Raw genomic sequence first — 68,201 nt, 5'->3', positions numbered from 1 at the left:
AGAAAAACTAAAGAAAGCGGCATCGGTCTCAACCAAGGCCTTGGAGGCATCTTATGCCGTGTCGCTACTCGTTGCTAAATCGAAAAAGCCATTTACCATAGCCGAAGAGCTAATCTTGCCTGCTGCTATAATTCTCGCAGAAACTATGCTCGATAAGAAAGCAGCTGATGTCCTGAAGAAAGTGCCGTTGTCAAATAATACTGTGTGCCATCGGATCGACGACATGGGAATTGACATTATTGACCAAGTGGTGGAAAAATGTAAAGCGTCTGGTACGTTCGCTTTGCAGTTGGAGTCAGTGGGGAAGCACAACTGATTGCGTTTTTGCGTTACAAAGACACTTTGGAGATGAATGAGCACATTCTGTTTTGCAAGAAACTCACGAGGAGAACTACCGGACAGGATGTTTTTAACGTTATTTACAATTTTCTCTCTCAACACAAGCTGGATTGGAAATCCTGCTCTCATGTGTGCACAGACGGCGCTGCGGCGATGACCGGCAGAGTAAATGGATTAATGGCTCACATAAAAAAGGTAAACCCTGACGTTACATGGACGCACTGCATGATTCACCGAGAAGCATTAGCTAGCAAGAGAATGAGTCCAGAGTTAAACGATGTTTTGAATGATGCCGTAAAAGTGATCAACTTCATCCAGTCCAGGCCTTTGAATCATAGACTGTTTCAGTCACTTTGTGAAGACGGTGGGTCAGAACATAAACAGCTCCTGCTTCGAACTGACGTCCGCTGGATATCCCGAGGGAAAACGTTACAGCGGCTTTCCGAGCTACGCAATGAAGTGAGGGCATTTCTGTCGGAGCACATACACCCACTTGTGGCTATTTTCGACGACGCTGACTGGGTAGCTCGGCTGGGATACCTCTGATATGTTCAGCAAACTCTACCAGCTGAATCTCTCTCTTCAAGGTAAAGACACAAATGTTCTTAGCTTGTATGACAAAGTGTGTGGATTCATGGAGAAGATCAAGCTCTGGCAGAGCAAATGTGAAAAAGGGGATACAAGTTGTTTCCTGCAGCTGAACGCATACATTGCTACTGGTGAATGTGACAGAGCTCCAATTGTGAAAATAGTACACACACATTTGTCCAAGCTCAAGAATGAGTTCAACTCCTACTTCCCTGATATTGACAACAAGTCATCCACACTGGACTGGGTGCGTAATCCATTTGTGACGTGCATTAACAGCAGCATTCCCGCCAGACTGCAAGAAGACCTCATAGATGTGTCCTCAGATAGGAGCCTGAAGAGGAGGTACTCAAGCACACCACTGACACAGTTCTGGTGTGGTGTGGAGAAGGAGTATCCTGAATTGGGGAAACATGCCCTGAATGAACTGTTGCCTTTTGGGTCCACATACCTGTGTGAGGTGACATTCTCCGCATTGACCCACATCAAGACTAAACACAGGAACAGACTCAACTTGGAGAATAACCTGGTCACAGCTGTTGCAACAATTTCCCCCAGACTCACAAAACTGATGAGGGAGAAACAAGCTCAAGTGTCACATTAATTGGTGAGTTACCTTACTTTTTTTTTTAAGTCTTTAAACAATGGCTATTATAATGTATATGATTACTTATGATTGAATATGATTTAAGTGTCACATTAATTGTCGCATCGGGTCACACAGACAAAAATATCCTCCTCTTCTCTATCTCTCCTCGTCACTTCTCTCCTTCTTCCACTCCCAGGTTTCACCTTAGCTACACACACACACATTTCTCACACACACACACATTTCTCACACACACACACATTTCTCACACACACACATTTCTAACACACACACACATTTCACACACACACACACATTTCACACACACACACATTTCACACACACACACACACACACACACACACACACACACACACACACACACACACACACACACACACACACACACACACACACACACACACACAGCCGGTCTGCCACAATATATAGATTGTTAATATATCCTGGGGATCACCACGATTGATTGCGTAGTAGGGGGTACTTTAGGTTGGCTTGAAATGCTTTGGGGGTACAGTACTCAAAAAAGGTTGGGAACCACTGGCATACAGTACATTAATTCCAAGTCAAGTGCATTTTCTTTTCTCTGTAGGATAACTACAACAAAGTGCATTCAGAACAAAGCCAAGGTGCTTTAAAACTGCATAAACATCAAGGCCAGTAGGCCTACAACAAAATAGTGTAAATAAAGAATGTAACAGCCAGGCCTTCAACAACAACAAATGCACCTATAAGTTTGGTAACCTAACGTGTTGTTGTGATGACGTAATCAAAACGCGGCGACAAGCACGGCGCGCGACCATGCACACGGCTGGCTCACAGCCAACATGTCTGCCGCTTGGAAACATTTCAAAATATCAGAGAAAGAGGTGCAGATTGCAATTTGTAAAACAATTGACCTTTGCTGGAGTCTGGTCTATTCTCTGACCCCACTCGGCAACCCGGCAAGATCCAAGAACCAAATACGTCACGCTTACATTGGAGGGGGTCGAGATTAACCTGAGCAATAACAGTTCATGGCGAGTACGGTGAATACAAGTTGTAACAAGCAGTAGCGCTGAGCAAAGTGACAACGCGACCACACACTTATAGAAACACTTATATAAAGTCAGGCAATACTAACCAGGCTTTGTGTGATTCTGTTTATTTTACCTTACTTTAATGACCATCTGCTCACTGTTATTGACCATTGTGAAGAGGCAGACATTTTTCTGTTGTGTTGTATTATTGCAGCTATCGGATGTAATCAATACATGGGCTACATGTGGCCATCACAAGTAAAATCATAATGAAAACTACGCCGGTAAAATATGCGTGTAGAAAATGGCTTATGCCACAATATGATAGAGTAGTCTGATTAGCTAACATCACCTGTAGAATGCCAGAGAAACTTTCATAACAGCGTTGTGATGCCAAACAGCTTTCAGACTAAAACACATTCACTTATGGGGATGGGGGATATTTATCAGCTGCTTGTGTGACAGTCAGACAATGAAAACTTTACAGCGGCCTCTGCCGCGAGTTAATGGGAGAATAAACTCCGGTAGACGAGCTGCACTGCAGCGGGCAGTAATGCAGCTGAACCACATTAATAAATAATGCACCACGGCACTCTGGAGAAAGGTATAAGGTTGGAGAAGTAGTTCTTTAATGTAATCTGGCTTCGTATAATTAAAAACTACCAAACTACCGTCCTGTATTGATGTTGTTGTGAGCGGTGTTGTGGAAAAAATCAGCGACGTAAAACGCTGTGTGGGTCATAAGAAGGCACGTAAACGGTTACGTCATGACGCAAACGATGACGCAATAATTCACCTTTGAACCTGCATCTGTAACAATGAGTGGACCAAACAAAAGAAAAGTCAACATTGAGTGCAGAGTGTATAATAATGAGGAGTGGACAGCTAAATATTTTTTCACCGATCTGCTACTGGCCCGGCCCGTCTGTCAAATTTTAAAACTCATAGTGGCCCCCGAGCCAAAAAGTTTGCTCACCCCTGGTCTAAAGTAACTTTTGCCGTTAGAGTTCTTCAATATGCTCATAGGTATTGAGAGGTCATATTGTCACATTTTCTGCTCTCCCTGTAAAAGTATGACAAACATGTGACAGCCAGGCTTGCATGCATCAGTCCCCCAGCACTCTCAAGAGATGTAACTGAAGTATACTGAAAAGTGCTGTTTTATTTAGCTCGCTCATCAACACATTGGGGATTTATTTTAAAAGTTTTGTCACAGTATTCAAACCATGAAGGTGAGCTTGTGATTCCTCTTAGATCTATTCAAAAAGCATTTGAGCTGTTTGAACAGGAAACTACTGAGCAGAATCATGACTTGTGAAAAACTGTGGTTTGGCCCAGATGATGTTAAGCCTTGTCACCTTACATCAATCCTTTATCCTTCAAAGGTTTGATCGAAGAACAGGTATTATGTCCACTCCTTGTCCAGATTGTTGACCCCTAAAAATTAAGTTGCAATGGACACAATTTGAATTTAAATGTACATTCTGGATAAGGTAAATATATTTTGTCCAGGATGATATTTGTTTGTCACATATGAGTGACAAAGACATTTCTAATAACATTCTGTGGAAGTAGTTTGGTTGTAATTGACAAACAGGACATGGATCATGGAGAAAAGGTTTCACTCTTGATTGAATACGCAACTGAATGTAATTTTGTCGTAGGGTTGTCCTCTGAGGTGATCTTCAAACAATTTGGCAAATCAACTAATGGCGCACGGCACGCTTAAACCGCGCTCCGCGCTGTAGTGGATATGCGCCATAAGTGTCAACATGTGCTCATTTCAATGACTAAAGAACAGCTCCAACACCTTGTTAGCTGTCTCGCACACACCCACCTGACATACAGTAATTACCACCTTCAGGGAAACTGATTGGAAGCCATCTAAATTAAACCGGATTCCTCTTCTAATTGATGTCTGCTGCAGAGGATGCTCACTTCCTATTTAAGTTTTATCAATTAAATGAGGAAGGCATATGCCAGACCAGCAACTGTAGCTCAGCAGCTGTGCTAATCACAGAGCTTTTGAAATGTGATTAGCAAAGTATGTGAAAGCCGACCTTATGTTTAACAAGAATCCAAGATGTTAGGCCTATGTTAGGCCTATGTGCTTCCACTGCATTAATTTGTCTTTGATACATATCTGGAATTTAATTGCCCCATAGAGTGCCATTTACTTTGCTATTTATGATAGATTACAATAACTTTAAGTAACTTTGAGATTCATAAAAGGATATAAAACAAAGTTATAATTTCAGAATTATTGGGAATTAACTAGGCTTGGGCGGTATGACGGTATGACGGTATACCAGGGTATTTCGAAATCCCGTCGGTATGATTTTCAATACCGTGACGTCACAGACTGTGCGCCAAATCACAGATGCGTTTCATTCTATTACACTGACACGGAGTTTTGACAGGGACGACATTGGTTGTAATGCACAGCACGCGCCAGCAGAGGGCAGGGGAGGGCAGTCCGTCTTTCCCGCTCTCAGAGCTCAGCGCAGAGCTGAGCTGAGCAAGATGGCGGCAGCATTTGCCGGCCCCGAACTCGGACAACTAGTAAAAAAAAAAATGCCTCTGCGCCTGTTTGGGACTATTTTGGGTTTACTCGTCGCCAGTGACTTCATCCAGCACAACGAGAGACAGAGGCACTTCTTTGGGAATGTTTAAGACGGGGTGAGTGAGTGTTGACATTTTTTAATCCTATGCAACTGGTTGATGGTTTTGTAGTCGAGGTCGGACGGTTTTAAAAACGAAAGCATTTACGTGCTAAACATTCACGCGAGTAAACCAATGAATCAAATGGAAATAAGGTTTTTAACACATGCACGGAATAATATTGCCAAACTAGTTAGTGAATATAGCAAACTTTATTCAATAAGTCAAGTATTTACTCCCGGAAAATGTTTATGTATGATGATATATTGTTAACTTAGCTCACAATGGAAACAACGTCGGACATCTACAAACGCGTCCTGTATCCGATCTCAAAATGTGCCATTTGCACAATGTGTCATGTATGCAGCCCTTGTTTTGCACTTGCGCGCACGTCGCAGCACTTTGCGAGCGTCTACCGGCTCGGGCTGCATTTTACACCGAACATATAATATACATCTATTTGCCGCCAAACGCCACCTCGCTCAAGTCGACCCAAGTCATAACCGTCATTTACCGTATACCACGATATGATGTCAGCAAGGTATGACGGTATGAAAAAAATTATACCGCCCAAGCCTAGAATTAACAATATGTGACCTGCTCTATCGAAATCAGTCGCATTGACCCGAAGACACATTTTGAGTTGTACACTGTTGGAAAGAGAAAAAATTCCTAGCTTTCTAATGATATTAGGATTGTTCTTGTGCTCCAAATATTAACGAAATATGTCACATTATATAATGACAATCACCGAGTCATCATTTTGAGAAAAAGGCCTTCAAAGTTTCCTCTTCTCAGGAAACCATTGATCTTATTGATTATTAGCGGAGCAAATGATCAAAGTATATACAAATATTTTTGTTTGGGTTACTGGTCTGGGGGAAGCTCACGAGTGTGTGTATTTATGTGTGTGTGTTTGTGTATTTTTGCATTTGTGTGTATTGTTTGTTTCCCGGGGAAAACACTCACGAGAAACAACGGCTGTTGTTAAGCCTGCTGTGACGTCAAGTTACTCCGTTTTCCGCTTGTAATTATGCCGTTACAAGCTACAAGTTGTATTTATCATCTGAATTTGCCGAAACAAGTTAAATATTGTGAAAGCCAAGACTTTGTTTATTTGAAATCAGATGAAAACAAACTGTAACGGACCCTGCCGTCTTATCTATGATTATACGCTTACATTCATAATTTCAGCCGGAGGGAGGGGAAGCTGCGCTACGGAACAGCAGAGTGCGAGTGAGAGCTGTCATCTTCCCTTTACAAGCTTCAAAAATGTATTTATCGTGTGATTTTGGAAATAAAAGTTTAATATTCTGAAAGGCAAGACTTTGTTTATTTAAAATCAAACAAAACACCCAAACCCCGAAAAACTATTTGTTTACGCAAATCCACGTTTATTTTAAAATGAGCCGTTGCGACTTCCAACTGATTTCGATAGAGCGGACATTATGTCCTCCTTTAGAAGTTACAGCATGGACAGCAACAAAAGGCAAATCCATCTCTCACAAGTCCAATCATATGAGTTCTCCTTATAGCTGTACTCGACCAATGCTAAAACAAATAACCATCATTCACACATCAAGCTTTCTCATTTGCAATACCCTACTGATTATTTTCTGCGATGGCGCAATGTGAGTCATAGTGCTCAATCTGTACCTTGTCAGCCTGAAATCACTATCAGTGTAGGCCTATATGTGTATCAGTAAGAAAATCCCTATTGCTTCTGACTGAAGCAAAATCATGGATATATAAAATGAATACATCTTTGTAGGATTGGATCTGGATTATGTTTTCAAGATGGTAGCGTGACCAGGGGCCTGTACTACGAAGCTGGTTCAACCTAACCTGGATATGTTTGAGTTAGCCGGTTGGCCTAATCCAAAACATACGCGCTCTCGCTAAACTGTACTACGACGCGGGTTATCAAGTGGATCGCTCAAGCCAGCCGTGTCCTATCTAGTTAGGTGCGCGTTTACATGAAAGGGGTGGTATTTGGAGCATTCGACCAATCACAAACATGGACAAGCGTACTGACAGCGCCGCGTCATACTTCCTGAATGACAAGTGAACCATAATATTAGACATATGAAGAAGTTAAACTTTAAACATCCATGACTTGAACACTGTATCCAGGATAAAAGCCATATAGCTGCACCTGCAAGTTGAATACAGCTGGTAAAAGAAAAAGTGTTTGTATGGGTACATTAACAGGTTTATGATATCACTGCCCCGTCTAAGACACGAGTGGATCTGACTTTAATTACATTTGTCTCGAGAGTTTCATCAACTTAATGTGTTGCTTAAAATAATACTTCTGCATACAGTATGTGACACTGTGAGTGTTGCATGGCCAGATACGGCTCAGCTGACTCAGATAAGGAAATATAATGATACATCATGATGTGATATGCCGCGGACTGTACTTAATGTTACTCTGATCCGGTTACTTATGTTGTGGCAGATATTTAAGTAAGCTTTCTTAATGCTAATGTTATAATAGTCAGATTGCTCTGAAGATGGGAGGTGATATTCTATTAATGTTCACGTTCACACAGTCTGTGATTTTTGCTGGCCGTCTTTCCTGCAACGGCAGCTTTTCTGTATTTCCTTTCTCCTGTAATATGACTTGATCGCTTTAAACTCTGCACACTGAGCTCTGATTGGTCAGCAGGCAGAACTTTCACTGAGTTGAGCTCCCGACCAGGTTAGCCGCACAGCATAAGTTACCATGGAGATCTAGCCGGCTAAAAAGAGAACCAGCTCCGTAGGACCAGAATCCCCAAGTTTTCCCTGAAGTTAGCCGGCTAAGCGAAAATCCTGCTTCGTAGTATACCCCCCAGCTGTAAGCTGTCAACATTTGTTTGGAGTTTCAAATTTGGCCTTGGTAAAAGCTGTTTTACGTTTTTACTTTGAAGGAGCAGTTGAGGCAGTGACAGCTACTTCGGGACATTATCATAAAGCTCACAGTATCATTCTTTCCATTAGTTGTTATATAATGGTTTTGTTAATCACCTAAGGCTGCATTCACACCAAATCATTGCAGCAGCTAAAAGCCTGTTCCTGTATTCATTTGAATGTTGCTAATGCATCTGGACTGCGGTGGTTGGCGCTTCAGGGAATGCTGGAAAGAAGTCAAAAGTCAAAGTCAACTTTATTGTCAATCTCAAAAAATGTATGTACACACAGAAAGATCAAAAGAAGCAGCGTGCCTGTGATACAAATTTACAACAGATACAACTTTTGGGTAAGCTTTGCTCGACTTCTCTCTTTGGTGGCCAATCGCGTATTGGGGATCCATAGTACAACCCTGCCATGAGAGATTAATCGTCATGGAGTATCTTGGAGGCTGCTGTGCCTGATTTGGTGTGAATGGCGTGTGGATAAAAAAAACACAGGACTTTACCAAGGAAACCGGTGTTTGTGTCCCTTTTATAAAACTAGTTGTCAACATCACATTGTTTCTATTTTCATCCAAAATAAATGTTCTTTTAGCTAACCAAGGAGCTTCACAACTTCAATCATACTGCCACCATGATTTAGGAGAAAATGCATTTTGTTGCATGGAGACATGTTGAATAGTAGTATTCTACAGTACAGAGTTGTCTGTGACCTCAGAAACACATTGGGAGAGCTTCCTCACTCAGGATGCAGCATTTACAGCTTGTCCAGTTTCTAACATTAGCTACTCAATATCTATCAGCTTCTGCTTTCACAACAGGTTATGAAAGGATGGAACAACATTAAGAAGAGTACATTACATGTTGGCTCAGTGTACGGCAGATTCAGCCTCCTACTCATCCCTGGAGGGGCCAGAGATGGGCAGAGATAGAAGAGAGGATGCTTGGAACAGGTTATATTATTGTGATCTATTTTAAGTGTACTGTATATCCTCCTAACAATAAAGAAAAGCCATTTATGGTGTGATTACTGGATCATTTCCGGCGCTATGCCTGATTGCTGAATGACTCAGTGGTTATTTGGACACCAACCAAATCATGACGTAGCAGGTGAGTGAGTCAAAGCCATTATTTGAAAATAATATAAGTATATGTCTGATCAATAAATAAGGAACAAAAAAATATGAATTCACTCAGGCCACAACTTTATACATGTTCCACACTAATACCGTTTAGTCATTCAGAATGTGGTCCAGGATCCAGGCCTTTTCCAATGAAGCCCCTTGTTTTGATTCCTATAAGGAAGCACACTTAATTTAATTTAACAACAACCACAGCAGGTATTTAGTGATGGATTGTCTCCGGCAATTTGGCAGAAGAAAAATAATAGCTGTTAATATAATTCCAGTGATAGGCTTTATAATACTAGCCCTGTTTGAATGGCGTATGATTGCTTTCATTGTTGTATGGCCTTGCTCAGGTCAAATCATTTGTAAAACAATACTGTTTTTACAAAAATAAATACTGAATGCCATAGAAATTTATTTTATGAACTTTATTGTCATTCAAAAATGGAAAATAATTAAAGTTACACTATCTAGAACCTGCCTGATCTGCACTGCATGCACAAATCTAAGCATTGATGAGAAGGAGACGGTGTGGATGTATACTTCCTTCATTTTCTGACGCAGTGAACGTTTGTTCCAAAGCAGAGGATCGAAGTATACTGTATGAGTGAGTCATCTCCCTTCTTTCTCATTTCTGAGAAGCACATTCAGACTAATTATCTTTTCACACTCATTGCTTCTTTTGGTAAGGTATAAGCATAAGTAGTGAAATTGGTTAACAATATCATGGTAAGCCAAGCAGATGCAGAGTATAAACATTTGCCATCCTAGGACAGACACATTTGCACACCAATCATGCAGGATGTAATACATTTATCTTAGTTTCAACATGATCAAATACTCTTCGTTGTCATTTAGAACAGCAATATAACCACCCATGATCCTGATATTCTGTCTTGGTGACCTGACATGTCCATCTAACTAAAAGACGACAGGATCAATGTTAAGTTGTCAGTATCAGATGTGGTTGAAACCTTTTTAAACTTCGTAAAAGTGTGTGTATATTTGTGTGTCTGTCAATCTTACAAGATGTATTGACATAAAGGTGCAAAGATAGGAGAGTGGAAAATGCTATATGATAGGCCAGGCCTGTGAATGCCCTATACAACCAAAGAAAAATTCAGTTTTAAGGGAATGACAAAAAATAATCACAATCATTTTCAATTCAGAGGCCTATAAATCACATGTATCCCACATTTATAGGACCATCAATCAAACACTACTGGCTGTTAGGGGCAACATTGTTAACTTTTCCAATGTTACTGACCGCCCTGGACACATTTACATTTAAACGCTTGCTACAATACCTCAGTGCATTTCAGTATAAGAGTTGTGTTTGTCATTAACCCTATGATAACTTGTGAAGGGATGTAATGTAAAAAACTGAAACTTTGAAGTCGTCGCTCAGACATTAAGGTTTACATTTGGATCTTGTGACTTGTGAGGACAATCTCACATTACAGCCTTTTTTTGTCGTCTACTCTACAGCACCCGCATACAAAAAATGGCAATCGAAAATATGGTAGAGAACCATAGAAAATTATCTTGTAGTAGTAGTAGTAGTAGTATATAATAGTATATAATATCTGGATAAAACCCTTAATTTTTCTATAGGATATTTTTCCAGTACATTTAGTGCATTATTGTTATCAGTTGTCATTTTTTCTTGTGCCTTTCAGTTAGAAAAGCTTAACATAAAAATAACTGTCACCTAGATATTTAAAATGGATGCATTAAAAAGGTATCCCTCTGGACTAATTACACACCAATGAAAAGGGTAAGTTGTTCATTACAGATTACATTACATTACATGTCATTTGTTAGACGCTTTTATCTAAAGCGACTTGCATACATTCAGTACTGTGGACAATCCCCACAGGAGCAATTTGAGAAGTGTTTTGCCCAGGGACACAACGACATGCTGACTGCAGTGGGACTCAAACTTGCTACCCCCTAAATACACTCTATTTGTAGGGCTAACGAAACTGATAACTTGCTAATTGATAGCTAAGAGCATGGCACAGATGAGAGAAAGAGAAAGTTCATTAGGAGGCATTCGTAGTGAATTATAATGTGTTAACTCTTCATTACATTACGTGTCACTTGTCAGACGCTTTTATTCAAAGCGACATCAGCGAAGATCAGCGCATTATCCCACTGAGCCACAGCCTTTATGACTATATTTATGACATAATACTTTCTGATGCGATAAAAGAACAGTCATTAAACATAACATTTTTTATTAATAACAAACATAGTGTCTTATGGATGCTTTTCATCGTTATTGGAATATTACCTGACATGTAGATAAAATGAAGTGTTTATGAATATTAAAACATGTTAACAGGGTTAAAAAAAACTACATTTAAGTAAATAATATGTCCCTTTTGAGAAATCTAAAGTACATTATGATGCATCGATAATATTGCTTTTTAGAGTTTTTGGGTACATAAAAAATAATATGTTTTCAATTAAAATAATCTATACTGTTGCCTCACAACTATAATTATGCACACAAAAACATTCTAACAAAAATAATCATATTTTATTATCCGCCACATCAGTCATCAAGTTTATACAGTAGCGAAAGTATCCATAAAAGTATCATAAATATGTTTTACAAGTCGCATCTGTATAATGTTTAATGAATGTTGATTTAAAAAAGTTTTGTGTGTTTATTACTATGTTGTGTAGCCATGAATCATTTTAAATTAATTATAATTATCTATGAATGTCCTCACCATGCACTTTTATGTGCCATTGTCTTAGCTATAAATTAACAAGTTATTATCGGTTTCTTTAAATGATCCCGTAAAACACAGTATAATGGACAACTTACCCTTTTCATTGTTGTGTAATTACTCCAGAGGGACTCATTTTTTATACTTCATTTTTAAATGTCTAAGTGAAAGCACTTGTTATGTTAACCTTTTCTCTCTGAAAAAAATATAAAAATGACAACTGATGGGTATTCCTGGAGCTTTATACAAATGTGTTATTATCCACTATTATGTCCTTTTAATGTGGTCTTCATAGAAAGTGTAATAAATGGTCCTAACACTCTTGTATGCACATTAGCAACTGACACATACACTTAAGTATAATACAATTAAGATATATTATTACATATTTAACTACTGCTTCAATAGCCACATCATTGGTCTAAGGTGCTTACCGATAACTCCCAACAAGTCCTCCAACTCATACGACCAAATAGGTTGATTGTTCAAGCGCTTATTACGACCTATAATCCCGTTTTAAAGTTTTCGACCTCTAGTGCTCTCGTTGACTGCAAATGCTCCGGTGGGTCGTATATTTAAGCAATAGCTCACAACAGGCCGTGGTATATGCTCATTATATCACAGCTTCGCGTCGGGCCGAACCACGCCCCTTAGCTGTGATATAATGAGCATATACCACGGCCTGTCGTGAGCTATTGCTTAAATAACCCTCTCTGGAAAATCCAAAATTGTAGGATAGTTTGGCCATTAAACTGCTTTTTGATTAGATTTCTAGCGAGAAGTGTATATTGTAGTTTTAGAATCCAGGTCCAGTAGATGTGTAGGATCTATAGTTTGATAGATATTACGAAGATGATTTGAGGTCTCGCCAGGAGAACGTGAATATACTACGTCTTTCCCCCTATTTATTTCTATTGACGGCAGCGTCCATGTAAAGTTAGCGGCAACACTCACAGGGTGGAAACAGTATTTCCGGTCTCGAAGTTAAATAAATGTATTTATTTAAAATAAAACCGACCTTGTGAAGGTACCATTTGGCATCTAGGGAATGTATTTAAACCCAGCTGGCTGTTTCACATCCAGTACATTGTAACATCAATTTATTTCGGTATTCTCCCTCGTGGATGGAGTATTGATATTTTTACATTACAGCAATCTCATGAAAGGTAAGCACAAGTTAAAAAAAGGAGTGAATTAGCCATTTCGGCGACGCAGAGGTTATATCATGCTTATAATAACGGTGCTTTTGTCTGCAAATATTAGAGAAACACTCATGAATAGGATCATTTGTATTCCAGCTCGTTCTTTTTGTTACTTCTTGCAGACAAGGAGTGATTGTTGCAGGATTTATTAATAAAACATACAGTGCCCTTTAATTTTTCCGTCTTTTTCCCTAACCAGTGATTATTTTTAATGACAGAGGGGCAGATTTGTCCCAGAAAACCCTGACGACAAAATCACTTGACTAGAGGTGAGCTCAAACAACCCCATATAAATGTCCTTCCCTGCAAACACCCATAAAAACCTTCACTGAACGCATTTAGATTGAAACTATATATCAACACGTACAGGCCAGATCAATAAAAGTGACATGCACATCTATAGCCAGGCGGGAGAGATGGCAAAGCCTTTTATATTGTGATTCATTAAGCCATTAATGAGGCATTTTACAACATGTCAGTTTGGGGATGATTGACGAGGCTTTATTTATTCAGACTGTACAGAAGGATTTCTGAAATCCTCATTCTGACCTGTAACGTCTTTATCACAGTAGCCGTATGTTGAAAGGACATTGTCGTAGAATTGTAAGAAGATAGAATATAAAATATTCCACTGTATCCATCAAAATTAATACTGCTAAACTGTGTGAAATTGGACAAATTTGTTCAAAGGTATCAGATATAAGGCTTTCACCCTCAAGTGCTTTTGATACATTTTAAAAGGGTTAAGGTCTCTCATATTTCTATGTATTCAACTGATAACGAGTATAACACAGAATGTAATATGGTCTTTTATACATAATTAAGCCTTTGTAAATTAATTTGTGTGTAATAGCTAGGATTTCTATTCATTTCAGATCACAGCATGGAGGTAAGGGAGCAAATGCAAGACAGTTTGAAGGATAATAGGACCGAATGAAGAGAAGAGAACTTCCTGCTCTGAGACAAGCTGCCTGACAGTGCCGACATTCAATCCCGAGTGCACCTGATAGGGCAAAAACCATCGAGCAGAGGGAGTGTTCCGAACCCGAACTGTTTCGAGCAAGAATGAAGGTAGGGGATTAGAAGCAGGAGACACCAAGGTAGAATTGATTGTCCATTTGCTGAAACGTAGCAGGGCCAAAACTCTGCAAATGCCAAGAAATCTCAAAGCTGCGCACGTGGGTTCGTGTACCAGTGAATTGTGCGCTGTTTAGTTGATGGAGGAAAATGGCATGTCAGTGAATGGAGTTGTGATTATAGCACTATAGATTGTGGCAGAAGAAGCTCTTCATTTCACAAATTGAATATAGTTATCCAACATTTAGATCAATACTGCAACACAGCCTCATTCGGCAGGAAATATCCCTGTTTTCTGAATCAAGCACTGGGGCTTTTACGATAGGAATTTACACCACCATTAATAATGCAAGTCCTTTTCACTAAATGAGTCCTACTGTGTCTACACCGCACTTTAAGTAATTATGTGTATTTCCAAACATAGGAGAATGTATGATGAATAGTTTTATTTAGGGGAATTCTGAGAAAATAGCACAGTCTTAGATGTGCTTACACCGCTTATAGCACAGCGACAGCCTGTTTGGCATCATGCATATATATGTTGCTTTTATGTTCCCATCAATAAATGCATGCATGAGAGCGTGTTTAGGCATATTTTGTGCTGTACATGTCTGGATACTGTGTTAATATTTCATGCATGCCTTAAGTTGACCAAAGAGACTGCATGCTCAATCCATGCGCTCTTTGCAACCATCCTAATAATGGAACAAAAAAGTGACTGCTGTACATTAAGACTTTTGATACACTCATTCATATTTAAGATATTAAAGCATTGACTAATCACATTCAATACTATTTATAAGGAGTTGCTGTATACACGTGTTACTGTTTTGTCCAGCGATATATTTCAGTTAAGCCAACGAGTGGTGCCACTATAAACATTTTTGTCATGTTTATTTGTTTTCATTAATATCACATACAACATAGACCTTGGAGGACTTTTTATTGAGTACAATCATCGGCTGTGTGAGCTTCAATAATTAAACCTGTTCCAAGAGCTGACAATATGTATTACTTCCTGGATTTACAATAGGCAGGGAAATAACAAAGTCCTATGGTGATTCATTACTTCATTAAAGCTTCGAGAATCAAAATGGATGACTGCTAACTATGCGTTTACATTACAGCACCCTGACACTGGAGTGTAATTGGAAAATGCATGAGCTGTACTAAAAGCCTTCGGAATGAATGTAGTGATTTGCTGTGGGGAGTTGACATGTTTCTCCCCGTGTACAATCTGACCCATGATGTAACGATGTGAAATGTATTCACCACTAAAACAGAATTCAATGTCTCAAGGAGAATTCTTGACTGTAATGATCAAAAACCGCTTACACAACCATGCTGAATGATCCAGAGAAGACTGACACTTAGAAGAGTTAGCACAACGTTTGATCCTGAATATTTCCAAAATGTCCAAATATAGTGCTAACTTTTGTAGTTTGCTTGCTTCAAATGTATGAGCCTTTATTCAAATGATGCTACTACAGTTATCAAGTCTGTAGCTATCAAGCTCCACGCCAGAAGATGCCAGAAACTCCACAGCTGACCCGAAAACAAATACATTTATATAAAGTTGGGAGTGTAATTACAATTAATTTGGATTTGAGCACCTTGCCAAAAAATGATATACTTACTTTTGTAATAATGACAGCGTTTATAGTGAAAGTTTGAATTTAAAGAATGTCTACCATCAACATACAGTATTTGATTTGTACCTCGTTAGGGTAAGACAGATACATAAATAAGAAGACAGATACATACTATCTGATTTAAAAAATGTAGCTGTTACAAATGATCCATTACTGCATGCATGATCAAGTACTGCTTTGGATCCGTCTGCCGGAGGAAATATACAGTATTTTGATGTTGGAATAAATCAATTTTACAACTTTCAAAAAAATGTTTCAATAATGCGGAACAGATGCTTTGTTTAATTCAGCCAGTTTGATAGTTTTACAAATTGGCCGACAAGCAGGTTTGTATTCTGGAGTTAGCAGTTATCATCTTAAGATAGGAAAAGAGTAATGTCCAAACAGAGAGCCTGGAGGGTGATCCTCTGTAATACAAGCAGTCGATACAGAGGATCAGGGCTATGGCTTTGCCTTTTTTTCCATTTGCCCTTTTGACGGCACTTGATTGATCAGCCTCCTCTTGCCATTTTCCAAAATGGATGACGAGTAAAAAAGTGGCCAGTCAGGGGTATCAGTTGCCTTTGAGAAGCTGACCTTCGAGGCTGTGAGGTTGCCAAGGGCCCGACAGTTTGGACTGTAGATAAATATCCCAGCATTTTATCTCGAGCAAATGCACACCTGCTTAATTTGATAAGAATTAGAGTGTCTTTGCCATCTGTCCATGTTATGGAATACGACAGAGTTTATATAAACAGGTTTTATGTTGGGGAGCCTGAGGTATTTCCAATCTTTTGTTATTTCTTTCATATACAAATAAAAAAGTTATTTGGAATATCATTCCTCTGTACCACTTTAGATTAAGACTACCCTTATAAAGGGTTTACGAATAGTTTGTAATTAATTAATTAATTAGGTTGTGAACACTTTATAAAACAATAATACGTTTTGATAAGACATGAGATAAACAGGGCAACTGTGACCGGTCGCTTGCCAAATAGTGAGCCCACATTTATCTGTACTGCTAAGCCTTATATTGGCTACCTAGCTTACTTCGTCTTCTTCATCAGCCAGCATCCTTGGTATCTGTTGTTCACTGAGTTGATTCCCCCCATTCCATCTTGATTTTTCTTGGCATCTCTTATGACCATTTATGAATGAGTTACTAACATTTATCACTGCCAAAAGGGAGAAACACATCACCATCTATTGATGAGTCACTAACATTTATACCTACTGAAAGGGTGCATTGTTTTTAAGTTTAATACACATGTCCATTTATGAATGAGTTACGGCCCGTCCTCTCAGCGGCGTGCGTTGAAAGCTTCATTTTTCGCCAAACTGTATTGTGGGAAGCGACACGGAGCTTTGCTGGCGTGGCTCGCTGCAAAAGTTGAGCAATGTTCAACTTTTGAAGCCTCTGCAGAAGCGTCAGCCAATCGAATAATATGCCAGTACAAGCTCAAGCCAATCAAACCGCTGCTTGTGTGTCAGGGGCGGGAGATTCATGTGATTGGTTGTTTCGTCGAGTTTCAGACACGCCCGCCAGCAAGCTTCAACGCACGCCGCTGTGTGGACAGGGGCGGTTCTAGGGGGTCCATGGGGGGCCAGTGCCCCCTAACACTGACTTTGGACCCCCTGTGGCCCCCCTGAAAATGAAAAAAATAAAAGTTTATGATTAAACAATTTCTTGGCTGACAGAATAGTCAACAAACGATATTAGTAATTCCAGTCGGACCCATTAGAGAGAGCACATCTTTATCTATTTCATATAAAAAATAAAGTAAGAAATCATTCCAATGTGTACTCGGACAGTAAAAAAAGAAAAAAAACAGTTTAAAAGGGAGTGATTAGTAAAATATGCATAAATAAAAATAAATAATGCTAACTAACTATAGCTAACATAAGATAAGAATAAACAAGTTTAAATGATTTGTTATTGGTTGTGATCATATTCTAAAGATGTTTGGATTATTGAAAAGTATACAGCTCCCTTTCATAGTGACCAGCTCTATCGAAATCAGTCGGAAGTCGCAACGGCTCATTTAAAAATAAACGTGGATTTGCGGTTCGGGTGTTTTGTTTGATTTTAAACAAACAAAGTCTTGGCTTTCAGAATATGAAACTTTTAGTTCCAAAATCAAACGATAAATACATTTTTGAAGCTTGTAAAGGGAAGATGACAGGCAGCTCTCACTCGCAATCTGCTCTTCCGCAGCGCCGCCCCCCCTCCCTCAGGCTGAAATTATGAATGTAAGCGCATAGTAATAACACGGCACGGTCCGTTACAGTTGGTTTTCATCTGATTTCAATTAAACAAAGTCTTGGCTTTCAGAATATTAAACTTGTTTCAGCAAATTCAGATGATAAATACAACTTTGAAGCTTGTAACGGCATAATTACAAGGGGAGAATGGAGTAACTTAACGTTACAGCAGGCATAACAACAGCCGGTGTTTCTCGTGAGGGTTTTCCCCGGGAAACAAACACAATACACACTAACGCAAAAATACACACACACACACACACACACACACACACACACACACACACACACACACACACACACACACACACACACACACACACACACACACACACACTCGCGAGCTTCCCCCAGACCAGTATTCCAAACGAAAATATCTTCCCTCCGTAGTATTTTGATCATTTGCTCCGCTAATAATCAATCAGATCGATGGATTCCAGAGAAGAGAAAACTGTGAAGGCCTTTTTCTCAAAATGATGACTCAGTGACAGTCATTATATAATGTGACATATTTTGCTTAATATTTGGAGTACAAAAACAATCCTGATATCATTAGAAAGCTAGGAATCTTCTCTTTCCAACGGTGTATACAACTCAAAATCTGTCTTTGGGTCAATGCGACTGATTTCGATAGAGCAGGTCGCATATGAGTGTTGAGAGCTGTATCCATAAATTCATGTTGTGCTCAAAGTGCACCAGATTGATGCATTTAACTTCATCCAGATTTTTTTGTGTGAAATGCTCAATGAACTACATCTCTGGTCTTGCACAACAACACAGACGTCACCAAGATGGCTGTCACTACTGTCTTGCTTAACAAGGGATTGACTACCCTCACTATCACCACAATGAAACATGTCCAGAAGAATCTCATGCAAAGCTGCCTGCCTGCCTGCCTGCCTGCCTGCCTGCCTGCCTGCCTGCCTGCCTGCCTTTGATTCTCTCTGAACTGCCTGATCTTTTTAATGTTTAATGTCAACCATTTGTGCAGATAGCTTGAAGTACAAAAGATCGCCGATGCTAATGTAGCGTTAGCATTTCTACCCCAGGCTTAAATGGTGTATTATAAAGGGTTCACGAAATATTACTACTACTCTTACTGTTTAACATTTTGGGTTACTTAATGTCACTTCATGTTAAGGCTAATACAAATGAAAAGGCTAAGGCTGTAATGCTAACTAACGTGCTTGCTACTAGCTAGGTAGCTAACTTGATCAAGCCACTCCTGGTCCTTTCATTAGACGGGAAGCAAAAAGAACGAGCAAGACCTATTGCTGGTATGATAACAACCTGGTACTAAGCACACAGGCATCTTGTTAAAGTTATCTTAGCTATCTCTATTTTAGTGGAGGAAAACAATTGTGACATCAGTTATGACATCACTTACGCAACTCTGCGATTTGTAGTCTTTCTAGTTGCGTATTTTTCATAGTGTTATATTTCAACAGTTTTACGAAAAACTGTGACTTTTCTGACATGGAAATTATTTTTTAAGATTGACAAACATCATATGTGTAATTCGTGGCACATTCCAACGGGATCGAAAGATAATTTTTCTCTCTCCATTGACTTCAATACATAATTTTTCCGAAATAAGGTCCCATGGACCGGAAGTAGATGGGCGTGACTTTGCCACTCTATTGTTTTTCGCAACATAAACTGTGTACAGCCCTGGAGGTTTAGGCGATAGGAAACCAATTGGTGTGTACAAATGTAAAACATGTAATTATTAAATAGGTGAAAATCGCTTGTATCCATAATGGGCAGCATTAATATATACCCACATGACAGCTCATTGTTACTTTGTAATTCTACTCCACTACAATTACATTTTTATTTTTACTCCACTACATTTATTTGAGTTACTTTGTAGATTCTGATTAATGATGTGAAATATAAACAACCCTTAAAGCAGACTTTAGTTACACCTGAGTAAAATTCAGGGAAAGGTGATTGTCAAGTGCCAACAATTAGGAAAGATATTTGATAGTTGGTGCTTGAGAAGACTAAACATTTATCTGCAGATCTCTATAAAGTATATTCATTACTCGTTATTCTCTACTAATAGTTAATTAAGGATTGCATATAATGGCTATTTTGCTCATCCCATTCAAGATTTCAAGATTTTCAAAGGTTTATTGACATATATACACAACTACGGTGCAGTTATGCAATGAATGAAACACTTGGGTCACAGGTTCCTCAACAGTGCATTACAAGACATCTATCAATATGTGAGTATACCTCCATCATTAAACTGTCAAATTCTGCACATTTCTTATACTATCTACATACATAAGAGTATAATTAATGTGTATAATATCAGTTAAAATAAGTGCTTCAACATAGTTAACATTGCAGGAAAGCAATATATTAGACGTTAAGTACTTTGTCAGGCTTAATATTTGTAGATAGATACCCCCAACATTTTTTTCTTATTTGAAAGAAGACCTTAACCTAAAGTATTCTTTAATGTGTTAATAAAGGTTAATTAATTTGTCTGTTTTGCACACCCTCATATTAATATCTTTGTACATCCAGCACTAAACTGTTTTATTGTAGAGATAACTTACAGTATCTTCTTGAATTTTTTAATTCGATATTTCTATCATTGACCTTCTACTTTCCCCCTATGAAAGCATGTACTCTTAATATTTTTTTCATCAAATAACATTATTCAACAAAAATAGCATTATTCAACAAAAATAATTAAATAACGTGCTTTAACCACTAGGCGGTGCATACAAGGTACACACAGCATACTAATGTAAGCATTGGGTTGAGAGGTCATGTGTTGTGAGCATGAGCAGTCTGTCCTGGAGTGGTGAAGGAGAGTGTGGAGTGACTCGACAATAATAAACAGAGGCGCTATCTGGGACGCTCCAAAAAGTACTAAGTTCCTGAGTTTTTGTTACACAGAAGTATCTTTGAAGCCTTAACACCTCGGACGTTACATTAGTGGCAGCGGTATCGGAGTGTGTTTTATCTGCTCTTGGATTATTTTTTTCTGTGGACAATTACTGGACTTTCTGGTCGGCTCTGCTGGCTAGCTGTGCTAACGGTGCTAGCGCCGAAACGTCATGTTTGGGGGAATGAAGAGTGACGGCGATATGGAAGACGATTATAACAGATGTGCTGCTTCTTGGACTAGTTCTGTGAGTAATGATATTAAAGTGGAGCTGCCGCCAAAGTTTAGGGGCGACGTCCAGAGGCAGTTAGCTACGTGGATAAGACAGTTTGAAGCAACTGTTCGTGCTCAGACGAGGGGTGCTAGGGGCACGAGGTACGCAGCTCAGAGTCCTGCATCGGGTCGGGTACCCGCGGGTGACCCGCAAAAAAACCCGCAAAAAAGGTGATTCGCGGGTGGTATTTTTTCAAACACTTTTTTCCGGGTTCGGTTCTGGGTAAAACAAAGATGATGCGGGTCGGGTCGCGGGTGTTGCATAATACATATATTAAAATAATAATAATTTAGTTTAATGTTTAAATCCTCAGACCTCTCCCCCCCCCGCGGGTGCATAATCATAACCTCTGCAGCGCATCAATCTGCTTCTGAGCGCTGTACATTCTGAATGGCTGAGGTAAAGCTCTCCAGCGGAGAATACAGCATTTTCCAACACTTCCTCAAGAGCAAAATCCAACGTCTGGGAGGCTTTTGGTGTCCTCCTAGATGGAGAAAATAACCAACATCCCGCGCTTTTTGAGACAAATATGCAACTGCGTGTGTTAATAATTGCACGTTTTCACTGCTCATATATATATGCGGGTTCGGGTCGGGTCGGGTTGCGTAACTAATTGGTAATATGTGCGGGTAGCGGGGCGGGTTCGGTATTGCACGTCGCGGGTGCGGGGCGGGAGCGGGTCTTGAAAATCAGACCCGTGCAGGTCTCTGACGCAGCTACCTTCCTGAACATTCTACCTACCAGACTGGACGGTGCAGCTTTCCTGCTGTGGGACAGCTTGCCAGCAGATGTGCAGTGTGATTACGAACGTGTGAAGGAGAAGCTGGTGGAGGCTTTTAGCCAGAGACAGTTCCTGCTTTATTTCCATACGAGTGTATCTGCACGGCCCCGCCAGGTGAACGAGTGTTTGGAGGTGTATGTGGCGGACATTTCCAGACTTGTTGCTGAGGCTTTTCCCGATTATGACCGCGCTGCAGTAAATGGTGAGAAATTCAGACGTTTTTTGGCTGGCCTTGATCCTGCACTTCAAGCAAAACTTCATGAACAGGGGGCGACTGATATGGAGGGGGCATTGATAATTGCTGGGCATTGTGAGCGGGCCAGGCAGGCAATGAGGTTGAACAAGACTGTTTGCCCTACTGTCCTCCGCATTCTGCTGTTGTTGCATCGCTAAATTCACCATCGGCTGGTGTTTTCGACTGTAATGCTAATACCACGGATAAGCTCATAAATGTGGTTGAACGCCTCACCTTGAAGGTGGACAACTTACAGACTGAGGTGAAAGACTTGAGAGCACATAGCCATGGAGCTGATAATGGCAGAGGGAGCTCCGCTTTGACCTGGGATCGTCAGAGGGTGCACTGGCGTGGTGGCAGGTTTGGTTGCAGATCTACCACCGAGGATTCCCACAGGGAAGAATGCAGCAGGGGCCGTCCTCCTCAGCGCAGACCGCAGGATGGTTTTGGTGCCAGGGAATGGATAACATAATTGAAGAGAGTTGTAGCCCGTGGTCTGCCCCAGTGGGCCTCGTCAGGAAAAAGAACAACACATGGCGATTCTGCGTGGATTACAGGGGACTCAACTCTGTTACAATAAAGGATTCTCATCCAATGCCAGGGGTGGATGACACATTGGACGCATTGGCGGGGGCCTCCTGGTTCAGCACCTTGGATTTTTCTGACGGTTACTGGCAGGTGGAAGTGGCTGAGGAGGACCGCGAAAAGACAGCATTCACCACTGGCCAGGGTCTATACCAGTTCAAATCCATGCCTATGGGTCTGACCAATGCACCCGCTACCTTCCAGAGGGTTATGGAGCTGGTGTTGAGGGGGCTGCCATGGCACATCTGCATGGTGTATCTTGACGATATACTGATTTACAGTAGTTCATTCGAGGCCCACATGTCTGCTTTGGAGGAGGTCTTCATTCGGTTTGGGTCAGCTGGGCTTAGATTGAACGCCAGGAAGTGTCATTTTGCCCGTGATCACGTGGTATTCCTTGGTCACGTCATCTCCGCCGGGGGGTTTCGTCCTGACCCCCGTAACACAGATAAGGTGAAGACTTGGCCAGTTCCACGGTCCACTACAGAGGTGCGTGAATTTTTTGGTTCTCTGCTGTTATTATAGGAGGCTTGTGAGGAGTTTCGCCCAGCGTGCTGCCCCCCTCAACCATCTGACGGGAAAGGATGTCCCTTTTCAGTGGACGGCGGATTGCCAGGGGGCATTTGAGTTTTTGCGGTATGGTCTTTGTGCCGAACCTATCATGTGTCACCCGGACTTCACCAATAGTTTTGTGCTGTGTACAGATGTTTCGCAGATTGCTGTGGGGGCTGTGCTGTCACAAGAAGTGGATGGCCTGGAGAGAGTGGTGGCCTACGCTAGTCGCTCCCTCGCAGCAGCTGAACGGCGTTGGTCTACCTACGACAGGGAGCTGTGGGTGATAGTGTTGGCAGTGCGTAATTTCAGGCATTACTTGGGTCTTCTCTCCTTCACAATTATTACAGATCACCAACCTTTGTTGGGTCTGCAACGACTTCAGGTTGACAATGACAGGACGGGGCGTCGTAGCCGTTGGGCTCTGGAGCTGGACCCATACGACTGGGTGATTGTGCAAAAGAGTGGGGCCAAACACACAAATGCAGATGCCCTTTCACGCAGGCCTGACACCCTGAAGCTTTGGAGAACTCAGGCAGTCTCGATGCCACATCCGCACCCTTGAGTACAATTCTCCCTGGCGCTGGGGACAGTGGTCCTAGTGATGTGTGTGCTGTGGGGACTCCTGCCACGGCCCAAGCCCAGGGACCGATTTCAGGCCCTCCTTCTCCTGACTCAGGGTCTTCAGTGGACCAGACCCTAATTTTCACTCTGTCACATGATGGCTCCGGTATTAGGGAGCTCCAGCAAAAGGATGCAGACATCGGATAAGTTTTGGCCTGGCTGGAGCATGGCCAACGGCCCCCTAGATGGAGGTTAAAATATGCTAGTCGGGGTGTGAAGAGACTTTGGCATAAGTTTCCCCGGCTGACTTTTGTGGAGGGACTTTTATGTTGTTTGGCTGTCTGAGGCAGGGCAGTCTACTCAGGTTGTTGTTCCTGCTGTCTTAGTTCCAGAGGTCCTGGGACACTTGCATGGTGCTCCACTGACTGCTCACCTGGCGTATGAACGCGTTTTGGCACGCTCGAGAAGTGTGTGCTATTGGCCCATGTTTTACTGGGTTCAAAGCGGAATGATCTGGTGCAGGGTCCCCGGGAAGACTGCTGGTTCCCTTCTCAGACGTTTGGACGCGGACTTTGATCACACAAGGCAGGGCTCAACGCTAACTTTTAAAAGTGGTTGCCGGGCTGGCAACTAGGCATCAGCTTTTGGCTGCCAAAACCGAAATACGGTTGCCATTTTTAGTCATCTTATATTTTAAATAATTAAGATACTATACAGTGATACATCAACTTAATAATGAACATGTGACACAAAATAATGTTCAAATGCTTTACAATAAGTAATTAACACAATTATTTGAAACTTAAGTGGTAGTAAACTTGTCCACCCTCAATTGCTGGTATACAAAACACCAGTAGTGCAGTCTTGTATTGGCCAGACTAATACATTTCTAATGTTAAATAAATGAAAACTATTCACAGTTAAGAATTAGATATTAATTATGAATGCTGTAAATTACCTTTAATATGTCTAACTATATTTATAATGTGTCACCTTTTTATAGAAGTGATTATATTTGTATACCAATGTGTTCCTATGTTAAAGTTTTGTTTTGCACTTTTATTTTGGTAGTAATAAGATCGGGACTCTTATTTTGAAGGAACCTTTACCGGAAGTGAATGGACAATGGAGCAGAATGTTTCGCCTCCCAAGACTTTACACATCTCCTCTTTGCTTTTCGTTCGGGTTCACCTTGCGCTTTATCAGTTGAATCACTATGAACATTCGTTTGAGATGTTGACGGGTTGGCTGAACTTTTTACCGCACAGTCAAACAACTTAATTTGCTTCGCCATTTTTTGTCAAACAAACACACGGCGCACCGCGCATGCGAGTAAACGTGCATCGCTTTCTGGCTCCGTAATCACACCAATGCACGTGCAACTTAAGTATCAGGTTCCGACTGGTCACAAAAATAATTAAATTTCACTCTTAATACAACAAATAATTAACATTTATCTATTTTGGGGTGCACATTTTGCTGTTTGCTGTCCTTAGTTCTTTATGTTAAAAACTGGTTGCCAAGAAGTGGTTGACATTTTTTTTTAATGGTTGCCAATGGCAACCTGGCAACCGTTACTGTCGAGCCCTGCAAGAGATACAATTTTTGCTGCAAGCAGCAAACAGAAGTTGTACTATGACCCCAGAGTGAGGCACGTCCCATATGAAGTTGGAGATTTGGTGTGGTTAAATGGTCCCACTGAGAGCCGCCGTAAGCTGGCTCTCCACTGGAAGGGGCCTTATCTGGTGCAGAGGCGAATGGATAGGGGTGACGGAGTGGGGGTCATGTACCAACTAAGTTGTCCGTTTTGGGATGAAGCCTCTCTCCAAACTGGCCAATATGACAGGCTACGGCGATACAACCTGCCGGCAGCCTTTCCCTGGGAGGGACCATAAAGGTCTCTCTTAAACCTTGCTCAGCCTCTTCCGTTGCAAGATGCAGTCTCCCCACAGAGCTCTGGACGCTTGAGGTTTTCCGATGGGGAAAGTGACAGTGATCTTGGGCCGGGTTCTGGAGCTGGTGATTCCCCTGTGCTCGAACTGGCCGCACCGACGGTGTCCCGGGCTGGGAGGTTAGCGCGGCCTACTGTCCGCTTTATGGACTTTGTTATGGGCTGAGTGACTGGTGTTTACATGTTTGTGAGCTTATTTTCTCCTGTGTATTCTATGCTGCATAATTGTGTTTTTGTTTTGTTTTTTCATGTTTCAAGTGTGCAGGACAGGGGAATAGGTTATGTCATACCAAGTTGATGTTTTATTTGGGCTGTGGATGTGTATTATTATTTTTTTTAATATATTTTGTTGTGTTCTCACCATGTGTGTGGAAATGGGGACATTTCTTTCAGTAAGGGGGGACGCATGTAAGCATTGGGTTGAGAGGTCATCTGTTGTGAGCATGCGCAGTCTGTCCTGGGGGGTATACTACGAAGCAGGATTTTCACTTAGCCGGCTAACTTCAGGGAAAACTCGGGGTTTCCGGTCCTACAACGCTGGTTCTCTTTTTAGCGGGCTAGATCTCCATGGTAACTTATGCTGTGCGGCTAACCTGCTCCGGAGCAGGTGAGGTTGCAGGCTAAGAGATCAACTCAGTGAAAGCACTGCCTGCTGACCAATCAGAGCTCAGTGTGCAGAGTTTAAAGCGATCAAGTCATATTACAGGAGAAAGGAAATACAGAAAAAACTGCCGTTGCAGGAAAGACGGCCGGCAAAAATCCCTGACTGTGTGAACGTGAACATTAATAGAATATCACCTCCCATCTTCAGAGCAATCTGACTATAATAACATTAGCATTAAAAAAGCTTACTGAAATATCTGCCACAACATAAGTAACCGGATCAGAGTAACATTAAGTACAGTCCGCGGCATATCACATCATAATTAGGCATGGGCGGTATCATGTTTTTCATACCGTCATACCTTGCTGACATCATACCGTGGTATACGGTATATGACGGTATCAGTCCCAATTTAAGGGGTAATTTCTCCCCAAAAACATTTTTTTACTCACTATATCAACAGCCCCACCAAAAATATTTTCCACCAACCGCCACTGACGGTATGACTTGGGTCGACTTGAGTGAGGTAGCGTTCGGCGGCAAATAGATGTTTCGAACGGTATATTATATGTTCGGTGTAAAATGCAGCCCGAGCCGGTAGACGCTCGCAAAGTGCCGCGACGTGCGCGCAAGTGCAAAACAAGGGCTGCATACATGACACATTGTGCAAATGGCACATTTTGAGATCGGATACAGGACGCGTTTGTAGATGTCCGAACGAAAACGAAAACATTTTCCAGGAGTAAATACTTGACTTATTGAATAAAGTTTGCTCTATTCACTAACTAGTTTGGCAATATTATTCCGTGCATGTTTTAAAAACCTTATTTCCATTTGATTCATTGGATTACTCGCGTGAATGTTTAGCACGTAAATGCTTTCGTTTTTAAAACCGTCCGACCTCGACTACAAAACCATCAACCAGTTGCATAGGATTAAAACATGTCAACACTCACTCACCCCGTCTTAAACATTCCCTAAGAAGTGCCTCTGTCTCTCGTTGTGCTGGATGAAGTCACTGGCGACGAGTAAACCCAAAATAGTCCAAAACAGGCGTAGAGGCATTTTTCTTTTTTACTAGTTGTCCGAGTTCGGGGCCGGCAAATGCTGCCGCCATCTTGCTCAGCTCAGCTCTGTGCTGAGCTCTGAGAGCGGGAAAGACGGACTGCCCTCCCCTGCCCTCTGCTGGCGCGTGCTGTGCATTACAACCAATGTCGTCCCTGTCAAAACTCCGTGTCAGTGTAATAGAATGAAACGCATCTGTGATTTGGCGCACAGTCTGTGACGTCACGGTATTGAAAATCATACCGACGGTATTTCAAAATACCCTGGTATACCGTAACACCGTCATACCGCCCAAGCCTAATCATAATGTATCATATATTTCCTTATCTGAGTCAGCTGAGCCGTATCTGGCCGTGCAACAATCACAATGTCACATACTGTATGCAGAAGTATTATTTTAAGCAACACGTTAAGTTGACGAAACACTCGAGACAAATGTAATTAAAGTCAGATCCACTCGTGTCTTAGATGGGGCAGTGATATCATAAACCTGTTAATGTACGCATTCAAACACTTTTTCTGTTACCAGCTGTATTCACCTTGCAGTTGCAGCTACACTATGTGGCTTTGATCCTGGATAAAGTGTTTAAGTCATGGATGTTCAAAGTTTAACTTCTTCATATGTCTAATATTGTAGTTGACTTTTCATTCAGGAAGTATGACGCTGCGCTGTCAGTGCTTCTCCATGTTTGTGATTGGTCGAATGCTCCAAATACCACCCCTTTCATGTGAACGCGCACCTAACTAGATACGGTACGGCTGGCTTGAGCGACCCACTTGATAACCCGCGTCGTATTACCGTTTAGCGAGAGCGCGTATGTTTTGGATTAAGCCAACCGGCTAACTCAAACATATCCAGGTTAGGTTGAACCAGCTTCGTAGTACAGGCCTCTGGAGTAGTGAAGGAGAGTGTGGGGTGACTCGACAATAATAAACGGAGGCGCTATCTGGGATGCTCCAAAAAGTACTAAGTTCCTGAGTTTTTGTTACACAGAAGTATCTTTGAAGCCTTAACACCTCGGACGTTACATAACTGTCCGTAACTAATACGTAACTCATTAATAAATGGTGATTTGTTCAACACTTTACAATACAAATCATAACATCATCTTAATGTGACCACCCCCTAATTTATGCTTAACTTTAAGGCTTAATATAACTTAAACAAATTATAAATGGTTGTAACTCATTCATAAATGGGAATGTGTTTTACACTTTGCAAGGCTCCCTTTTGGCAGTTATAAATGTTAGTAACTCATAAATGGTCATAAAGAGATGCCAAGAAACATCAAGATGGATGGTGGGAGAATCAACTCAGTGAACAGATACCAAGGATGCTGGCTGATGAAGAAGACGCAGTAAGCTAGTGCCAATATAAGGCTTAGTCATGTTGACAAATAGTGAGCCTGTGTTGATGTATGAAAACTATTTTAGAACTGGTTTATAAAGGGTTCTTAATGATTAATACAGTGTTCACAATCTAATTGATAACCTATTGGTTTTAGTTTTCTTTTAGGTGGAAACTTCCAGTGATGAAAAATTAAGCCTATGTGGAAATGCCAAGAATCTCGGTTCTTCAAACATCCATTAGAGGCTGGCTCCAAAAGCGAGTCAATATCATAGACCCCATGCGTTTCTTTGTTTTAACTTTAAGGCAGAAATGAACTTGTTGACAGCCTGGTAATTAGAAAAATTATAGTCTTTTTATATTATAAGAAAACTGTAGAGGAGGTGAATTTAGGTAACTCTCCGATTTAAATATATTGAGGCTTAAAGTTATGCTCAATGAAGGTAATGGCAGCTGATTGAGAGGTCGCTGCTACTGTAGCTTCTAGCTGCTATCTTCCTTCTCTGCTGCATAATCCAGACCCGACGCCACATAAGATCAACCTATTTGCTCATTTTTTAAAAATCACTTGGATCTACATCGGCATTGCCACAAGGGGACAACAGGCATACTTGCCAACCTTTAGACCTCAGAAATCGGGAGCATTTCAAAATGCAAAATGGGGGGGGGTGCTAGTGGATCGCCGGAGCTGTTAGATTAACATTAACATGCTTATTGTAGTTGTAAGTGCACTGCCTTGCGGCCTGTAGCACCGTCCTTGATGGAGCATATGTGTGGGCTGGACCTGTATTTTACAGGAAAGGAGTGAGCAGAGAGTAGAGTAGTTGTCGATTCTTATTCTGTTTTCTGTGAATATCTGCCTCACCCTGTCAGACTTTGAGTTGCGCGTGCTACTCAAGAGACGTGTTACCATGGAAACCAAACAATAGTGTAGCTGTATTAAAGTCCGAGTGGAAACAGTCGTGTGTGAATCTGATTTTGTCAGAAATCGGGAGAAATGCGGGAGAAATATGATCCCGGGAGGAAACCGGGAGAGGGCAATGAAATCGGGAGTCTCCCGCGAAAATCGGGAGGGTTGACAAGTATGACAACAGGGCCCCCCCCACATACATTAACAGTAGCTCGCTGGAAACCATTTGGAGTGAGGTTACTGCAGTGTGTAAACAGTAGGTTTTTAAGCTATTTGTCGACAGTGTATAGTATACTGTATATTCAGTAGGGGTGCACCGAATGGGAAATTCTTGGCCGAAACCGATACCGAAAATAGGAAACGGTTGGCCGAATGCCGAAAGTCCGAAAATGATTAATAAAAGAAAATATATATATATACATATATATATATAATGTATACATTTTTTACCAATGTTGTTCAGCTGCCTGACTATGGAAAAATAAATGATTATCGCAAAACTTAACTTAAATAATAATCACTATTATGGGTCCATAAAACATTTATTCAGCACTTTTGAATGCATACAGTACATTAATTCCAAGTCAAGTGCATTTTCTTTTCTCTGTAGGATAACTACAACAAAGTGCATTCAGAACAAAGCCAAGGTGCTTTAAAATAAACATCTAGGCCAGTAGGCCTACAACAAAATAGTGTAAATAAAGACTGTAACAGCCAGGCCTTCAACAACAACAAATGCACCTATAAGTGCATGCATACAAATGTACAAACTGTATAAATCCACATGAATGTAACTATTTACAAATGAAATTACAATTGAATTTCAAGAATCTGTAAATAAGGCTGTCTGTCCTCATAAGCAAAGTAGTAAACATTGTATACAAATACATAAAGTGAAAACTGGATACAAAATCCACAATCAATTACAAATTAAATTACAATTTCAAGAATCTGCAAATAAGTTGGTCTGTCCTCATGAGCAATGTAAACAACATTGTATCATTTAGACACCGAAAGTACAATATATTGAACACTGCTGCTGTCCCCTAATGATAACCTGAGATGGTGAATTATAACTCACAATGAAAATTGTTCAGGAAAGTGGGTATAGAGTAGACATGTAGAACTAGATAAGCTTATGATAAGCCAGCCTTGTCTGCTTATTAAGGAAAAGTGGGAGGTTCTTTTTAATGAACATTAGCTTCTCTGCTTTATCAGCCATAAGTCTGTTCCTCTTCTCATCAAGCACATGAGAGGCAGCGCTGAACAGTCTCTCGCTGTCAGTGCTTGTGATTTGATCTTACTTCGCATATTTGTCCGGGTGTTTTGATTTCAAGTGGTGGAGTAATCCCGAAGTGGTGAAAGTCTTTGCAGTTACACCCCCTCGAGAAATGTCAGATGAACACGTTTTACAAATCGCAATCCGCGCCTCTTTCTCTGATATTTTTAAATATCTCCAAGCGGCAGACATGTTGGCTGTGAGCCAGCCGCGAGCATGGTCGCACTCCGTGCTTGTCGCCGCGTTTTGATTACGTCATCACAACAACACATTAGCTTACCAACGTAAGCCGAAAGGGCCTTTTTAACCATTTTCGGCCGATAATTTTCGGCGGCCGAATATTCGGTGCATCCCTAATATTCAGCCTTATTGATGAAATGGACTTTATTCACTACTAACATTCCTATCCTAGTTGATGTTATTTCAAGGCCTACGTGTTGGTGTGGCAGTGAGGCCTTCAATAGGTTGAACTACATTTTCTGCCTCACTGGATATTCTATTCAAACATTATGTGTGTTTAATGATAGGACTTTTGGGCAAACATACAGAATAATTGGTCCTCCAGGGACAGACGACAATGTGCCTTTCAGTAAGTGACTCGCACTTTTCTCACAGGTCCAAGGTGCAATCAGGGCTGGGAATAACTCCCACAATGCATCAGCAATGTTGTGCTCCCAGCTGTGTGATGCCCTGTTTCTTAAAGCAGCAGTAGAAAGATAAGGGAAAAGATCCTAAGCTCTGCTGTAAGGACAAAAACGAATCTCTCTTAATAATGACCATCTTTTTATCACAATAGATCAGGGGTACTCAAATACAAATCTTAAAGGTCCAAAGAAATGTTTCAATAAGACAAAGGTCCGATTATTACGGTCATTCAAACTTTTAAACAATTGCAAAAAGATTCTTAACACGAGGTTGCAAAAACAAAAATAATCTGAATGCAGCAGTTTTCATTGTTATTGTGTCTGTGCTTGATCCCTCAGAGTCGCAGTGTAAGAGCTGCACAGTTATGAATAAAGGCAGCTGCACCCTCTTTCATTCAGCATTCCTTTTATTGCTTTATAAATGTCTTGCCCCCTTGTGTGTCCACTGAGGTTCGTCAGGCCAAACACATCTTCAACAAACTCCCCCTTTGCCTCATCATAAAAACACCAGCAACTGAGCATTGTCAGTGGTGTCAGTGGACTCATCCACAGCTAAGGAAATGCACTGTACAATTTGTATTCCATCACAAAGCTGATTAATCAAATCACCAGCCAGTATTTATGTTCTTCTGGTTGCTGTGGAATCTGAAATGGGGATTTGCTTGATTTGGCCTGTTATTTCCTCTTTTTGTTTGCCTTCAAACATGGCCTCCATCACTTCAGTCATGCATTATTTTATACTTCAGTTATTATCCAGTGGAAAGTACTTACCTACTGGCCTAGTTAAATCAAAGTGGTTACTTTCTGTTGGCTGGGCAGTGTAGTTTTACACACCGTCTTATTTGACTTTCTCAGGACTTAAAACAGTTTTTTGGGGCAGACCCCCACAAAGAAAAAAATATATTTACACTCGAAAGGTCATCATCTTAACAGTTTTGTATGCTCATCCGTGAGCAGAACATCAAGTTGGCATGCCTATTACTGAATGCGGCGATTACCATTTTGTTCAGCAAAACGCCTCACAAACTTATTAAAATCAACAGCTTTAGTGCGTTTCGATTCAATGCTGAGTACAGCCAAACTTGACAGTCTCTTCTCTGTCATTGTAGACCGCAAATACCTCATTCCTTCAGTACTTGGGTCGGAATGCTTCTCGTTTTGCACCATCCCATTCAAATGACATCGCCGCTAATCATATTTCCACGCTCGCGCCAGGGCCGGGGGAGGGGTTACAAGACGTGCGCCTTACTGCATTCACTTGCACTCGGACATTAGAGACTTTCTCTCATAAATGTCAGATGAGCCACAACTTTTCTTCAAAACAAAGTTGGGGTAGGTGAAACTAGGCTACTAGCTACAGTATAGATGCAACTAGCTGTTAACTCTCGCTCTGACTTTTATTTTTTTAAACTCTCGCTCTGACTCAGACAGGTTGAAAGAGAGGAGACACGCATTTTTCCCACACGCATTCCGCGAAGACCCGCCCTACTGTGCCTCTGATTCGCAGACTGTTGGTGGGGGGAAAAAACCACTGACCGGATGTTGAATGTGATTGGACCAATGCGTTGACAGACACACACAGACAGTGGAACAGTCGGATATGCAGAGCGCTGTTTGCAGTGGACATAGCGGAGCGTTTTGACTCGTTGCGTTGTGGCGATGTCTCGCAGATAACACAGATAATACAGATAATACATATGAAAAGTATAATTTGCTCAGAGTCCAGAGACAGTTGTGGTTCGGTCCGGACTTTGAGGATGCCTGCAATAGATATTGAATTCTTTTTAGAGTGGATTGATATATTTGAATATCAAAAGAAATTGTAAAAAATTACAGATTGTTATTTTTTGTCCTCGCTTTTAATTCAATATATAAACCCAATAAGCCTTTAATTGATACTGATATTTATTATTTTCAGTGATTAATTTGAGTTAGTTTTAATTGTCTCAGAAAGGTTTTTTAAGTGGATCGAAAAATTCAAGGATCGTCCATGTCTTGAGATTTAATGGTTAATGCCTGCTCAATACTCCAGTAACTGAATCCCAGATTGGCCACATTTGTTATTCAAGGACCTCATAGTGTGGAGAAAAAAGAACTGAATTGATTCCTTGGCAATTAAACACAAAGCCAGCGGTTGTTCTGTAATTGAACCGGTACGTACAACTCCAGTAATAATGGTGGCTTCAATATAGAAGAAAGAGTTAAGCCAAGAACAGGGTGCGCTCTTTTATTATAATGAAATCAGCACAGTACCTGTTTGTATTGCCCAGCAAGACAAGCTGGCAAGCATGTGTTTCACAACAGCACTGTAATTTCAACGAATTATCTCTGTGACAGCAAAACAATAGTTAAACTGGCAGTGATCCCTTCAGGCGGCCAGAATAGGAGAAAGCCTTTGTTAAGATACCTTTTCAATCCTATAACTGTTGGTTTATATTTGCAATTTTTGTACAGTACCGCACCGCTCAGTGAATGTCATGCAATCGCCCATGGTTTGCCCACAAGGGTTGTTATCGATTGCTGTGATAAAACATCATGGATGAAATCTGTTTGGGCCCACAACCTGATGACAGGCCGAGCCGTGCCGCAACTCAGCAAGCGTTAACTTACAACCCCTGTCACTTATTTATCAGAGTGTTTGGATAACCTGTTCTGTTTTCGTCCCCTTCTGAGAATGTCAGAGCAAAAGTGCGTGACAGCTCCATCGGCCCTTTTCCCTACCACAAGTCCTCTTTTTTTGGAGCATGCTATCAGACCGAAGGGGTGCAATCTTTGGAGCATGCTGTGGTGGATGTTTCTACCTCTCTCATCCTACAGGATAAGTGTTTAAAGCATGACCCAGTGGCTCAGGGATGATGAGAATGCTGTACCAATCTCTTCCTCCTCCTCCTCCTCCTCCTCCTCCGAAATGCTTGGCAATCCTCGGTGTGGTCACAGAAAATGGTGTCCATCAGCTATGACCCCCACCCCACCTCTGTCCATTACTATTGCCTTAAATAAAAATTCATTTTTCAGACCTCTAATGCCAAACACTGGTATGATTCACGGAACAGACAATCATCTTTCTTTGAAAATTAAAACAAAACATCAGTTTTTCCCAGATGTAGATCAGTTAAATGAAATTACTGTGATAAAGAGTTTAATGGAGATTTGATTCTACTTTACACAGGCGAACTGTGGCTTTGTCTCCAGTTCCTGGTTTCTCACTTGGATATACACGCTGCAATTAGCATAACAAGCCCCGGCCTTGTCATAGGGAGAAGCCCTGCTGTCATTTGGAGCCTGGCAGGTTAGAACTCACTTCAGATTCTCAGTAGCTATCCTTCATGTAAGCATCACAAGTATTGTCTGTTCCTCTGGAATGTTATATGTGTAATTATGGCAAATGAATTGGTTTGAGGTAAGATTTATCTGTAATATCCCAGCGCTTTGGCGTGTATGTCTGTGGGCAAGGAGAGCTGGTATTAGCAGCCTGTCCTCCTACAAAAAACGACCAAATAGGTCGATTGTTCAGCAGCTTATTACGACCTATAGTCACGTTTTAAAGTGTAGCACCTCTAGTGGTCGTGTAAGAAACAACATGCTCCGGTACAAGGATTTTACTGGTAATTTTAAGGACCTGGTTTATCTTTTTACTATTATACCATCCTGCAACTGGAAAAGCTAATTGATTTTGTCATTACAGGTACTGGCCTTATTTGGAGAAGATGGCAGCGAAGTTGCCTGAGCTCCAACCACTTGCAGAGATGAAACCTTTTCTCTCTGTAATGCACGCCAAGGCCCACACAGGCAAACGTGAGGTACAGTATGCAAGTTAAACATTTGTGTGACTAGATTCAAATGTTTTAGAAATTGTAGTGCACATAAGAATATCATGTAGTATATTTTATTCTATGCAATCCTGTGGAATAATTGTAATAGTTACAAATGTTGACAAAATTGTTACAAAACAGACTGTCACAAGGATAGGCTTCCAAATCCCATCCTATGTTTTTTTTGTAAATATATCCACACTGTAGAAATAATGATTGAACAGAGCTTCAAATAACTGCAGTTGTGACATTGTAGTTCAAAGCATAATTAAATCTCAGAACATTTTAACTTTCTGAAATTGCTCCTGATACTGATGTTCACTAAATATGTTCAGTACAGGAAATTATAATATAGAACTAAATATCTAGATCTTATTGTTTATGATTCTGAGCAGGTGAAGTGGGGTGGCAGAAGCCAGGAAGGTGCTGGAAATACTGTCGGTGAGGAAGTGGACCGGTTAACAGCTTCCTCTCAAGGGCAGCTCTGACAACAAAATACATGACCAAATCAGGTTGGTAGAGGAAAACAAATTGTTTTAAGCAGTGCCACATTTTAAAGCTGATATGAATTTACATGTTTTTGTGTTTACAGCAGATATGATAACCGTGCTGGCTATGCAATGGAACCACAGGAAGGTGGAGCATCTCCACAAGACACTGGCAAAGAGATTTGTCAAAGTAAGAAGTCCATACTGCATTTCAAAATGTACATTAAGAATATCTTAGTTTCTTGTTGTAGTAATTTAACACCATCCTTAGCTACATGTTGTTGAATTAAATGTATTCTGCAATCATTTCATTATGTTGGTGCTGCCATGGCACACTGTTCTGCCAAGAGAGTCTCTGTTCTGTTTGTTTTAAATAAAGCACTATAGGTTGATTCATCTGAATTTCTGTATAATAATATTAATAATGTTAATCCTGCTTGATCTTTAAAATAAAGGGACACTAAGGTGATACTGGCCAACCTTGAAGAGAAGGTGTTTAGCATTTCATGTTGTTGTCTGGTCAGTTAATGTGCATAAAGGAATTCAGTAAAAAACAACCTTCTCAACCAACTGGTACGCTTATTCACTTTTTCCTTTTAAACATTCTAACCAGACTACACAGAGATCACAAACTGAAGTGGAAAATCTTGAGAGTCTCAAGCAAGAGCGGAATATCTCCCTGGAGGACACGGAGCAGCGGGTGTTCAGGGTGTCCGCGGGGTCTTAAAAAGTATTAAAAGTTGATAAATCAATTTAGCGAAAATTAAGGCTATTAAAAAGTATTAAACGGCATTTTCTAAGGTATTAAGAAGGTTCACAGCGACGACAACATGAAACACCCTTAAATTTACTGAAACGACATGTCGGGAAACCCCACAAGGCGGCCCCATGCATAGCGCGCCGTGAAATGCTGCTTATTATTTTAAGTTTCGTTGCCTTGCTCCGCTCTGTGTGTGTGTGTGTGTGTGTGTGTGTGTGGGGGGGGAATAAACGACTACGGTAACGGGTCCCAAGGTGGGTAGACCGGCATACGCAACGCTCTGGGGGTCCAACTGCTCCGTGTGTGCCCTATATGATCATTTTCTGATAACGATGAAAGAGCCCGCCTCCCTCTCCCCAAGTCTCCTGCTGCTGCTGGCCTGTCAGAAGAGGGGGAGAAAAAGAGAGGCAGTCACCGTTTATTAAATATTCTTATATTATTATACAGAGAACAGAGTCGTTATCAATTTGTTTTAAAGCTCAATAAATAACAAAGACCTCTGACCGGCACTTTCCTAATTTTGTACGGAAGATTTAAACTTTAAAGGACATGTTGACCTGCGGAACATTTTTTTTACGGAAACTGCCGCACGGTCCCCTCGTTCCTTGGAAGAGGCGGAGAGGTGGGTGTTTTTCATCTGCTGGTGGACTACCTGAGAGATACAGCAGGAGAACACGCCGTCCACCGCGGAGAATAAACAGAAGGGCAACCATGCTCCGGGGTCTTCTTCGCTGCTTTTGGTGTATTTTGGGCAGCAGCAGCGCCACTTACAGGCCTGACATATGTACTACATCATTTCCAGCATTTCCAGCGGTCTAGTGTGAACGGACACGTTAATGAATCGAATGCGTGTGAACGGAAGACTTTTTTGCGCTTGCGTATGCATTTTACCGTGTGGGGCCGGGGTCTAAGCCAAACTATATCCGGTCACAGAGATCTGCTATTTTAAAGTAAAGTCAACACATATCAACCCTAATATAGTCTATATTAAGAACGAGAAAAGTCTTAACATATATATCCTTTTTTGTAAACATATGACAAATGTGAGAGGGTGATGACGTCAGAGCATCGTCCTATGTGCCAGGGCTTAGCCCCGGACAGCCCCAGCCCAATTTAACCCCTGGGTATTTGTGAGGGAGCTCCTATATGGCATTACCCCGCTGAAGCTCACCAAAGTTTAACATATTTCATAGTTCAAAGTTTTGTCAATTGTTTTGTTTATTGGTCAAATACTGGTTTCTAATGGTCTCTGAGGAGTTTTACTGGAATGAAAGAGCATAGACTACAGAAGCAAAAAAAGCAGCATACTGCATTAAACCTGACCTTCACAGAGAGGTTGAAGTTCATGTGGAAAGGAGGCTTCGGCAGTCTGTCTGCACTCTGTTTAGTTGTGCTATCTTACAATCAATATAGTAAATGTGAGGTAAAGTGTGTAGCCAATTTAACCGGTTAGAACTCAAAGTTGCGATGAGGTCTTAAAATGTATGGAAAGGGTCTTAAAAAAGGTCTTAAAAGGTATTAAATTTGACCTCAGGATTCCTGCATATACCCTGGTGTTGGAGGTCAAGCATTGGGCAGCGACTGGTATGTTATATGATCACTGTGGTATAGATTTGGTCCCATCTTTCCAAACATTTGGCTTCATGTTTTATGATTATATCTTTTTGTCTCTGTTTTCAAGAGAAACATGGAGCCCAGAGTAGGAGGTCCAGAGAGAAATTGATAAAATGATTTATTCCCTCAGAAGAAAGAAACACGAGCTCTATCGACAAATCGGTGAAAAAATATGTAGCTGTCCACTCATTAAACACTCGGAACTCATTGTCGACTTTTCTTTTCTTTGTTCCACTCATTGTTACAAATGCAGGGTCAAAGGTGAATTAAGTTCAAAGGGGAATTATTGCGTCATTGTTTGCGTCATGACGTAACCGTTACGTGCCTTCTTTTCCCTGTACTTTTCCCGTTTAGTTCCGTTAGTGCCTGGAATTTTCAGAATCAGAATCAGAATACCTTTATTAGTCCCACAGAGGGGTAATTTGCAGCGTTACAGCAGGAAAGAGCCACAGACAGCTTAGTGTTGCATATCTTACATGCGTTAAAAAAAGTACTAATTTATAATATAATAAACAATATGCTAAAAAAAGTACTAAGTTATAATATAATAAACAATATGCTAAAATAAGATAAAAAGTTACATAATTTTAAAAAATACAGATCAAAAACAAATCAAATCTACAAATCAAATTACATTACATTGCATTTAGCTGATGCTTTTATCCAAAGCGACTTACAATAAGTGCGTTCGAGCAACAAAGTACAAACTTGAAGAAAACAGAATCATATAAGTACATCAGGTTTCATAGAGCTAAAACATTTCAAGTGCTCCTCAACTGGCTTTAGATAAGCCAGTCCTTTATTAGTATACAAGTGCTTTGTTAATAGTTCTATCGCTCGAAGTGGAGTCAAAAGAGATGAGTTTTCAGTCTGCACCGGAAGATGTGTAAGCTTTCTGCTGTCCTGATGTCAATGGGGAGCTCATTCCACCATTTTGGAGCCAGGATAGCAAACCCACGTGCTTTTGCTGATGGGAACTTGGGTCCCCCTCGCAGTGCGGGTGCAGCGAGGTGTTTGGCCGATGCAGAGCGGAGTGCACGTGCTGGGGTGTACGGTTTAACCATGTCCTGGATGTAGGAAGGGCCAGATCCATTCGCAGCATGGTACGCAAGTACCATTGTCTTGAAGTGGATTCTAGCAGTTACCGGAAGCCAGTGAAGGGAGCGGAGGAGCGGCGTGGTGTGAGAGAATTTAGGAAGGTTGAAGACCAAACGAGACGCTGCATTCTGGATGAGCTGCAGAGGTCGGATGGCACATGCAGGTAGACCAGCCAGGAGGGAGTTGCAGTAGTCTAGGCGTGAGATGACGAAAGCCTGGACCAGAACCTGCGTCGCTTTCTGGGTCAGCTGGGGACGTATTCTCCTGATGTTGTAAAGAGTGTATCTGCAGCAGCGGGTTGTAGCAGCTATATTTGCAGTGAAGGACAGTTTGTTATCTAAGGTCACACCTAGATTCCTTGCAGTCTGAGTCGGGGAAACAATCGAGGTGCCGATGTTGATTGTTAGGTCAAGAGTGGGACAATCTTTTCCCAGAAGGAAAAGCAGTTCACTCTTGTCAAGGTTGAGCTTGAGGTGGTGAGCAGACATCCACTGAGAGATGTCAGCTAGACAAGCAGAGATGCGTGCAACGACCTGGTCTCTGAGCGGGGAAAGGACAGAATTAATTGGGTGTCGTCACCGTAGCAGTGGTATGAAAAACCATGCGGGCAAATCACTGATCCGAGCGAGTTTGTGTACAAGGAGAAGAGGAGGGGACCAAGAACAGAGCCCTGAGGGCCCCCAGTAGTTAGTTGACAAGGGTCGGACTCGGACCCTCTCCAAGTTACCCTGTAGGTGCGGTCTTTGAGGTATGAGGTGAGGGGGGAAAGTGCAGTGCCTGAAACTCCAAGTTTTTGGAGAGTGCGAAGGAGGATCTGATGATTCACCGTGTCGAATGCAGCAGACAGGTCCAAAAGCATGATGACAGAGGAGAGGGAGGCTGCTTTAGCAGTGTGCAGTTCCTCAGTGACAGCAAGGAGAGCAGTTTCTGTTGAGTGACCTGCCTTGAAACCAGACTGGTGCGGATCCAGAAGGTTGTTCTGATGGAGATAACAGGAGAGTTGTTTAAAGACAGCGCGTTCAAGTGTTTTAGACAGGAACGGGAGGAGAGAGACAGGCCTGTAGTTTATAACATCGGGTTGAGAGTTGGTTTCTTTAGGAGAGGGTTTCCTCTTGCCTCCTTGAGACTGTTTGGAAAGTGACCAGAAGTTAGAGAAGTGTTGATGAAATGGGTGAGAAACGGTAGAATATCAGGAGCGATAGTCTGAAGGAGGTTTGAAGAGATAGGGTCCAGAGGACAGGTGGTAGGACGGGCAGAGGTAACGAGGGTAAGAACCTCACAAATCCTGTAGCAGTTCTTAGGATTTAGCAGCCTGGTATATATTACAGTTATTAAAGATGGCATATGTATATAAAATATATATTGCACATAAAGCACATATTGCACATAGTTTGACGGTATTTAACAGCAGCAAGTTACACAATTTACAAAATATAAATACATACCTTGTAACAGTAACAAGGATTTAGCAGCCAGGTATAAATTACACAGTTATTAATGACATATATATATATTGCAAATATAGCACATATTGCACAAAGTTGGTTTGTATTTAGCAGCAAGGGGTGTTATAGTCTGTGTTGCGGTGTGTGTGTGTAGGAGTCTACTAGGGGCAGTGCTGGTTGTAAAGTCTGACCGCTGCAGGAAGGAAGGACCTGCGATATCTCTCCGTGACACAGCAGGGGTGCAGCAGCCTGTCGCTGAAGGTGCTGCACAGTGAGGACAGGGTGTCCTGGAGGGGGTGGGACATATTGTCCAGCAGAGAGGACAACTTGGCTGCCATTCTCCTGTCTCCCACCACCTCCACAGTGTCCAGAGGAGTCCCCAGGACAGAGCTGGCCTTCCTTACCAGTCTGTTCAGTCTCTTCCTGTCAGCAGCCGAGATGCTGCTGCCCCAGCAGGCCACACCATAGAAAATGGCTGATGCCACAACAGAGTCAAAGAAGGTCTGAAGGAGTGCCCCCTGCATCCCAAAAGACCTCAGTCTCCTCAGTAGAAAGAGTCTACTCTGTCCCTTTCATTTCATTTCATTTCATTTCAAACCTTTATTTATGCAGGTGAATCCCATTGAGATCATTGATCTCTTTTTCAAGAGTGACCTGCTGCAAGTAGGTTCCACATGAATACATATAAACATAACAGAAAAACAAAAAGGACATCATACAGCATATTTACAGCGATTACAGTTTACATAGCTAGTAACATTTACAGGTTCCAACAGTTTCTGATTGGATAGCATCTATCCTTGCTTTAAAAACATTTAGTGGAACCAAATTGCTCTGCTTCCATTCCTTTTGCAGACTGTTCCAAGACAGAGGAGCCAGTCCCTAAAACAGTCCTAGCAGTTGGCACATTTAATAAAACCACAGCATTTGATCTCAGGCAGTAGCCACTTACAATTCGCCGTGAGATCAGGGAGCAGATTTAGGATTTACAGAGCAGCAGAATTGTCAGTGCAGTCCAGTTTCTTTTTCAGATGAACACCCAGGTATTTGTAAGATTTCACAATCTCAATATCTGCTCCCTGGATGTTCACTGGTGTCGGGGGGGGGGGGGGGGAGTGTTGGCGCCGTCTGAAATCCACTTGGTCTTCGCTGCGTTCAGCTGTAGGTGGTTCCTCTGACACCAGAGGGTGAAGTCCTGCGTCAGCTCCCTGTACTCCCTGCCATCCTCGTTGGTGATGAGGCCAACAATGGCGGAGTCGTCAGAGAACTTCTGCAGGTGACAGGTTGCAGTGTTGTGGGTGAAGTCAGCAGTGTAGAGGGTGAAGAGAAATGGTGCCAGCACCGTCCCCTGGGGGGCCTCCGTACTGCTGATGATGGTGTCTGATTGACACTCCCTGGTCCTCACGTACTGTGGGCGGTTGGTGAGGTAGTCCAGGATCCAGGAGGTGAGGTGGTGATCCACCCCCGAGAGCTGCAGCTTGTCCCCCAGGAGCGGGGGCTGGATGGTGTTGAAGGCACTGGAGAAATCAAAGAACATGATCCTCACAGTGCCCCCAGCCTTCTCCAAGTGGGAGAGGGACCTCTGCAGTAGGTAGATGACGGCGTCATCCACCCCGATGGCAGGCTGATAGGCAACTCGTGAATTTTGCATTCACCCTAAAAAATACTTAGTTCCGAGAACTTTTGCCCCCATTTTTAGTGCCTGCTAGAGAGGTGGAAATATCCTGGGGAGAAAAAAGTACCAATTTTGATTGGCTGGGCGAATTGCAAACCACGCCCTGGAAAAAAAAGTTTTGTGAAGCCGCCATTGTATTTGCTGACATTAGCATTATTAGCATCAGCATTATCCCCGTGCACCAACGGAGAGAGAATAACTTTTGGCAACACAAAAAAAAACATGGGAGCGGTGGAGATGAGGAGGTGTCAGCGTTCTGGCGATTTACTCGGAAGGCTTCAGTAGAAGCTGCTGGTAGTCCCAGCAGCTTCCACTGAAGCCAGTCCCCAACTCTGGGGACTTCCGGCCGGGAACTTTGGATGGCAGTATACGCCGTGAAGAGGTTTGCGGCCTGCCAGTAAACCCAAAGCAGAAGAAGAAGAAGTGACGTCAGTGGCTTCATTTGCGTAATCTTCCCTCAGGGAACTTATTCCGGTGTGAACGCGATCTCTACTTAGTTTCAATGGGGGTTCCATTATAGTGGTGAGCCTGCACACAAAGAGGCAACTTTTTGACCTGGTCAGGCGTATGGAAGAGGAGAAAGTAATCATTGTGAAGGAGATGACCCAGCATTGTCCACAATCTGAGACAGGCACTGGACAAACTGGACCACCTCCTTCATCAGACAAAAGACGACATCAGGAACCAAAGTATGTTCCACAAATACCGATTTATAACATTTGCCACTGCCCCTTCTGGTCAGTGTCAAACATCTGTCACTGAATAGCATCTGTAACTAGAGAATGCAATTTGTGAAGAAATTGCTTGTGGGAATGCTATATGCTGAAAAGCTGACGCTAAACTGCTATGCTGAAATGTAATGTGTAAGAAGAAAGTGAAGAATTTAGATTGAAATGATACATGAACACTGGGGGCTTGAATGTGTGATGAGAGAATAAAAGAAAGTAAAAAGGCTTGGAAAAGCAGCAGAATATTTGAACTGCAAACTTTTGAACTAACTTGATGGTGAATGATCTGTCGCCATGCCAATGGCATTTGATGACGTCCCATAATACGCTTAGGTCCGTTGATGGCTGCAACGTTACCAAACCTGTGAAGTTTTGGGCCATTTGGAGCATTTTCACTGAAGCTATGAGAAAACCTTGTTTCATGGCGAGCATTGTGTTGCCATGGCAACGACATTTGAAGAAATCTCAAAACTGTCCCGTAGATGTTGGGAAAACTCCCGGTATTCCCAATGGCCAGTCCGCCCCTGTTTCTGAGTGAAAGTATGAAGGAGCAGTTGGCAGTTGAAGAAGGAGCAGTTAGCAGTTGAAGTTGCATGAAGATTGTTGAAGTCTGAAGATTTCTCCATTGACTTCCATGTTACAAATGTGATGAATTATGGGATGTATCTCTGGAATTAGGAAAGTTATGAATGATAAAAGTAATAGCCATTGATTCCCGACCCAAGAAGAAGAAGAACGGAGAAGTGGCGCAAAATAACCCGGCGGAATAATAAAGAATTTTGTGCATAGCATAACAGATAGTTGGAATGCTGTGTCAGCATTCCCACTAAATGATTGCATTTTTTTCTGAATCACAAATCCTTTTAGCTAATATACAGCCTCAGAGCATACTTGCCAACCCTCCCGATTTTCGCGGGAGACTCCCGATTTCACTGCCCTCTCCCGGTTTCCTCCCGGGGTCATATTTCTCCCGCATTTCTCCCGATTTCTGACAAAATCAGATTTACTCACGACTGTTTCCACTCGGACTTGCCAACAGCTACACCATTGTTTGGTTTCCATGGTAGCGCGTATCTTTAGTAGCGCGCGCAACTGAAAGTCTGAGAGGGTGAGGCAGACAGTCACAGAAAACTGAACAAGAATCGACAACTCTACCCTCTGCTCACTCCTTTCCTGTAAAATACAGGTCCAGCCCACACATATGCTCCATCAAGGATGGTGCTACAGGCCGCAAGGCAGTGCACTTAGAACTACAATAAGCATGTTCATCTTAATCTACAGCTCCGGCAACCCACTAGCACCCCTCCCCCCCTCCCCGGTTTTGAAATGCTCCCGATTTCTGAGGTCTCAAGGTTGGCAAGTATGCCTCAGAGTTAAACATTAAAATTGCTGGAACCAACATCAATGCTAATTAAAAGTTGCCTTACATAGACCATAATTTCGTCTTTTTATTTTAGATTCTCCAAGCGATATAACAGAATATCTTTTTGCATTATCATGCCAATCATTTATATATAAATATATAAAAATGACAAGTACAGTAAGAAAGAAGTGATATGAGTGACATGTTTTATGTTTTACATGTTTTATTATTTGATTACCCTTCATTTACTCTGTTGATAAGATGTTATGGAATTAAATAAAATGTCAGCTTAGGGGAAAGTTAGGGGAGTGCATGTTAATGTGTCTGGAGGTGGGGTGTTCCAAAAGGGTTTGGTTTGTGTGGGCTGCGTTCCATTTCAAATTACCGCCAGTACAATATACAGTATGCACCAGTCTGTGATATATGCCGATGTGCAGGCCCGCTCCTCCCTACACGCCGATCACACAGACTGCGTCTGCCTCTCGTGGAGGGAGCCTCATCTTGTGGAGGGAGTGTCACTACCCGACCTGCCCCCCTGCCCGATCTGTACTGCGCATGTGCGAGATGGTCCGCCATATTAGACAACTACATACGGCAACTCTAATAGGACACTTGACACTTTTGGCAAAGCAGAAAAAGAACCGAGAGAGATGAGTTATTGTTAATACAACGTGACTTCACTATTATTTAACAACTCTTTTTATTGGGTTCTTTTGTTTGGGGTTAATTACATTGTCAGAATAAGTGAGAAATGGATTTAACTTCTGTTAGACAGCTATCATGCTGAATAAATATTTACTGTGAATGTATGCAAAAATGTATGGCAGAAGTTAAATCCATTTCTCACTTATTATGTACTTAACCCCAAATAAAAGAACCCAATAAAAAGAGTTGTTAAATAATAGTGAAGTCACGTTGTAATAACAATAACTAATCTCTCTCGGTTATTTATCCGCTTTGCCAAAAGCCACTGTGTCAAGTGTCCTTGGAATTGTCGTATGTAGTTGTCCAATATGGCGGATCATCTCGCACATGCGCAGTACAGATCGGGTAGTGACAGGGAGCATCATCTGATGCGCAAATGCGGCGCAATTGAGTGCGCCATAGTTTCTGCTGCGAGGCTCCACTTACACATCACCACCCCTCCGCCCCCCACTACGTCGACGCTCGCGAGGGCCTCATCACTTCACAGCCCTGCCGATGTGATATAATGTATAGGACCTTTTTCCTCATGGGTGTCATTCAACAGACCAATCATCACAGTTTTAAAGAATGAGTTTGTATGGATAAACTTAAAACATTTGTATTTGTCTTGGCTTCAGCTCACTGCTAACTTAAGAACACAAATAGGCACGACACATACAGTGGGGCAAAAAGGTGTTTAGTCAGCCACCAATTGTGCAAGTTCTCCCACTTAAAAAGATGAGAGAGGCCTGTAACTTTCATCCTAGGTATACCTCAACTATGAGAGACAAAATGAGAAGAAAAAAATCCAGAAAATCACATTGTCTGATTTTTAAAGACTTTATTTGCAAATTATGTTGGAAAATAAGTATTTGGTCAATAACAAAAGTTCATCTCAATACTTTGTTATATACCCTTTGTTGGCAATGACAGAGGTCAAACGTTTTCTGTAAGTCTTCACAAGGTTTTCACACGCTGTTGCTGGTATTTGGTCCCATTCCTCCATGCAGATCTCCTCTAGAGCAGTGATGTTTTGGGGCTGTCGCTGGGCAACACGGACTTTCAACTCCCTCCAAAGATTTTCTATGGGATTGAGATCTGAAGACTGGCTAGGCCACTCCAGGACCTTGAAATGCTTCTTACGAAGCCACTCCTTCGTTGCATGGGCGGTGTGTTTGGGATCATTGTCATGCTGAAAGACCCAGCCACGTTTCATCTTCAATGCCCTTGCTGATGGAAGGAGGTTGTCACTCAAAATCTCACGATACATGGCCCCATTCATTCTTTCCTTTACAAGGATCAGTCGTCCTGGTCCCTTTGCAGAAAAACAGCCCCAAAGCATGATGTTTCCACCCCCATGTTTCACAGTAGGTATGGTGTTCTTTGGATGCAACTCAGCATTCTTTCTCCTCCAAACACGTCTAGTTGAGTTTTTACCAAAAAGTTCTATTTTGGTTTCATCTGACCATATGACATTCTCCCAATCCTCTTCTGGATCATCTAAATGCTCTCTAGCAAACTTCAGATGGGCCTGGACATGTACTGGCTTAAGCAGGGGGACACGTCTGGCACTGCAGGATTTGAGTCCCTGGCGGCGTAGTGTGTAACGGCACGTCCACACAGCGGCGTGCGTTGACGCTTGCCGGCGGGCGTGTCTGAAACTCGACCAACAACCACTTACATGAACCTCCCGCCCCTGACACACAAGCAGCGGTTTGATTGGCTAGAGCTTCTACTGGCATATGATTCGATTGGCTGACGCTTCTGCCGAGGCGTCAAAAGTTGAACATTGCTCAACTTTTGCAGCGAGCCACGCCAGTGCATCGCTTCCCACGATGCAGTGCTGCGAAATGTGACGTCACCCCATTCAAAGTGAATGGTGAAGCGTCAACGCACGCCGCTGTGTGGACGGGCCGTTACTGATGGTAGCCTTTGTTACTTTGGTCCCAGCTCTCTGCAGGTCATTGACTAGATCCCCCCGTGTGGTTCTGGGATTTTTGCTCACCGTTCTTGTGATCATTTTGACCCCACGGGGTAAGATCTTGCGTGGAGCCCCAGATCGAGGGAGATTATCAGTGGTCTTGTATGTCTTCCATTTTCTAATAATTGCTCCCACAGTTGATTTCTTCACACCAAGCTGCTTACCTATTGCAGATTCAGTCTTCCCAGCCTGTTGCAGGTCTACCATTTTGTTTCTGGTGTCCTTTGACAGCTCTTTGGTCTTGGCCATAGTGGAGTTTGGAGTGCGACTGTTTGAGGTTGTGGACAGGTGTCTTTTATACTGATAACGAGTTCAAACAGGTGCCATTAATACAGTTAACAAGTGGAGGACAGAGGAGGCTCTTAAAGAAGAAGTTACAGGTCTGTGAGAGCCATACATTTTGTTTGTTTGTAGGTGACCAAATACTTATTTTCCACCATAATTTGCAAATCAATTCTTTAAAAATCAGGCAATGTGATTTTCTGGATTTTTTTTTTTCATTTTGTCTCTCATAGTTGAGGTATACCTAGGATGAAAATTACAGGCCTCTCATCTTTTTAAGTGGGAGAACTTGCACAATTGGTGGCTGACTAAATACTTTTTTGCCCCACTGTAAATACGAAAAGTCCAGTGAATTCAAATGATAATTTGAAGTAATAGTATGTACGATTAACTCAAACATATGAAGGATTGTAACATAGTAAATAGCATTTTTTCCATCAGTTTAATATTTTGGAATAGTATTATTTTAAAAAATATGTTCACTGCCAAGAATAGGAATTCACGTACAAATGATTACAAGAAAAAATGTAATGTAAAAATATATGGCTGGACATGATGCATTAATGCGACATGAAACATTACACAAGTACCTCAACCTTAAATTAATAATACATTATTGTTACTGTAATTTCAATATTTACATTAGCAGTCATGCTTAAGACTGAAACACTCCTTTTAAACAAAGCATACAAAAATCCAATCGTTCCACAGAAGCATCATTGTTTATTTCTTATTTTAAAATATTTTCTAAAACAAACCTCCCTGATTCTTTCCCTCAGTACTTTTTTGTAGGGGAAAGTGGCTGACCCTTGATGAATGGGGCATTCTGCAAGGAATTAAAAGATGGTAATAAGTTGAAGTTCAGCATTAACCTCCTAAACATTGCCTAACATCACATTGTGCTCAATTCAATTGGTCAAAATGGCACTGAGACTTTTGATACTAAAAAGTCTAAACAAAACAAAAGGTGGCGTATTCTAATCGTACCCGTGATTGTTTTCTCTCTCTTTAACTAATTCAATGTGCAAAATCAAACACAGTTTTCAGTCTATCTAAATAAGATAATTACTAATTAACCCACACATACCATTAATTGCCACTTTATTCCTTAGCCGCGTTCACACCGCAGTACTTTTCCCACTTTAGTTCCGAAATGTCGCGTTCACACCAAAAAGAGCCGGAACTAAAATTAGTTCATCAGAAGTTTTTTTCCCCCTTTTCCGTCACTGCTAGAGAGCAGGTACTTTCGTGGGAGAAAAAGGTTCCTATGTCTGATTGGATGGGCAGAATGCAAACCACGCCCCGTAAAACTCCAACAAAGTTTTGTGAAGCCGCCATTTTATTATCCTTGCATTAGCATTATTAGCATTGGCATTAGCCCAGCGCACAAACGCAGAGAGACTAACTTATGGCAACACAAAAGAAAACATGGGAGCGGTGGAGATGAGGAGGTGTCGGCGTTCCGGCGATTTACTTTACTTGGAAGCTGCTGGAGTCCCAGCAGCTTCTAGAAAATGACATTCCCAGAACAAATTACCACATATTCCCTTCTAAAAGGGTTAAATTAATAATCTTTTCTCTCAAAGTAATGATAAACCTGTGAGTTGGATGTAGAAAAGTCAGAATCAATATAGATTTTTTTTTATTTTAAAGAAAATACATATTGAACATAGTAAAAAACTGTAAATTATAGTGTCCATCCGAAAAATATTTTTTACTTATAGTGAAAACTACCCTTGGATGATGGATTAGTAGACTAACAGCTTCAGGAATCCAAAGTACAACATATAATAAGTACCCTGTATCAAGATTGATGCAAAACAAGTGAAATGTTACCTTTTTTAGAGAGATTTAGCAAAAAAAAAACACTTCTGGGGTCATTTGGGTGGATTTTTCATATATCGCCCCCCTTGGTCGATTTTCACGAATGAAATCTCTTTATAACCGCTAGAGCCAATGGAATCGAGGGGAAGTTCTACACACACCAATAGATGAACAAATAAGGAGTGAGAGTGACGCATGGCCAAAACCGGAAGCTGCATACACTCTGGTGGCTACCATTAGCAGCTAACTGTTTTGCTCAGATTTTTACATTAAAATGGAATTATGGATTAAAAATAATTGTTTCAAAGCCACATATACATTATTAACCTATGGATCAACCGATTCAGCCGCGTTTTTTCTCGTTTTAATGCCATTGAGCACGTCTTTTGATCAGATTGACAGCTACGGTGAGACGATCGCCAGTAAAAGCTCCGTAAAGGTACGTGTTGTGATGTCTGTGTTTGCTTCCCCTGTCGCGAGTTCGGATCGCTCAGTGATGATACTAAATTTAAATAATCTGTGGAGTCTCAGCTTTAATCGGATATATTGTATGTGCAGTTTGTTTGAGTTTGTGCTCCGTATGAAAAATCTTGTTAAAACAATGAACTCATGTTTTTTATCTCTTAGATAGGATGAAAGAAAATCATAAGAGTAAGGAAAAAATTGTTATACAGAGTCAGTCAACTGTTTAAAGTGGCTGTTATGGACGACCCTAATCTGTCAATATCTGGTTGATCCAAAAGTTGATGCTCCATCATCACAGAACTAATACTAAAATCATCATAACCAGGGGTGTATTGCTAATTCTATAAGTTCCGCATGCGTGCACGTGCACAGTTGTGGCTCGTTATGAAGCTTATGTAACTGTCAATTAACAGAGATGTGTCTGTTGTGTTTGTTTTTAGGATGGAACCCTTGTCTTTTTCTCTGCAAACAGAATCTACCTACGGTTACAAATAAATAACCTGAACCTGAACCTTAACACTCCAGCCAGAATCAGCAAATAATGGTCGTTTATTAAGTCTGCATTATTGAATAAATGTGTGTGATTCTTACAGTAAATGCTGGACACAGCTGCTTGATAGTATATAAAGGTCCTTCATTGATCACATAATTAACTCCCTCCTGCTGAGGTACAAAGGTTACTATATAAAAAGTGTGCACATTTATTTAGTATCCTATCCATGTGAATATGTTTTAAGTGGGGGTTGACCTATCATCCTCTAGGGGGGTCCGGAGGCCCCCGGGAAGTTAAATGCATCAATTTTGTGCAATTTGAGGGCAAAATTAACTAAATCTATGGATACATCTATCAACACTCATATGAAACTTAACTGTATACATTTCAATAATTAAAAAAATGATAACAATATGAATAATACTTTTTTTTATTTATCTTTGTGCATATTTAACTATTTATTCCTTTTTTAAATTGTATTTTTTTTTGTCCAATAGTATTAATTGTAATGATTTAATCGGTTTTTACAAGTATTCCATTTTTTAAAAATAGATATAATAATAATGTAGCGACCCTGTATAGGGTGCTGTGTGGGTCACTCAAGTATCCCCTGTCTCTCTGCCAGAGGTGGGACTAAGTCCTACATGTGCAAGTCATGAGCAAGTCTCAAGTCTTGACCTACAAGTATCACTGTGGTGAGAGTCAAGCAAGTCAAGTCATTGCTCAGGTCAAGCAAGTCAAGTCAAGTCATACAAGATTCTGATGAATAAGCCCAGTTTCCGCATTTAAATCAGTTAAAAGACAGTGGTTATGAAAATGGATTCAACCCACACTATGATCTTCATTACATACACAGTTAATAATTTGAAATCTAATTTAGACAAATGACAATCATATTAGATTCATATTAACCCTAGAACTGCAGACAATATAGCTAGGACTCAATCAAAAAGTCTGTTCAAAAAGGCAGAATTCCAGGTAAGAAAATCATATATGGCATTTGCCATTACACATATTTAATTATGTTAACACTAGAACCGCCAACAGCGTCAGCACCTACATAGATATCATTTTAAAATCATTTAATTTGTTCCTCTTCATAATCTCCTTATAAACTAAGTTGGACGATTTAAAACTCACTTAATTGGGTTAATTTAGAAATTGCTTCAGTTTATCATCATAACAGATCAAAAGAGTTCAGATTAATTTTACAATAAATCAAGGAATGATGCACTTCTACAAACAAAAACAACATAATTAAAACATTTAACAAACTACTAAAAGTAGATGAACTACATTATTCAACAGTTTACAGTAACTTCTGATAATAACACAGGGGAAATAAACGAGGCATCTCTTTTCCTCTCTCTCTCTCCCTCTCTTTCTCCTGACAGCCCGTCAGTATCAGGGTTAGTCAAAATGAATCCCTTGGCGGTTCTAGTGTTAATTTACCGTTTTGTCTTCTCTTTGCAATGCTTAATCGATTTGAAACCAAGTCTAACGTAGCTTACACTTAACGTTAGCTTTCTAGCTAACACATGCACGTACCTTTCTCTGTGTTTTTTTTTGTAGTGACGAATGAAGTTGGATGTTGTGGTGGTCGTGTCACTGATCTTTATGCTGCAGACCCTGCATACCGCTGTTCTCTTCTTATTACCGTAATCGACAAAATAATCCTTGAATCCAAACTTCATTATTTTTGGAGTAAAGCTAGCCGCTGCCATGTTAACTGAGACTCCTGCCTTCTAGTGGGTTGCCAGGTTTGCGCACATGGCGCTATAATCACGTTTTTCCAAAAAAACTAAACGTAATATCTTACTACAAAAACCATCGCAAATATTTAATTTTAAACAGTCTTGTCCTTTCAAGTAATCTATCCCAAGCTTAAATCAAGTCTCAAGTCATGAATACCAAGTCAAAGTCAAGTCAAGTATTTTATCAATGTTAGTCAAGCAAGTAAAAAAAAATATGCGACTCGAGTCTGACTCGAGTCAAGTCATGTGACTCGAGTCCCCACCTCTGCTCTCTGCCAATCACAGAGCTGCACAGTAATGCTGGTCGGTGTTTTGAAGGATTCACCTTGGTGAGTTCAGAAAAAGGAAATATGTATTTTTGGTTCAGTACAAATTAAATGAAGTACAGTTTATAACAGGTTAACTCTTTGAAACCAAACAACCTTAACCAAGGGCATGTTTTGCCTAATGCTGCCTTGAACATGATCCAGGAAGCAACTGCATTTTCTATCAAAACACAATTTGAAAAACAGATCAGAAGTGGATACACAAATATTAAGGAGAAAGGATTTTTTTTAAGTCGTTGCCCATGGTTATCTATAGTTAAACGTTTTTAATGGCGGATTGTAAGTGGCTCCAAGGAAATTACGTGTAATGAAGCTGACATGTAATGCACAACTTTTAGGGAGTCAGTTGTTGATGTTGGCAAATAGCCTTATAGTTTCACAATTTTATGAAAATTCATCAATTGAATTTTAAATATGCTGTATGTCTTTTGGAAATACATAATGAGGTTGGCTAAATAATGCATAAAGTCATTTCTTTTATCTTCTTAAAAGTAGTTTGAACAGATCTGTGTGATACATTGCACAATATTACGGAGCGCCAGAGGAGACATGGAGGCAAAAAACATAAATCGAAGGTTACAGACTAAAAGATGTGAAAGATAAAAAATCTTATTAAAAGTTTTTTATTTAGGTCAATGTTCTTTCATGTCAGTTGGGCACAAGGAAGCAGAGACAACAATGGAGCACACAAACCCATACAGTAGTAGAGGCCCATTCAAATAGAAGAAGCTAGCTAGCGCCTCTTTAGGCTCTTCCTTCTTACTCCCTGCCGATGGGAAAATAAGTTAGAAGCTGTACCTCCTAGAGAGATTAGTTTTAATTCTGGGATTCGCCACACGCTCGCCTTGACTTCCCGTGCTTGGGTTAGCACTGGGTACATTTGAATCCCTCCAGCCACTATTTTAAAGGGGGCTTTCTATATCTGACAGAGATGGAGTTATGTCTGCCGGCTCAGGCAGCCCCCCGTAATTGTGGGCCAGGATGGTCTTTATCCCACCAAAATCCCCCTGGTGTTGGTTATTCCACTCTAGTTTTATCAAACAAAAGCAATTTACATCACATTAAATATTAAGGTCCACATTTCTACAGATGAGCCTGATTCAATTTGTTTCTCTGAATCGTATACAACAACATAAATGATCAGGAAACCTTTTTATCTAGCTCTTATAATCACACTACTTTTCATCTAAGACTTTTGTATTTAGTGAATCTGAAGACCTTGGATGAGATCATTAATTCAAGAACAGTTATCAAAGCTATCTTTAGTTCTTAAAAGCTTGCTCAATGATTTAAAAATATGTTTAAAGTCAGCAGGCAGAGAACAGAATTGTGTACTAAAGAAGAGCACTGCGCAAGCAAATAACCATTTCAGACATTACAAGCACAAAATGATGTGCCTAGTCTGTTCTAAGACTAATCTGCCCATGGCAGATACATGTGACCTTTCATATTGGTTACCTATGGGAAACGCATTGCAAAGTGAAATTGATGCATGTCCTTGCCAACATATACCTTTGAAATGTGATTGACTGTGTTCTTGACATAAAAGGCATGCCGACGCTTAATGTTTAAACCATCTGCTATAAGAAATCCTTCCATTCATTAAAGAAAGTTGTTTTCTGAGAATGTAATATGACGGTCAGTATGTTGCGCTGAAGAATCATAACAACTTAAATCTTAACCCCAGTCGTTCTGCTTCTTGCTTGCCCTTTGTTTAACCTTTGCTGGATGGCCTGTTCAGCCCAGCTGGGGATGGTTCAGAGGCACTCACAGCTGTGCAAAGTCAGCCTAGAAGGCACTTGTTCGGAGACCTGAATACGATTAGTCCATCGCCCCGGCTTCCTGCTTCAAGGCTGCTGTCCAGGGACCCTGAAATGGGGTGCCAAGGCCAAAGAGCTTCCTGTCTAAGCTTCTTTCGACGGTGGTGGAGAGAAATAGACAAGCTACTGTGCTTATTTTAAACAAGGACTGAACACTTCAAAGGACCGCTGATCCCCTCAGCCCCATTCCACCACTTGTTTACTGACAACTAAAAAGAGTTTAGTCCCTGGGAGTGGTGTTCTGTGTGAGTAATTACTTTTATCTGCGGGAAATGGTTTTCACCTTTTTTTTTACTCAATAATAAGCTTGCCATATTGATGCATTTTGATCACCATACTCTGAGGTTTAGATTCATGCATTGGAAATGAACTATTTAGTTATTGTTAGGTCCGAAGATTACAAAGTGACATTTTGGGAAAAAAAACACTTCATTCAGCAACTGATTAACATACATCTGGGATTATCTGTTATACCGGGTCTGCATGCTAAATGTAACCCAAACTTGTTCTCATCTTTATTTTACCTCGTTTAGAATATAATGTCTTCTTCACAGAGTTTTGTAATCTGATGAGCTATTTGCCAACAGTGACACCACTCATTAAACATTAACTTAATTTTCCTTTTTTTAATGACCCACAACAGATAGACATCTTTTGAAGTTTAAGAATTAATTATTTACTTTCAAAATAAGAAAAAGGTAAGCACATTCTCCCTGGAAGTGATTTCTCTACAAAACAAGTGTTTTTCTAACTCCACTTTGAAACATGAAAAACTGTCACCTCCGGCAGATTTAAAAAAACTTTAATTGAATGCTTTCAAAAGTGCTGTCAATACTGCTCACTGTACATTCTGCAAAGTGGAAAAAAATGCTGTCAGTGTCCAAGAGCCCATACAAGAGCATTCCTCTCATCTAAACCAATCTGAAGAGCACACTCAGAGGAGGGGAGGGGAACTGGAGGGAGGAAGGGGAGGGGAGAAGCGAAGCAGAGATTCTCTTCTAATGAGTATCTGGTGGGTGTTCTCCTGGAGTCGTGACTTGTTTGTTCTTCTATTATTCCCGAGCCCTCTATCCCTCTATCCCTCTGCGAGTAGAGACCCGGGCTCAGCGAATGAGATGTCGCTGCAGTAGGCTTGTCATGGCCTCCTGTCAGAGGCAGCTAATTGGATCCAGTCGGATTGACCCCAGATCCTTTTTCCTTTCTCAACTGTGACCTAATCCTTCTGAGTGGCCCTTTGACATGAATTTAAATGCTATGCTTCTATATAACTCTAACAATGACTTGTTGGAGTTATTGATACCATTTCCAAATCAGTCCCTGTGATGTTAGACAAGGATGTCCCTGCAGTTAAGCGTCCACAAAAAAGATGGCGAGTCAAGGATCAAGGATACTTGAGCATTGTTCCATTTGAATATATTCATTATAAAGCCAAATTATTTAAATGCGGTAACACTTTATATTAAGTTACACAAATTAACCATCATAGTTGTTAATTAACATGCATATTAGCAGTATATTGGCTCTCTATTATTCATTATAAAACAGTTATTAATGACTTATTCTACATGACCATATTCTACAAGTAATAGGCCATTAGTTGAGAGTTTTTCCTCAATAACCCTCTAATTAGTGCTTATTTATTGCAAGTAAGTTGTTGTACATGAGTTTTGGTCTTAAGTAACCAGAGAGGAGTGAAGATTGGTTATCGCGGGGTAACATTTCAGGGTAAGCCAATCAGAGACAGAATTGGGCGGGTCTTGCCTTATGGGGAAAACACACACACGAACATTTGCTAATGCTAACACACACACACACACACACACACACACACACACATACACATACACATACATATACACACACACACGGCAACGCCCACCACCAGCACACGCACACACAATGGCAGATGCAAGTATCAGCGAGAGCAGCAGCGCATTTACAACTTGGAAATATAACCACTATTTTCAATTTGTGGGGATAAAGGACGCAAAAAATATTTCGGTAAAATGTAAACTGTGTGCAGTACAGAAAGCATTGTCCACATCGAAAAACAGCAATGCCAATCTCCTGAAGCACCTAAGTAGGCTAAGTAGTGAGTCTTTTCTCTTACTGTGCCACAGAACAACACAAAAACTTGTAGGCTATTTGTATTGTTATTATTTTAAAAGTAAATTAACTTGTTACTAGTTACTTTTATAATTTAGTAACTAATAAAGTAACGAGTTACTTTTTTGAGAGCAGTAACTATAACTATTACTAGTTAGCCTACTTTTTAAAAGTGACTTGCCCAACACTTTAATTAACACACTCTCACTCTCATATACTCTTTGACTCTATGTTGGCCTAGTACAGGGGTCTGCAACCTTTTTGACCAAAAGAGCCATTCTGCTTCTTTTTCCAAAAAAAGATTGTCTGGAGCCGCAAAACATATTTCATAGCTTGATAGCTAATAAAGTTGTATTTATTGTTATATCAGACCAAAACGATTTTTTTGTTGCATTTATTAGGCTATTTATTACGTTATATAAAACTGTTAACCTCTAATAAGAAACAAAGAACTCCTATAAGGGGAATTACAAATAATACACAGGCCTACTTTAAAATAAATTAAACACAGCACTTGGGGAGTCCTCTGCATATTTGAAGGAAACAAATATATAATTAAAATGTGCCCACTTTGAAATAAATAAAACATATAGCTGCACCCTAACAAGAGTTAACGGTGGGGTAGGTAAGAATGGAGAAACCAGCTCGAGTGCGCTAGAATTTGAAAATACACAACCGGAAAAAATCTGCCTCTTCCTTCAGACTTTCTTACAGAGCCCCTCCTCCAACACACAAGAACGCGCACATGACCAATGAGGGCAGGAAATAAGTTTGTGCACAGATGGAAGGCTGACAGGCAGGTAGGCCATCCAGTTATTTTAGCCGGTCCGGCTCAGATTATTGGTCGTGCTTTTTACAGCGCTACGGCTTCCAGAGATTAATTTGTGTATGTATTTATTGTCAAAGCATTTAATATATTCATTGCTATCGGGACGTTAAGAGCATTCCATGGAATATAACAAAAAGTGTTTTCTGAAATAAATTACATACCCCATCGAATTATGACAGAAGATCGTCAGCTGTCTTCCTCTCCTGTGTTGTTCCTCGATACGTAAAGCCTGCAGCACCTTTGACAACCTCTCTCTACATATCAAACATACCGGTAAACCAGTATCGTTTGCTGTGAAAGCATACAACTCTGTCCACGCAGAATTAAATCATGTGTTCCTCCGGTACTTTTCTTTGATTTATCCATAGTTCGCTCATCGAGCCGGGGGTCAGGCACCCGCAGGAAAATGCGCTAGCGCGGGACCATAGCAGGATGTGAAGCATATTTTAGTTGACCTAATTAAAACCGTTTGTTTTTTATTTATGTGTCACAGTATCACCTCAAAATACAAGATAAGAAACATTTTCAACCATGCAACAACATATAAATAGTCCTACAAATACTTTTATTTTATTTCCTTCTTATTTTTGTCTAAGCTCAAGGGAGCCAGAGCAGAGGGCTTAAAGGGCCGCATGCGGCTCGAGGTCCGCGGGTTGCCAACCCCTGGCCTAGTAGAACAATAAGCAGCAGGCTTTTACTTTTTTACCATTTCTACTGGATCCCACTACTCTGCTGTTTGTTAACGTTGTTAAGAATGGTGGGGAAGGGGAGGGAGCGGATCGACATACCCCAACCCATAGATCCGTGGGTGAATAATGTAAATCACCACACAAGCCCCCCCAGTATTCACCCATAGTCAAAATCCCCTTGCCTCGGAGGAAGTACCACCCGACCCCGGCGCGTATGGACCACAGGGACCGAGGAGGGCGGGGCCACAGGCGAGGGCAGGGGCGCCAATGAGGGCGAGGGCATCCCCACAGGGGGCGGGGGGCGGGCCATGGGAGGGCGGCCCCGACGTGGGGGCAGAGCCAACTCCAACGGCCTGGAAACGTCCACGTGAGCAGGCTTAATCCAATAAACGGACACAGTCTCAGGCCTGCCACCAATGTCCACCACCAGGCTCTTGTCCCTGTGACGTATGACCCTGAACGGACCGTCGTAAGGGGGCCGCAGGGGACCGCGGTCGGCGTCGTGGCGAATAAAAACGAAATCCGCCGACCGACACCCGGAAAGCTGGGTTGCTGTGCTGCGATGTGGGGACGGGCGCGAATGTCCCGGCGGTCTCCAGCAGGGAGGAGCGCTGCCGGGCCGCAGACCAGGGCACAGTGGCGGTGGGAATGAATTCCCCGGGGACACGTAGTGTCTGGCCATAGACAAGCTCCGCCGACGAGGACTGCAGGTCTTCTTTGGGGGCACACCTGAGGCCGAGCATAACCCCCTGGAGCTTATCCACCCAGTTGCCATCGGTCAAGCCGGCACGCAGCGACGCCTTCATGGACCGGTGAAACCGCTCACACAATCCGTGGTGATGATATGCGGTGGTGCGGTGCAGTTTGATCCCCAAACCCACAGCAACAGCGTTCCACAGCTCCGAGGTGAACTGAGAACCGCGGTCAGAGGAGAGGTCAGACGGGGTCCCAAAGCGCGCCACCCACGTGCCGATGAAAGCGCGGGCGACGTCGGAAGCTGATGTCGAGGCGAGGGGAACGGCCTCGGGCCAGAGGCTCGTCCTCTCCACCATCGTAAACAGGTGGGTGAAACCGTGACAGGGGGAAAGCGGACCCACGAGGTTGACATTGACATGGTCAAACCTCCTCTCAGGAACCGCAAAAAGTTCAAAAGGGGCCCTAGTATGGCGGTGGACTTTGGCCCGTTGAAAGGCTACGCACGAGTCGACCCAGGACCTCACGTCGTTCTTAAGCCCCTGCCACACGAACCTCTGCGACAACAACTTCACGGACAGCTTCCTACCGGGTTGGGAAAGATTGTGAACCGCCTCAAAAACAGGTCTGCGCCAGGCCGCAGGGACCAGCGGTCGAGGCTGGCCAGTGGAGACGTCACACCACAGCTTTGCGCCAGAGTCACCGACCGTGACCTCCTCCAGGCGTAACCCCGTGACCGAGGCCTTGAGGGTCTGGACCCCGTGGTCAGAGGCCTGGTCAGCGCCCATGCGGAGGTAATCGAGGCCCAGCTGCACAGCTCCGATGACCGCTCTGGAGACGCAGTCCGCGACCACGTTAGCCTTGCCAGCGATGTGTCGTATGTCCGTGGTGTACTCGGAGATGTACGAAAGCTGGCGTTGCTGTCGGGCGGACCACGGCTCGGCCAACTTGGACATGCAGAAGGTCAGTGGATTGTGATCCACGAACGCCGCAAACTCCCAACCTTCCAGCAGGAAACGGAAGTGGCGAACCGCCAAATAGAGACCGAGGAGTTCTCTGCCGAAAGCGCTGTACTTGCGCTCCCTGGGAGTCAACTGGCGGCTGAAAAAAGGCGAGCGGTTGCCAGGCGCCGTCGACCCATTATTCATGCACTGCGTAGTCAGACGCGTCGGTGGTGATAGCGATGGGGGCCCTGTGTGACGGGTGAGCCAACATGGCGGCTTCGCTCAGGGTGGCTTTGGTGGCATTGAAAGCGACCTCCCTTTCAGCCGACCAGTCTATGGCCTGACCGGGGGACTTGTCCTTGAGGGCCTCGTACAGCGGGCGCATGGTGTGAGCCGCCCGACGGATGAACAGGTGATAAAACGTCACCATCCCGAGGAACTCTCGGAGCGCCCGAGCTGTAGACGGTCGTGGAAAGGCAGACACGGCCTCCACTTTCGACGGGAGGGGGGCGGCCCCATCCTTGCTGATGAGGTGCCCGAGGAAATGGATGGAGGACAACCCGAACTGACACTTCGCCGGGTTGATAATCAGGCCATGTTGGTTGAGCCTCGCGAAAAGGACTCGGAGATGTGCCTGGTGCTCTTCGGAGGAGGAGCTGGCGACCAGGATGTCGTCTAAATAGACCAAGATGAATGGCATGTCTCTGAGCACTGAATCCATCAGCAGCTGAAAGGACTGAGCTGCGTTCTTAAGTCCAAACGGGAACAGGAACTAGAAAAGCCCAAACGGCCTAATTACCACAGTTTTGGGGACGTCCGGGCGTTGCACCGGCACCTGGTGGTAGCCCCGCACCAGATCCACCTTGGAGAAAACCAGCTTGCCCGCCAGGTGTGCAGAGAAGTCCTGGATGTGAGGGACCGGGTAGTGGTCTGGCGTAGTTGCGTCGTTAAGGCGGCGGTAGTCACCACACGGTCGCCAGCCACCGGCTGATTTCGGGACCATGTGAAGCGGCGAAGCCCAAGGGCTGTCTGAGCGGCGGATGATGCCCAGACACTCCATGTTGACGAACTCCGACTTGGCGACTGCCAGCATGTCAGGGTTGAGCCGCAGGCCCTAGCGTAGACAGGGGGGCCTTCAGTGTCAATGTGAGCTCTACCCCGTGTTTGGTAGTGGCAGCGGAAAAGGTGGGCTGCGTCAAATCGGGAAACTCACTGAGAAGGTGCTGGAACTTGTCACGGCCTCGCCGCGGGTACACGTGAACGAGGCAAACGTCAGCGCATCCACCAGGTGGCTTTTCTTGACGTCCACCAGCAGCCCGTGAGCGCACATGAAGTCTGCGCCGAGGAGGGCGAAGGAGATGTCAGCCGTGACGAAATCCCACTTAAACCGCTGACCCTCGAAGCACAGGTCCACTGTCTTTGTGCCATAGGTGCGAATAGGGGTGTCGTTAGCAGACGTTAAAGGTGGGCCGTGGCCTCCACCGGCGGCGTCCTCCACGGTAGCCGGCAGGACGCTTCGCTGGGCTCCTGTGTCACAAAGGAGTCTGCGACCAGAGAGGGTGTCCTTGATGAACAGGAGCCGGTTGGATGTGCCCACGCTCGCGGCCACTACCGAGCGCAGGCCTTGGCGTTTCCCGTTACCTTGTAGGTGCAAGGGGGACGGCACATCTTTGCTTTCGCCCCGTAGCGTGCATGGTAATAACATAGGCCAGGGCTGGAGTTGCTGACGTCGGAGGGGAAGGTGCCGCTGCGTGTCGGGGCCAGCACCTCCGGGGTAAAACGCTATGTTGCCAGGAAGAACCGGTCGGATTCTTCGGCCAAAGCGCGGGGCTCAGTAATAGCCGTGTTAGCGAGCGCTGTCTGTACATGCGGCGGCATGTGCCGAAGAAACAGTTATATGAACAAAAAATTAGGTTCTTCCGTACCCAGCAGGCTGAGCATAATTTCCATGTGGTCAGAAGGCTTGTTGTCCCCCAGGCTATGAATAGCGAGCAGGCGTCGGGCCCGTTCCGACCGTGACAGCTCGAAAGTCTTTAGCAGGAAAGCCTTGAATGCTGCATATTTATCCTGGGCAGGAGGAGATGTAATAAAGCCTACTGTCCGGGTCGCAGTGGAGCTCCCCAGCGCCGAAACGACGTGAAAATAGCGTGCTGCGTCGTCACTCACTCCGGGGAGGGCAAACTGAGCCTCCGCCTGAGCAAACCATGCAGCCGCAGATGTCTCCCAAAACTCCGGCAGTTTAAAAAAAACGGCCTTACTTGCCATGCTCGGTTCAGTCTCGGATCCTTCAACAAGACTTATGTCGGGGTCACCAATGTGGTGCCGAGAGACGGGAGGTACAAACTATACTTTTATTAACCATCTGCCAAAACATGTAAACACTTCAAGCCCGGGAAGCGACCGGCGGAAACAGGAAGTCCGGCTCACTCAAATGTCCGTGCAGAGCAATACCTCAACCCATAGATCCGTGGGTGAATAATGTCAATCACCACAATTTCACCACGATTTCAGCAATTTCAGCAATCTTGTGGGAGCCATCAGGGAAGTAGTATGGTGAGAGTCTGGCAGGACCGCAAAGACAGGTTCAGCCACGACTCGAAGTCCAGGACTTAGATACAGTGCTCAGGATAGAGGATCCAGGACACACGACCACAGCAACAGGATTAGCCCCGACTCAGGATCCCGGCATATATATGAACACAAAAAAGAGGAAACAGAGGTGGAGAGGCACACACAGGGAAAAAGGTCCCCATTGGAACCTGAATTTGTCAGAGGTAGGAGTGGGTCAGTGACTACGTTCCACACTTCCCGGCCGGGCTAGGCGTTCTCTGCAACCTGTTACCCTCTAATAAACCTCGAGAGGTCATAGAGGGGAAAGGTTTTGATAAAGTTTTAAAAATGAGATCTACGTTTTTAGGATTTAAGTGAAAGAGTAAGAACTAAAATGTATAGGTGAAGAGGCACAATGTATCTACGTCAATGCACTCTTATTAGATTATTTTATTTTATCACTATAAGCTTTATCAAAAAGGAAGGAATTAAGCGTACTCTTAAAAACGGATAGGCTGTCTGTTGCCCGAACACAAACTGGAAGCTGATAAGAAGTAGGATTCAAACCAATTTAGAACTGTTTCCGAAAGTCCCACACAGTTTTCTGGTCGGTCGAGTAATATGTTGTGGTCAACAGTGTCAAACCCAGCACTGAGATCTAATAATACTAACACTGAAGTTCTGCCACTGTCTGTGTTAAAGTGGATGTCATTGAAGACTTTTACAAGAGCAGTTTCAGTGCTGTGGTTTGGACGAAAGCCTGACTGGAACACATCGAAACAATTATTTAAATCCAAGAAATTACTCAACTGTCGAAAAACTACTTTTTCAATGATTTTACCTAGAAATGGCAGGTTTGATATGGGCCTGCACGGGGTGCTAGTGGAGTGCATGCGTCTTAAACAAGCCTAATTTGTTTACAAAATTGCGGCGCAACTTGGTGGGCGGTACCCTGGAAAGCAATCTCTGCGTGAGAAATACAAGGTGTGGCGTGTGAATGGAGTGAAATGCGTGTGTCTCACGCCAAATGTGTGAGACTTGAGAGCTCTGCTAATGCAATGTCTTACGGTGCCGTGTACCGGAGGAGAGAGAGAGGGAGAGCAGCGAAGGGGGGGAGAGAGAAGTAATACGGTTTCCTGATAAAGCAGTATGTGCTGCAGGGGGGTGGATGCACAACGCACCCAGGAACGAACGCTAGCTCCGGTCCTTTTTACTGTGGACTCGATGTCCTGACAGGCTGGTGTTTGTGCAACCTGCACAAACACAATACTGCACCATGATTACAAATGGTGAAATACGATTTAAAACTACCGAAAAATACCAGCTCCTTAACCCTCGTAATGTCCTCCCGATTACTATGCACCTTGTGCCCTCTGGGGTCAAAAATGACCCCATCTTGCTTGTTTGATATTTAACGCATAAAGTATAAAATGTGAATAAATGTTGTGTTACACCTTTAGTTCTACTTCAGTACAACCGATTACCACACATTTCTCCCTCAGTTTTGGAATTTAGTGCCGATAGACCCTTATTTATATGAAATTATACAATTTTCTGATAAAAAAAAAAAAGTAAAACAATGAATTAATTTGACCATATTGTGTTGTGACTATTTGTCTTATCAGAGACTGGTATATGTCAAAGTTCAGTAAGGATGCCCTTTTTGAATAATTTATATATTTTTAATAACAACACATAATCACACCTTGTGCCCTCTGGGGTCATTTATGACCCCGTCTTGCTTGACTCTTATTTCAAGCATAAAGTATGAAATGTCAATCCATTTTGTGTTACACCTTTAGTTTTGCTTCAGTCCAACTCAATACCATACATTTTTCTCTTTGTTTTGGAATTTAGGGCCAAAATACCTTTTTTATATGACATTTTACCGTTTTCTGAGTTAAAAAATAAATGAAACTATTTAATAATTTGAACATATCGTATTGTGACTATTTGTCTAATCAGAGGCTGGTATATGTAAAAGTTTAGTAAGGATGCCCTTTTTGAATAATTTATATATTTTTAACAACAACACATAATCACACCTTGTGCCGTCTGGTGTCATTTTTGACCCCGTCTTGCTTGACTCTTATTTCAAGCATAAAGTATGAAATGTCAATCCATTTTGTGTTAAACCTTTAGTTTTGCTTCAGTCCAACTCAATACCATACATTTTTCCCTTTGTTTTGGAATTTAGGGCCAAAATACCTTTTTTATATGACATTTTACCGTTTTCTGAGTTAAAATATAAATGAAATTATTTAATAATTTGAACATATCGTATTGTGACTATTTGTCTTATCAGAGACTGGTATATGTCAAAGTTTAGTAAGGATGCCCTTTTTGAATAATTTATATATTTTGTAATGACAACACATAATCACACCTTGTGCCCTCTGGGGTCATTTTGACCCTGTCTTGCTTGACTGTTATTTCAAGAATTTAAAGTGGAAACTTCACGCATTTCTGATTCCAGGCTGGGTTGATCTCAGACCACAGGACAAAGGAATTGTATGCAGACATGTCGAGAATGTTGAAGAAGACAACTAGGGGCCAACGGGCTGTCATTCTTTTGCACGTGTACACACTGGTAACCTTGTCAAGGTTATCGACACCTCCTTTGTTGTGATTGTAATCTTCGATGATTTTGGGCTTTTTGTCATCCCTGTCGCTCACAGCTGCATCCCGATGCAGAGTGCTCATCAGAAGAACATTTATCTGTTTTTTGGGGAGATAGGACACCAGAGCATGGGTCTCGGTGAAAGCAAACTTCGATGAGAAACGAGCCCTGTCGGCTTTTGACACCAGTGCAGGGGAAAGCTCAGGTTTATTTCTCCTTACTGTTCCCACCATGAACAGCTTTCTTTTCAGCAGCACCAGGCCAAGGGCATGTGAAGTAAAGAAGTTGTCACAGGTTATCGTTTTTCCCTGGAGGCCTTCTGTCATGTCAAGGACAACTCGCATGCCCTGATTTTTTTCTGACGTCTCACCAGCAGGTTTGCCAGTGTATATCTGCATATTCCATGCGTAGCTTGACCTGGCATCGCATGCTGCCCATATTTGTATCCCATATTTCCCTGGTTTGCTTGGGATATACTGTTTGAATGGACAGCGACCTCTGAATGGGACCAGGCGCTCATCGACAGTCACATTAGTGCCTGGATTGTACATCATTGGCAGGAGAGACATCCACGTGTCCCAAACGTCTCGAATTGGAGCAAGTTTGCCCGGCGATCTTTTCTTGTGTCTTTGTCATCAAATCTTATGACTGTGGAGATTTTATGAAACATTTTAAGTGTCATGGTAGCACGGAAAATTGCCCTACCAGACTCTGCATTCCATAGACTTGCTGTAGCTTCTTTGCTGGATCGGTACACTCCAGCTAGAACCAACAAACCCACGTATGCCTGCAGGTCCATTTGATCCATCTTTCTCCATTTTTTCCCATAAACACGCTGCCCCTCCTTGTTAGTCATGTTCAGCACTGACTCTTCGATGGCCTTGGGCAGGAACAGATACAAAGCGGACTTTATGTCCTCAATACGAGACCTTGCATACATGGTTGGACCCTGGCGGCTTGTCTCTCTCTCTGCTTTCTCTGCTGTTACCATGCGACGTCCGTCAATGGGAGGGATGGAAGACCAGATCATTTTTTCATTCTTAGATTGGAAATATTCTTCCATCTCAGCTGGGTCCTCTTCCTCAGATTCTTCCTCATCAGTGGATTCTTCCACTTCCTCAAAATAAATGCGGTCCTCCACTTCTGAAACTTCTTCCATTTCTGATTCTACCTCTTCATATTCATTTTCCTCCATTAAAAAACCTTCTTCCATTTCAGAAGTGGGCGATGTGGGGGCTTCTTCAGAGGAAGAATTTGGTCTGTAACTTACATCGATCACCTCTTCATGAGTTTCCTCCTCTTCTGACCCTGAATCCTCCTCATCGGTTGATTTTTCCTCCATAACACGGTTAAAGATTAGCTCATGAAGCTCCTCCACAGTCAAATGTTTCTGCCTCCTCATTTTGCTGCCTGTCTCTCTCAGAATAAAATGTGAAATGCCCCAACATTTGTGAGAAAAGGCCCGTTTGTTTTTGACTTGACAATTGATTGATCCAATACATCAAAGAATACATTGTGTGTGTGTGTGTGTGTGTGTGTGTGTGTGTGTGTGTGTGTGTGTGTGTGTGTGTGTGTGTGTGTGTGTGTGTGTGTGTGTGTGTGTGTGTGTGTGTGTGTGTGTGTGTGTGTGTGTGTGTGTGTGTGTGTGTGTGTGTGTGTGTGTGTGTGTGTCGTAAGGAGGGAGGGACTAAAAGGTGAAATGCCCCAGCAACCGTGAGAAAAGGCCTGTTTGTTTTTCGTTTATCTTTTTTGTTTATGATTTTTGTTGATCTAAAAATTGCTTGATCCTATACATCAAAAGTGTGTGTGTGTGTGTGTGTTTGTGTGTGTGTGTGTGTGTGTGTGTGTGTGTGTGTGTGTGTGTGTGTGTGTGTGTGTGTGTGTGTGTGTGTGTGTGTGTGTGTGTGTGTGTGTGTGTGTGTGTGTGTGTGTGTGTTCGTGTGTGTTCGTGTGTGTGTGTGTGTGTGTGTGTGTGTGTGTGTGTGTGTGTGTTCGTGTGTGTGCGCGCTCCGAGGAGCAGGCAGAGGGTTGTTGCAGCATTATGCTGAAAAAATGTGCCCCATTGCTCCACTTTGTCCTGCGGGGTCATTTTTGACCCCAGAGGGCTCAAGGTGTTATAAAATACAATAAAACACCCATAATTCAATGAAATTACTTCAAATGTATTTTACTCGTTAAGAGCATAGTATTGAACCACCCCTATAATTTTCAGACCATTTGATGAATTAAAAACCTATTTTTGACAGCAATAGATTTCCTTTTGGGGTCAAAAATGACCCCAGGACAACAGGAGGGTTAAAACACAACCGCTCTACTCAACGCAACTCTACTATACCCGCGGTCAGAGAGCGGAGATGTTTCCCCTGCGTGATGTAATATGACGCGTTTGACGTATGACCTTAAAAAAAAGCCGTTTTTAAGAGCAGAGCTCAAAATTGCTCCTTTCCCTCTGAATTCCTGCCCTTATGTCTCGTAAAACATATCAAATCCTGCATTCACTTTTTTAATTGTAATTTTCAAGCAAGTTTAAGCATAAATGTAGAATAAATAAAAACCTGCAAGATGCTCTTTAAGTAGGCTACTGTTAATATCTTTACAGACAATTCAGTGTTTTTCCATTTCACTGCTCTTTTAGCTGACATTTAAAGGTAGGGTAGGTAATTCACTTCAGAAACACCATGAGAAACACTAGTTATTATATTCCATGGAATGCTCTAAACATCACGATAACAATGAATATATTAAATGCTTTGACAATAAATACATACAAAAATGTCATCTGTGGAAGCCGTAGTACCGTAAAAAGCACGACAAATCATCTGAGCCGGCCCGGCTAAAATAGCTGGATGGCCTACCTGCCTGTCAGCCTTCCATCTGTGCACGAACTTATCTCGTGCCCTCATTGGTCATGTGTGTGTTTGTGTGTGTTGGAGGAGGGGCTCTGTAAGGAAGTCTGAAGGAAGGGGCAGATATTTTTGGGTTGTGTACTTTCAGATTCTAGCGCACTCGAGCTGGAACTCCATTCTTACCTACTTACCTTTAATACATGCAGGCACCTTTTTAGTGCCTATTCATACTAAATCAGTTGTCCCTCCCCCTGGTGCCAGGACCAACAGATCAATCCCTAGGCTCAGCTGCCCTGTCCCCCCATAATGCTGAACCTGAGCCAGATGTTCTCCCAACTGACGGAGGTGAGCAGCATTGTGTTGAATGACATGCCACTTAACATATTTGAAGGGAGACTGGAATACAATATATATATATATATATATATATATATATATATTTATATATATATATGAAA

At 42.2% G+C, this 68,201-nt stretch overlaps 1 long non-coding RNA gene across 2 annotated transcripts; it reads left to right on the top strand.

The window, feature by feature from the left end:
- Positions 1 to 14,080: 14,080 nt before the first annotated feature.
- On the top strand, positions 14,081 to 36,668 carry LOC307044131. 2 transcript variants are annotated; one of them, XR_013809533.1, is made up of 4 exons: positions 14,081 to 14,252; positions 35,540 to 35,654; positions 36,062 to 36,178; positions 36,259 to 36,668. It is a non-coding gene; the product is annotated as an uncharacterized lncRNA (long non-coding RNA). The 2 variants fall into 2 exon arrangements; XR_013809534.1 differs by lacking the exon at positions 14,081 to 14,252 and having other exon boundaries at positions 33,119 to 35,654.
- Positions 36,669 to 68,201: the final 31,533 nt, after the last annotated feature.

This window comes from Notothenia rossii (genome assembly GCF_949606895.1).
Source record: "Notothenia rossii genome assembly, chromosome: 6".
NCBI lineage: Eukaryota > Metazoa > Chordata > Actinopteri > Perciformes > Nototheniidae > Notothenia > Notothenia rossii.
This window is presented reverse-complemented; position numbering and strand designations above follow the sequence as displayed.